The sequence below is a fragment of the Heterodontus francisci genome, chromosome 15 (assembly GCF_036365525.1).
Source record: "Heterodontus francisci isolate sHetFra1 chromosome 15, sHetFra1.hap1, whole genome shotgun sequence".
NCBI lineage: Eukaryota > Metazoa > Chordata > Chondrichthyes > Heterodontiformes > Heterodontidae > Heterodontus > Heterodontus francisci.
This window is the reverse complement of record NC_090385.1, coordinates 26566070-26638158: the sequence shown is the minus strand read 5'-3', so window position 1 is coordinate 26638158 and position 72089 is coordinate 26566070. Positions and strand designations below refer to the sequence as shown.

Here is a 72089-nt window from a genome sequence, read left to right as displayed (position 1 = left end):
CAAATTGAGATATTGTGAGACTGTTTTAAGGTACATTGTGAATGCGAGGTTGTCTTTTTACTTAAGTAGCAAAAAGAATACCAGAATGACAGCTTGAAAGATGTGGTAGCTTCAAAGACATGTGTTAGATATGTTCAAAATTCACCCGACACTGCCACATTCCTGGGTTCAACTGAATTGCTGACCCTTACCTGAATCTGAAGAAGGAGCCAAAGAAGATCAATTGGGACATTATGAATAAATGCACATTCAGAAAATGGGCATGGCATGGTCTCATTTTCTCTATTTTTGTTGATTTTCATGATTTATTTTTAAGATGTAGCTAATTAAAGTCATTCCTGACCAAATATAAATGTAAAGGGAGATTAAAAAGCTGTTAGAATTCTGTATGGCCATGTAGAGTCAGCTCACAATCTGGACCTCTAGCGGCAGAATTTAACAGAAGGCATTACAACCTTGTAAAACAAAACGTGCACACAAACACACAGACGATAGATTTGTTTGCTTTTGCAGTAAATATCAAGTAAAACAGAAGCAATGGAAATTTAAAAAAACTAACCGAGTTCTAAGGTGGCTCTCAGAATGCACAAAGTCTTTGGCAGTGAATTAATCGGAATGTGAGAAAATGTCCCCACAAAGATCACATTAGCCATGGCTCCAGTAACCAATGAAAAACATGTAAATATAACAGTGACCTCATTGTGATAGTTACATTTTATAAGCAAACCAGTACATAGCAAGGCCTGATTTATGGCAGCCACTGGCCCTCAGTCTGCAGAGTGTCAGGTCACCATGTCTGCATACATGGAAAGCATCATCCTGGGAATTGTAGCCTTCCCAAGGGGTCTTAGATCAAAGGTTTCTATTTTAGATAAAACAAATACTTTAAATAACGTGTGTGTCCTGTTAAGTTCCTTCTGGATCATGCCTCTTGATTGGTAGATCAGACAGATTTTCCCAAGATGGCATTGGCCACGATTAGACACGGTGGTCTGCAAAATCAGGGTGCTGATTACATGCACAAAAACTGGGCTATTGCTGGCCTATTTACAATTCAGAATAAAACACACTGAGCAGCCAAAAACCAGACAGATGCCAACCTACTGAGGCAGTTTTAAAACACAGCCATGGAGATGAAACTGCTTCTAAGTGATTGAACAAGTTAATTGCTTTGCAACGGAGTTCAGTAATTTTATCGCTAGTTTGCGATCATATTTTGCAAATTGTTTCATGATTCTGTGAACACTTAAACCCACATATGACATACAAAAAGAAATAATTACGATGGGAGTGCTGTGAGACGCAAACTCAACATGACTTATACTGCAGCTATATCCAATACTGCAGGGAATGAAATACAAGAAGTGCAATTTTAATAAAGATAATTTGGATATTTTTGAAGGGGCAAGTGAGCTCTGGTGATGCAAAATTTATTTGGTGGTGGGGAGGGGGGGTTAGTCTGGGGATGATGCCAATTAGGGTGGATAAATAACCTGTTAGCAAGTTGAGCTTAGACTGAATTGGCAACATGCAACAGGGGCAAGTAGCATAACTGGCTATGTTCAGATTTTGAGCATGTAATGATAAGCCCTAACTTGTTAATGGTCCTATCAGATGGTTTGGATTTGACATTAGCAGATTTAGAGTCAAAGAGAGATATAGCACTGAAACAGGCCCTTTGGCCCACTGAGTCTGTGTTGACCGTCAACCACCCATTTATACTAATGATACATTAATCCCATATTTCCTACCACATCCCCACCTTCCCTCAATTCTCCTACCGATACTAGGGGCAATTTACAATGGCCAATTTACCTATCAACCTGCAAGTCTTTGGCTGTGGGAGGAAACCGGAGCATCCAGCAGAAACCCACACAGTCACAGGGAGAATTTGCAAACTCCACACAGGCAGTACCCAGAACCAAGCCCAAGTCACTGGAGCTGTGATGCGGCAAAGAACAAAGAACAAAAGGATGTGGATGCCTGTCTAAACTAAATCCTTCTGCACTTCCGGGGACCGTATCCCTCTATTCCCATCCTATTCATGTATTTGTCAAGATGCCTCTTAAACGTCGCTATCGTACCTGCTTCCACCACCTCCCCCGGCAGCAAGTTCCAGGCACTCACCACCCTCTGTGTAAAGAACTTGCCTCGCACATCCCCTCTAAACTTTGCCCCTCTCACCTTAAACCTACGTCCCCTAGTAACTGACTCTTCCACCCTGGGAAAAAGCTTCTGACTATCCACTCTGTCCATGCCGCTCATAACTTTGTAAACCTCTATCATGTCGCCCCTCCACCTCCATCGTTCCAGTGAAAACAATCTGAGTTTATCCAACCTCTCCTCATAGCTAATACCCTCCAGACCAGGCAACATCCTGGTAAACCTCTTCTGTACCCTCTCCAAAGCCTCCATGTCCTTCTGGTAGTGTGGCAACCAGAATTGCACGCAATATTCTAAGTGTGGCCTAACTAAAGTTCTGTACAGCTGCAGCATGACTTGCCAATTTTTATACTCTATGCCCCGACCGATGAAGGCAAGCATGCTGTATGCCTTCTTGACTACCTTATCCACCTGCGTTGCCACTTTCAGTGACCTGTGGACCTGTACGCCCAGATCTCTCTGCCTGTCAATACTCCTAAGGCCTCTGCCATTTACTGTATATTTCCCACCTATATTAGATCTTCCAAAATGCATTACCTCACATTTGTCCGGATTAAACTCCATCTGCCATTTCTCCGCCCAAGTCTCCAACCGACCTATATCCTGCTGTATCCTCTGACAATCCTCATCACTGTCCGCAACTCCACCAACCTTTGTGTCGTCTGCAAACTTACTAATCACTCCAGCTGCATTTTCCTCCAAATCATTTATATATACTACAAACATCAAAGGTCCCCAGCACTGATCCCTGGGGAACATCCCTCCATTCAGAAAAGCACCCTTCCACTGCTACCCTCTGTCTTCTATGACAGAGCCAGTTCTGTATCCATCTTGCCATCTCACCTCTGATCCCGTGTGACTTCACCTTTTGTACCAGTCTGCCATGAGGGACCTTGTCAAAGACTTTACTGAAGTCCATTTCGATAACATCCACTGCCCTTCCTTCATCAATCATCTTTGTCACTTCCTCAAAAAACTCAATCAAATTAGTGAGACACGACCTCCGCTTCACAAAACCATGCTGCCTCTCACTAATAAGTTCGTTTGTTTCCAAATGGGAGTAAATCCTGTCCCGAAGAATCCTCTCTAATAATTTCCCTACCACTGACGTAAGGCTCACCGGCCTATAATTTCCTGGATTATCCTTGCTACCCTTCTTAAAAAAAGGAACAACATTGGCTATTCTCCAGTCCTCTGGGACCTCACCTGTAGCCAAAGAGGATACAAAGATTTCTGTCAAGGCCCCAGCAATTTCTTCCCTTGCCTCCCTCAGTATTCTGGGGTAGATCCCATCAGGCCCTGGGGACTTATCTACCTTAATGCTTTGCAAGACACCCAACACCTCCTCCTTTTTGATAATGAGATGACTGAGACTATCTACACTCCCTTCCCTAGGCTCATCATCCACCAAGTCCTTCTCTTTGGTGAATACTGATGCAAAGTACTCATTTAGTCCCTCACCCATTTCCTCTGGCTCCACACATAGATTCCCTTCTCTGTCCTTGAGTGGGTCAACCCTTTCCCTAGTTACCCTCTTGCTCTTTATATACGTATAAAAAGCCTTGGGATTTTCCTTAATCCTGTTTGCCAATTACTTTTCATGACCCCTTTTAGCCCTCCTGACTCCTTGCTTAAGTTCCTTCCTACTGTCTTCATATTTCTCAAGGGATTCGTCTGTTCCTAGTCTTCCAGCCCTTACGAACGCTTCCTTTTTCTTTTTGACTAGGCTCACAATATCCCGCGTTATCCAAGGTTCCCGAAACTTGCCAAACTTATCCTTTTTCCTCACAGGAACATGCCGGTCCTGGATTCTAATCAACTGACGTTTGAAAGACTCCCACATGTCAGATGTTGATTTACCCTCAAACAGCCGCCCCCAATCTAAATTCTTCAGTTACTGCCTAATATTGTTATAATTAGCCTTCCCCCAATTTAGCACCTTCACCCGAGGACTACTCTTATCCATATCCACAAGTACCTTATAACTTATGGAATTATGGTCACTGTTCCCGAAATACTCCCCTACTGAAACTTCGGCCACCTGGCCGGGCTCATTCCCCAATACCAGGTCCAGTACGGCCCCATCCCTAGTTGGACTATCTACATATTGGTTCAAGAAGCCCTCCTGGATGCTCCTTACAAATTCTGCCCATCCAAGCCCCTAGCACTAAGTGAGTCCCAGTCAATATAGGGGAAGTTAAAATCACCCACCACTACAACCCTGTTACCTTTACATCTTTCCAAAATCTGTCTACATATCTGCTCCTCTACCTCCTGCTGGCTGTTGGGAGGCCTGTAGAAAACCCCCAACATCGTGACTGCACCCTTCCTATTCCTGAGCTCCACCCATATTGCCTTGCTGCATGACCCCTCCGAGGTGTCCTCCCGCAGTACAGCTGTGATATTCTCCTTAACCAGTAATGCAACTCCCCCACCCCTTTTGCATCCCCCTCTATCCCACCTGTTAGCTTCTAATTCCTGGAACATTTAGCTGCCAATCCTGTCCTTCCCTCAACCAAGTCTCTGTAATAGCAACAACATCATAGTTCCAAGTACTAATCCAAGCTCTCAGTTCATCTGCCTTACCTGTTATACTTCTCGCATTGAAACAAATGCACTTCAGACCACCAGTCCCGCTGTGCTCCGCAACATCTCCCTGCCTGCTCTTCCTCTTAGTCTTACTGGCCTTATTTACTAGTTCCCCCTCATTTATTTCACTTGCTGTCCTACTGCTCTGGTTCCCACCCCCCTGCCACACTAGTTTAAACCCTCCCGAGTGATGCTGGCAAACCTTGCAGCCAGGATATTTGTGCCCCTCCAGTTTAGATGCAACCCGTCCTTCTTGTACAAGTCCCATCTGTCCCTGAAGAGATCCCAATGGTCCAGATATCTCAAACCCTCCCTTCTACACCAGCTGTTCAGCCACATGTTTAGCTGCACTACCTTCCTATTTCTCGCCTCACTGGCACGTGGCACAGGGAGTAATCCCGAGATTACAACCCTAGAGGTCCTGTCTTTTAACTTTCTACCTAACTCCCTAAACTCCCCCCGCAGAACCTCGTCACTCTTACTGCCTATGTCGTTGGTACCGATGTGTACCACAACCTCTAGCTGCTAACCACTGCACCACCCACATACCTGAGTGCACATACTTGGCAATATTTCCAATTGTTGTTTGTGCAGGTGACTCCAAAGATGAACAAGACTGATGAAACATTGTGCATCCACCGTGGTATATCAAGAATGTAAAGCTAAGATCAGTGAGTGTTTGAGGCCAGGGATGATCACACCATCCCCCGCCAATGCCTCTCCACCATTGTCCAGCTGGGTGGGACTGCACTCACCTTTTTCCATTTGTATCTATTGTCTTCGGTCTCCACCACGAACTCCATTCCCTAGCCACTGACTCATTCCTCTCCCTGGCAACTGTCTGAGGCTGAACCAGACTGTCCTTGGCAACCTTAGTGTCATACTTAACGCTGAGGTGAGCTTTCAACCACATATCAGAGCCCGCATGTCAGTGCCATCACTAAGATTGCCTATTACCACCTTCTTAGCATAACCTGACTCTGCCCCACCGCAGCGATTTTGCAAATCCTCATCCATGCTTTTATTACCTCTAGACTTGACGATTCCGACACAATTGTGGCTGGCCTCCTTAGATAAATAAAAGTTGTTTTTGTCACAGGGTGAGCAGTGTTGAACAGAGAACAGAAACTTGTATTGCCTGCCCAAATGTGGACAGTTGGAAACTATACATTTGTACATTGTAATTAAACTGAAAACACTGCTAAAAATGAAGTTAAAACTATAAAGCTGCAGTTTTAAGGTTGAACTATGGTTTGTGGTTAGGCCATGTCTGGTGAGTTAACACACTCACAGTTTAAATACAGAGACTCTTATTTCAGATGTTGCAAGACAATGCCTCTGCCATGTGTCAGACAAGATGTTGATGACTTCATACTCACTTTGCAAGGAGCCCCACCACATTCACATCAGTCTCTGGATCATCTAAAAAAAATCTAGTTTTATTGTGGTTGAACACTGGTATTTATAACACAGCTGGAACCCAGCCTGCGAACACACCTTCTGTTCTTATGGATTCTGGCAGACCTGATACTCAATGTTTCTGTTGGCCAAAATTCACAGTCCATCAGTTGTGAAAATATGTTAGAGTTGGGGTGAAAGAGTAGGGAGACAGTATTTATAAGAAAACAAACAGAAATGATCACATGAGGTGGTTTATGTTAGGACCCATGAGAAAGCGTCCTGGCCAATTCACTGTTCAGATTTGAATACAATTGTGGCTAAGTCAGGGAGAGCCCCAGTTACAGAATGTAACTGTGCACTAATTTACCTTACAATGCTATCACTGATGGCAGCCTTGGTTTAGGTGACAATTCTGTATGTAAACTACACTTAAAAAACATATTCTGCATCTCCTGGTTAAATATAAATGGCTATCACATTTTACTGGATTTAGACAGTGATAGACTGAAGGCTCAACCCTCCTCCCCACCCCCAAGGCCAATAATACTGCTTTCACATTGCTGGCTCATGTAGATGACCTGAAGCCAGCACAGAAGATCCGTGAGCAAAAACAAAGCAACGAGAACAACTTGTATTTATATAGCACCTTTAACATAGTAAAACGCCCCAAGGTGCTTCAGAGGAGCATTATCAAATGCAATTTGACATTGAGCCACATAAGGAGATATCAGGGCAGATGACCCTCGGAAGGTTGTAGGGCTGGAGGAAGTTACAGAGATAGGGAGGGGTGAGGCCATCAGTTGCAGTCATTATTTTCAAACAAAAGCAATTATTTCAGTATTACTAGTAGAGTGCTGGAACCCACTTGGAATGTAAATGGTGTAGGTTCCAGAGTTCAGACAAAAAGGAACACTTCCATTTGAAGTAATTTGGTAAAAAGATGGAAAAGGCAACTTACTGAGTAGCCATGCTGGTCCCTACATACCTCAAACATACATGCACAAAACATACAGTGGGTTATTTTAAGGATAAGCGGGATTGGTGCGAGCAGGGGACAAGAGGAGGCTGAGGAGGAGCAGGCTCAATGGGCTGAATGGCCTGCACCTGTTCCTATGTTCCTATGTCCATCCCTTCACGGAGTGTGACCAGGATATTTCAATACTTGGGAATTTACTAATGGTGTCCAAAATGACGAGGGGTTTTGATAGAATATATAAGGAGAAACTGTTTCCAGTGGTGGGAGGGTCAGTAACCAGAGGGCACGGACGTAAAATAACTGACAAAAGAACCATGGACATGATGAAGATTTTTTTGAACGCATCAAGTTGTTATGATCTGAAATGCACTACCTGAAAGGGTGGTGGAAGCAGATTCAATGGTAACCTTCAAAAGAGAATTGGATAAATACTTTTGAAAAGGAAAGATTTACAGGGCTTTGGGAAAAAATGGGAAGTGAAACTAATTGGATAGCTCTTTCAAAGAGCTAGCACAGGTACAATGGGCCGAATGGCTTCTTTCTGTGCTTTACGATTCTATGATGTTATATGATTGGAGTCAGTCTCCTGCCCGAATCCAGTAGGAAGAGCTATGTGACTAACACACCGTACCGGGATTTTGAGCAGAAGGATGCTACTGCTGGGGATATGATCAAATGGTCCCCGGCACTATGGCAAATATTTGTCAGGGAGAAGAGGGTCAAACAGTTGGGGGAGGGAGGGCCAGGCAGCAGAGGCCTGAGGTTTCCTTTTGGGGCCCACTAGAGCATAATTTGTTTTAAAATATACCTTTCTCGGCCTGTTCTGGCCCTGCATTCTCTTGTCCCAGGGTTAAGATTGCAATTATTTTTTCATTCACAGGATGTGACTTGCTAAGGTTAGCATTTATTGACCATCCTTAATTGCCCTTGAGAAGGTGCTGGTGAGTCGTCTTCTGAATACAACTGAGTGGCTTGCTAGACCATTTTGGAAGGAAGTTAAGAGTCAACCACTGAACTTCACATTTAAAGCATGTTGCTTTCTCGCAGGTGTCCTGCTCACCTACTTAAAAAAGCAAACTAATATCAGGGTGCACAGGAGGCAGAGGGATCAGATTGGCTATGTTGTACCGGGCACTTTAACTGCCCACCTGCTATTCTCAGCTTCCATTGGAAACCCTCCATTGGGTCTTGAGACAGAAACATTACAATTATTTAAAAAAACACACAAGTGCCGTATCTTTAATAGATCCACCCTATGAACTTTTTGCATTTTTCACCTGAAAGCAGATTACCAAACACAATAAAAGCAAATTGGTTACTTTAATTACAGACCTGGCACCATAGTAATAAGAGCCAATATTAGCAACAACAGCTTGCATTTATATAGCACTTTTAAAGAAAAACGTTCCAAGGTGCTTCACAGGAGTGTGGTCAGACAAAATATGACACTGTGCCAAACCAGGAGATATTGGTACTGATGAGGTTTTAAGGAACATCTTAAAGGAGGAGAGAGAAGTAGTGAGGTGGAACGGTTTAAGAGGCACCACTGTAACCAAGCTAGAATTACCCTGAAACTTCTTTCCTTGTTTTATAGATATTTGTGTTGTCTGCTGCATACAGTTCATATAGATTGGGCCACTACTTGCGTCATTATATGTAACAAGTCTGACAAACGGATAAAGCAATCAGTGACCTGTGGACAATGCTGGCATCTTATCTGCTTTTCAGTGCATTAGCCCAGGGGAGGTGACTGTTGAGGGTAAGAATCACAATGAGTTGGTTAACCTAGCTCTTGATTTCTTTCACTTTATTTGATCATGTGCACTTTTTTGGGCCTGGTGTTTGTAACTTCTAAGCCCGGGGGCCAGATTTTGTTTTATTGGAGTAGAGATTATTAGGTAGGTGGTTATTGCAGTAACATTTGCTGACTTGCCCCAGGTCTTTGCTGACTGTTAAATTGTTCTCCGAGATTACAGAGTAAAACAAATGTATTACTCCAGGAGGTCAAAAGTTTAATTGCCATGTGAATGAGGATTTCAGCAAACTTGACAGCTTCGATTACTGCTATTAGTCTTAGGGACAATACACATGTGTGCTCATCTGGCAGTTTTATGTCTGACCATCAACAAGTGTCTGAGATTTAAAGGTCCATCATCACATTGAGGAATTTCCATGCTGGCTGATTTTTTGGTACAGGAGGACATATTATGAAACTCTACTGATAGCTTCCCATGTTGGTTGCCAGGGTCATTTAGGCATGTGATGCAGTAAAGTGCATGTCTTCTGTGTTTTTTCTATTTGTATAATTCAATACTACAAATCAAGCTTAACAGGTTTGGTGATACAGTGTTGTAATTGCAATACCTATCTTTCACTGCACTGCAGCTTTCTTTTAAGTGGAATAACAATACCTCTTTAAAATAATATTTACTAAACCTCCTGATGACCTTTCAGAGGCATACAACACAGAAGTGTCCCAGATTCAATCTCTACTCTGTCCTGAGTTGGCTGCTCTGAACTACCATGATGATAGGGGCATCATAATTAGCCTAAGCTGCCCTGTGCTGTCAGCCAGCGTTCCTGCTTCAGATCAGTACCTAATTACTCCTGTTGGAAATGTTTATATGTGGACGGTGGGCCACATCAGAATTGTGTTTGGCTGGGATGCCTCCCACAAATGTATCATATGCTGAGACTCTTACATAAAAACAGCCCCTTGGAGAAATACTGCAGGGCACCAGAATCTGTGAAATCATATCCTAGAAAGGAGTCAATTCCTTCAGGAGAAAACAGGACAGAGAATGTATACCAAAAGAAGTATGTTATTCCTTCCTTTTCATTCCACGGCCATTATGACAGATGTAAAGCTAGAAAAGGAATCCAAATATTTCTAAAACTGTAAATATGAAAGCAGCTTTGGTTGAGATGTTGCAGAGCTTTATCACCACCAGAAATGAAGGTGCTATGACAGGAGTGCATGTGACTCTACAAGCATGTCTTCCTCCATAGGCTACATTGAACATAAACAGTAGGATTTGCAAGTAACGTAAAGCCTGGCTACCCGACCCGAACCCGACTACACGTGTCGGGGTCGGGTCGAAATTCTGAGTCCAGCATTTGGGCTCGGGGTCGGATTCGGCTGGACACTGCTTCCGGGAAGTCACGGGATCAGGCTTACCCATGATTCCCCACAACTCCAGCTGCAGGAATAGCCTGCTTCCAGAACAGATGAGTCGTGTCGGGTAGGGGTGGGTCGGGCGCGAAAAAAATTAAAGGGCTCAGGCCAGATTCGGGTTGGCTATGGCCGGGTCGGGCCTGGGTCGGGTTTTAATTTTATACCCGAGCCAGGCTCTAAAGTAACGGACAAAGGCAGACTGTTTGCAACCTGTTCGACCCTGAGCTTACTTTCAGACTCCATTCCTCTAAGCCACAAAAGACAATGTACTTCCAACTCTGCCCTATGACAGGTACAAAAAGTAATCAAAAAGCCTAATGGAAAGTGTGGAAGTGATGCTTCTGTCGTACAGAGGCTTAGTCAAACCCCACCTGGTGTATTGCATTTAATTTTGGGCACTGAACTTCAGGGAAGATATATTGGCCTTGGATATATTGGGACATGGTGCAGAGTTACCTATGATACCATGGTTTAAAGAGTTAAATTATGATAACAGTTCGCATAAACTAGGTTTATATTCACTTGAGTATAGAAAATTAAGGAGTGATCTAATCAAGGTATTTAAAGTGATAAAGGGGTTTGATAGGGTCGATACAGAGAAACTATTTCTTTTGGTGAGGGAATCCAGAAAAAGGCATAACATTAACATTAGGAGCTAAGCCATTAAGCAGTGAAATCAGGTAGTCTTTCTTCAGCTAAAGTATAGTGGAAATCTCAAACTCTCTGCTCCAGCTTTGGATGCTGGGTCAATTGAAATTTTCAAGACTATGAATAAATTTTTGTTAGGTTAAGGGCATCAAGCAATATGGAGCAAAAGTAGGTAAATAGAGTTGAGGTTCAGATCAACCATGATGTAAATGAATGTTTGAACAGACTCAAGGAGCTGAATAGTCTACTCCTGTTTCTATCTCAGCACCTCTGCCACTGAAACATTTACTTCACCCTTCCTAATATCTCCCTCTTTGGCTATCAACCACATTTTCCCAAAGCCTCTGCGAAGCACCTTGGGATATTCTTCTATGTTAAAGGCAATATATAAATTCAAGTTGTTATAAATAACAGATGTTGTTGGTTGTCTGAGTGGAGCACAAAATCCAGGATGGACTGGTTGGGCTAATTGGCCTGTTTGTCTGCTGTATATTCTATGAAATGTAAAATGCAATCGCCCTATCCAGACTTAACTACCATATATAATCATGTAAAAGTCGATATTCTGTAAAAGTTGACCCATGACTTTAGGCCAGAAAATCTTGAATTTTTCCTGTATTGCATGTAAAAGTCGACCTTAACTTTCCGAGCGCAGACAGAACATTCTAATTATGCACTAGTATAAATACCTGAATGTTCACCTACAATCCCCATCTTTTTTCAATATGACGCCAAGAAAAACAACAAATACACAGTGTAGTTTAAACTAAAAGTCAGTGCATGTGCAGAGAAGGCGAATAATTGTGCAGCAGCAAAAGAATTCATAGTATCAGGGAAGAACGTCAGAGATTGGAAAAAGCTTTCCACACAGCTCATGAAGATGCCAAAGAAGAAAAGTGCCATAGAGGAAAGCCTAGCAAGTGGCCACAATTCGATCGTAAAATTGCAGAATGGCTCAGTGAACGTGGCCAGGATGTATACATAGTTTCCCGTGCATCCATCCGACTCTACGCCCTGTCTCCATGCTGGCTATTATTTTGTTAATAAAAGTTCGAAAATATGACTCGCGTAAAAGTCGATGCCCCCCCTGCCCCCCCAAATTTTAGCCTCAAAAATTAGTCTCAAAAATTCGACTTTTACACAAGTATACACTTCAAATTTCTCCTTCCAAGTCTTCCCTCCTTCACTCTCCATAACCTCCAACATTTTCAAAACTCTGCCACATGCGATGTTAAAAAAAAGTTCCCAAAGTCCATCTCTTTGACCAAGTCTTTAGTCACCTTTCCTAAACTCTTCCTTCCTGCAGCCATTCTCCTTATTTCTTTTCATGAAATGCTTTGAGGTGTACTTTACATTCAAGGTTCTGAATCAATATAAACTATTGCTGATTATTTGAAGGAACGCTTAATTATTTGTGAATGCTGGGCATTGTCCAGAGAATTTTTGGTTAAGTGGTAAGATAGATGGAAGTTTTGTGAACTGGATGGCTCCATGTGATGAATCATGTATCAGCATCACTCCAGGTGTTACTGTAAACGCTACACATCTGATTGGGAGCATCCTAGACATGACGAAACACACCTTTGAAGTAGGTGATACACATGTCTATTCTCACCTTCAATGGCTAAGTTATTGATATATTCTGACACATTTGTAATATCATTGTTAGATGAATGGTAAAGGTCAGAGAAAAGGGAGTTTGAGAATGTAACACAATTTTTATACTGTGAAAAGCATTATGAAAGGATGTTGCAATGACATGCTAACAAAATGCAAAACTAAATGGAAAACTAAACAACTTGATCTGAACTTTCAATTACCTCTAAAAAAAATTCTTGGCTTAATTTTCTATTTGTTAAAATAGCATAGACAGGAATATATGCAAATACATAAACAGATGTCGTAAATATAGTGCACAGATGATAATAGATCCATCTAAATTTGCATTTATACAAAATCAAAATACTGCAGATATTGGAAATCTAAAATAAAAACAGAAAATGCTGGAAATACTGAGCAGGTCTCCGGGGGATAGGCTGTCAACTAGTATACCTTGACTACACATCTTCCCACCCAGCTTCCTGTAAGGATTCTATTCCATTCTCCTAGTTTCTCCATTGCAGTTCTATCTGTTCTGATGATGTCACCTTGCATACAAGTGCTTCCAATATGTCTTCGTTTTTCCTCAACCAAGGATTCCCCTTCACCATGTTTGACAGGGCCCTCGACTGTGTCTGTCCCATTTCCTGCACTTCTGCTCTCACCCCTTCCCCTCCCTCCCAGAACCACGATAGAATTCCTTTTGTCTTCACCTTCCACCTCACCAGCCTCCGTATTTAACAGATCATCCTCCACCACTTCTGCCACCTCCAGCATGATGCCATCACCAAACACATTGTCCACTCTCCCCCCACTTCAGCATTCCGAAGGGTTTGTTCCCTCTGTGACACCCTGGTCCGCTCCTCAGTCACCCCTAATATCCGTTCCCTTCCCACAGCACCTTCCCATGCAAGCACCAGGAGATGCAACATCTGCTTTTTTACCTCCTCCCTTCCCACTCTCCACTGCCCCAAACACTCCTTCCAGGTGAAACAGCGATTTATTTGTACTTCTTTCAATTTAGTATGCTGTATGTGCTGATCACAACATGGTCTTCTCTACATGAGAGAGAACAAGCGCAGATTAGGTGATCACCTTGTGGAACACCTCCGTTCAGTCTGTGTGAATGGCCCTGAGCCTCTGGTCGCCTGTCATTTAACTTTCCTCTCCACTTACACTTTGATCTCTCTGTCCTTGGCCTCCTACACTGTTTTATGGAGCTCAACTGAAGCTGAAGGAACAGCACCTTATCTTTGTATTATGCATTTTACAGCCTTCTTGGATCAACATCGAGTTCAACAGATCATAATCACTGCTCCCATTTTATCGGCCATTTTTTCAGACAGCACCTCCTCTAGACCAAAATTTGTGTTTCTTTCCTTGTCCCAATAAATTTTGTCTTGCACTATTATCCCTTTTGTCATTTAATCTCTCCTCCTTTCATCCTATCACAGACCTTCCATAGAAACATAGAAAATAGGAGCAGGAGTAGGCCATTCGGCCCTTCGAGCCTGCTCCGCCATTCATTATGATCATTGCTGATCATCCAACTCAGTAACCTGTTCCCGCTTTCTCCCCATACCCTTTGATCCCTTTAGACCCAAGAGCTATATCTAACTCCTTCTTGAAAACATACAATGTTTTGGCCTCAACTGCTTTCTGTTGTAGCGAATTCCACAGGCTCACCACTCTCTGGGTGAAGAAATTTCTTCTCATCTCAGTCCTGAAAGGTTTACCCTGTATCCTTAGACTATGACCCCTGGTTCTGGACTTCCCTTTTGTTCTTTCCTCTCCTCCACATTTTGCTGTTACATCACAAACTTTTTCCAGTTCTGATGAAAGATCAATCAACCTGAAATGTTAACTTTGTTTCTCTCTCCATAGATGCTGCCAGACCTGCTGAGTATTTCCAGCATTTCTTGTTTTTATTTCAGATTTCCAGCATCTGCAGTATTTTGCTTTTATTTGAAGTTGCTGAGCAGAGTTGGCCATCATGTCAAAAAATATATTAAGAGGCTATTGCCTTTCAACTGCCTGCCATGACTTCTTTGGTTGAAATGCTGACCAATATAAAACTGAGTCATATTGACTGGGAAGGCCCCAGTTCAATCCTCACTGAGTGCTGAGTGATTCCTCAATCTGCTGTGTGAGACATTTTTTGGGAAGTATGATGGTGGGGGTGGGAGAGGGGGTTGGGGGTGGGTGTTGATGTAATTTCAGAACCAATCCTACATATACTTTGTGCAGCCAGTGCAAATGTAATCTTCAAATAAAAACAGTGACCCTTCATCAGAACTGGCAAATATTAGAAATGTAAAAAGTTTAAGCAGGGGTGGGGCAAGAGATAACAAAAGAGAAGGTGTTGATAGGACAAGGTCACAGAGAATAACTGATCAGAAGGTAACAGTATGTTAATGGTGTGGTGAAAGACAAAGCATTAGTACAGAGAGGGTGTCAATTGACTTTAAAATGAACAGCCCTGGCTCCAAGCACAAACATTAAAAAAACAGTGGGTAGGCACAGTAGAAACAAACTAAATAAACTAAATAAAATAAACAAATAAAAAAAAATAACTAAACATAAAAAGGGGAGCCCGCCATGCTCTGAAATTATTGAACTCAATGTTCAGTCTGGCAGGCTGTAATGTGCCTAATCGGTAAATGAGATGCTGTTCCTCGAGCTTGCGTTGATGTTCACTGGAACACTGCAGCAATCCCAGGACAGAGATGTGAGCATGAGAGCAGCGGGGAAGTGTTGAAATGGCAAGCAACCAGAAGCTCGGGCTCATGTTTGCGGACTGAGCGGATGTGTTTCACAAAGCATTCACTCAATCTGCGTTTGGTCTCCCCAGTGTAGAGGAGACCACATTGTGAGCAGCAAATACAGTATACTACATTGAAAGAAGTACAAGTAAATCGCTGCTTCACCTGAAAGGAATGTTTGGGGCCTTGGATAGTGGGGAGAGAGGAGGTAAATGGGCAGGTATTACACCTCCTGCGATTGCATGGGAAGGTGCTGTGGGAAGGGGACGAGATGGTGGTGGTAATGGAGGAGTGGACCAGGGTGTCGCGGAGGGAACGATCCCTTCGGAATGCTGACAGGGGAGGGGACGATGCGTTTGGTACTTGCATCACGCTGGATGTGGCGGAAATGGCGGAGGACTTTGGAGTTGGAGGCTGATGGGGTGGAAAGTGAGGACAAGGGGAACACTGTCGCGGTTCTGGGAGGGAAGGGAAGGGGTGAGGGTAGAGGTGCGGGACATGGGCTGGACACGGTTGAGGGCCCTGTCAACAACAGTGGGGGGAGAGGGGGGGAATTCTCGGTTGAGGAAAAGGGAACTTGAGCAAATCCAAATGCCTGGCCTAATGTCTGATCTCAAGGTGATTCCACAGTCTGCTGTGTGAGTCCCTCACTCCTACAAGCAGTCAGAAAATAAATCAATATTCTTTAGTCCAAGCATATGTGCAATGAAGTTTAAGGTATCTTCACAAGCATGAGGAGGAATGTGAGACATTAGCCAGCTGAAAACACAATACATCAAAACCTGATTGGCTTCTGAGAGGACAGCATGACTTAGGCCACAGTTAGAGTATTGCATACAGTTCTGGTCACCACATTGCAGAAAGGACATAATTGCTCTGGAGAGAGTACAGAGGAGATTTACAAGAATGTTGCCAGGGCTCGATAGTTGCAGCTATTAGGAAAGATTGGATAGGCGAGGGTTGTTTTCCTTAGAACAGAGAAGGCTGAGGGGTGACTTAATAGAGGTATACAAAATTATGAGGGGCCTAGATAGAGTAGACAGGAAGGGCCTGTTTCCCCTAGCGGAGAGGTCAATTACCAGGAGGCACATAGAAACATAGAAAAAATAGGAGCAGGAGTAGGCCATTCAGCCCTTTGAGACTGCACCGCTTTCTCCCCGTAGCCCATGATCCCTTTAGCCCTAAGAATTATATCTAACTCTTTCTTGAATATATTTAATGATTTGACCTCAACTTCTTTCTGTGGTAGAGAATTCCACAGGTTCACCACTCTCTGGGTGAAGAAATCCCTCCTCATCTCAGTCCTAAATGGCTTACCCCTTATCCTTAGACTGTGACCCCTGGTCCTGGACTCCCCCGCCATCGGGAACATCCTTCCTGCATCTAGTCTGTCCAATCCTGTTAGAATTTTGTAGGTTTCTGTGAGATCCCCTCTCATTCTTCTAAACTCCAGCGAATACAAGCCTAATCGACCCAATCTCACTTCAGATGTCAGTCCTGCCATCCCAGGAATCAGTCTGGTGAACCTTCGCTGCATTCCCTCCATAGCAAGGACATCCTTCCTCAGATAAGGAGACCAAAACTGCACACAATACTCCAGATTGCACACAATACTCCAGGCACAGATTTAAGAACAAAAGAACAAAGAACAGTACAGCACAGGAACAGGCCATTCGGCCCTCCAAGCCCGCGCTGAACCTGATGCCTGTCTAAACTAAAACCTTCTGCACTTCCGGGGACCATATCCCTCTATTCCCATCCTATTCATGTATTTGTCAAGATGCCTCTTAAACTTCGCTATCGTACCTGCTTCCACCACCTCCCCTGGCAGCAAGTTCCAGACACTCACCACCCTCTGTGTAAAGAACTTGCCTTGCCCATCCCCTCTAAACTTTGCCCCTCTCACCTTAAACCTATGTCCCCTAGTAACTGACTCTTCCAGCCTGGGAAAAAGCTTCTGACTATCCACTCTGTCCATGCCGCTCATAACTTTGTAAACCTCTATCATGTCACCCCTCCACCTCCGTCATTCCAGTGAAAACAATCCGAGTTTATCCAACCTCTCCTCATAGCTAATGCCCTCCAGACCAGGCAACATCCCGGTAAATCTCTTCTGTACCCTCTCCAAAGCCTCCACATCCTCCTGGTAGTGTGGCGACCAGAATTGCACACAATATTCTAAGTGTGGCCTAACTAAAGTTCCGTACAGCTGCAGCACGACTTGCCAATTTTTATACTCTATTCCCTGACCGATGAAGGCAAGCATGCCATATGCCTTCTTGAATACCTTATCCACCTGCGTTGCCACTTTCAGTGACCTGTGGACCTGTACGCCCAGATCTCTCTGCCTGTCAATACTCCTAAGGGTTCTGCCATTTACTGTATACTTCCCACCTGCATTAGACCTTCCAAAATGCATTACCTCACATTTGTCCGGATTAAACTCCATCTGCCATTTCTCCGCCCAAGTCTCCAACCGATCTATATCCTGCTGTATCCTCTGACAATCCTCATCACTATCCGCAACTCCACCAACCTTTGTGTCGTCCGCAAACTTACTAATCAGACCAGCTACATTGTCCTCCAAATCATTTATGTATACTACAAACATCAAAGGTCCCAGCACTGATCCCTGCGGAACACCACTAGTCACATCCCTCCATTCAGAAAAGCACCCTTCCACTGCTACCCTCTGTCTTCTATGACCGAGCCAGTTCTGTATCCATCTTGCCAGCTCACCTCTGATCCCGTGTGACTTCAACTTTTGTACCAGTGTGCCATGAGGGACCTTGTCAAAGGCATTAAGGTGATTGGTAGAAGGATTAGAGAGGACACGAGGAAAAACGTTTTCACCCAGAAGTGGGGGGTGTCTGGAATTCACTGCTAGGAATGGTGGTGGAGGCAGAAACCCTAAATTCTTTTAAAAGGACATGCACCTGAAGTGCTGTAGCCGACAAGGCTATGGACTAGGTGCTGGAAAGTGGGATTAGATTGGGCAGCTAGTTTTTTTCGGCCGGTTGGACACGACGAGCTGAATGACCTCCTTCTGTGCTGTAATTTTTCTATGGTTCTATCTCCACAGCACTACATCACACTTACATTTCATCTTCCACGTGTCTATCCATTTCATCAGTCTATCTTTGTCCATCTGAACCCTGCTACTATCCACTGTTTACTATATTTCTGAGATTAATTTAATTTAACTGAAATTAGCCATCCTGCAGTTGAATATTTTTATGTTTAAATGGTCGTTGTCCTTTTCCATAACACTAATAAACCTAATGATTAGTGTTTCCCCATGCTCTCCCACTAAAAGGTGCTCCACTTGCCCCATTTAATTCCCCAGCATTTGATCTAGAATGGCTATTTTGTTGAAAATATTATGTAAGTAGGTCTCATTCAGAATTTGAAACAGTGATCTCTTCCACCCTAAGTAAGAATCATACCCCTAAACCAACAAACTGAAACATCGTACATTCCTGCTCTAATTTAATTTATTGTTATGCTATCCTATTGTTACTGTAATATGTATCAGCGATCATGCTCTGGAAGTGGTTCAAGAGTTCACCTACCTAGGCTCAACTATCACCAGTAACCTGTCTCTCGATGCAGAAATAAACAAGCGCATGGGAAAGACGCCCGCTGCTATGTCCAGACTGGCCAAGAGAGTGTGGGAAAATGGCGCACTGACACGGAACACAAAAGTCCGAGTGTATCAAGCCTGTGTCCTCAGTACCTTGCTCTACGGCAACAAAGGCCTAGACAACGTATGTCAGCCAAGAGCAATGTCTCAATTCATTCCATCTTCACTGCCTCCGGAGAATCTTTGGCATCAGGTTCGCAGGACCTCCAACACAGAAGTCCTTGAGGTGGCTAACACCCCCAGCATGTACACCCTACTGAGCCAGCGGCGCTTGAGATGGCTTGGCCATGTGAGCCGCATGGAAGCTGGCAGGATCCCCAAGGACACATTGTACAGCGAGCTCGTCACTGGTATCAGACCCTGACAACCAATTTTATCTGTAGCACCTGTGGAAGAGTCTGTCACTCTAGAATTGGCCTTTATAGCCACTCCAGGTGCTGCTTCACAAACCACTGACCACCTCCAGGCGCTTACCCATTGTCTCTCGAGACAAGGAGCCCAAAGAAGAAGATGTACTTTCCATTCCTTGATGTTCCTTAACTGATTGCTCATTGTTTGCTCGGAGACATTGCCTCCTGATGTTGGCAGGAGAGAATTATTTAACATCGCCTGGAAAGCAGAATGCTTTTCTTCCTCTGACTGACTGAACACCACTAAATGTATTCGAGCGAGGTTTGTTCACTAAAGTTGACTGACACGTTGAAGAATATCTACTGCTTCCTCAATGGGTGTAAATGAACACTAATCTGAAATGTTAACTTTGCTTCTCTCGCCCCAGATGCTGCCAGACCTGCTGAGTATTTCCAGCACTTTTTGTTTTTATTTCAGATTTCCAACATCTGCAGTATTTTGCTTTTATAAAAACACTGAATCTAGATTGTAATTTTTCCCCTTCCATCTCAGTCTGATGGGAATGTTAGGTTGGGACTAGTGGATGTTGTGAAGAGTGGTGAAGTGGTTGAGAACAAGCCCTGAACCCGAGCAGGGCTGCAATAGCTTCATCCTTGGAGCTTTTGACCCGTCCCAGTCCCCTTCTTTATACTGCAGGACGGGTTTTGCAGTAATGTTAGCCATGGACAAGCGGATGCTGCAGTAACTGCGGGAGCACCACTATTTTCCAGAGGGTTTCTCTGTGTTATGGATGCTCAGAAACTGCCCGCCCCCACAAACAACAGTGTGACTGTTCATGTAAAGGAAGCTAATCGTAAAAAAATTATTTGCTGCGCTGCCCTGGAGTTTATCCGCAATGCAACATTGAACCCGACCCCGGAAGTCGGTAAAGATATCCAGCGGTCATTTGCGGAGCGAGACAGTCCTTTTATAATCAGCGGTCGCAATTAGTCTAAAATCTCACATTTAGCCCGTTCCTTCCAAACGCTCGAACATCCGATCCGATATTGACATTACAGTAACATTAACTTCAGCGCTGCAGTATTTGTCGCAGGTCGGCTCGTTGGTCTAGGGGCATGATTCTCGGTTTGGGTCCGAGAGGTCCCGGGTTCAAATCCCGGACGAGCCCCTTTTTTTTTGGGACATAGAACACCGGACACCGAGAAATTATTTTTGTGGTTTAAAAAAACAATTAAAACTAATTTTATTACTTGCGCGTGAAAATAAAACGGGGCTCGTCCGGGATTTGAACCCGGGACCTCTCGCACCCTAAGCGAGAATCATACCCCTAGACCAACGAGCCACTACACGTAACGAATTCTGCAGCAAACTTTACATTGGTTCCAACCGGGATTCTACATTCCATTTATTGTTACATTGTCGTGACTGTTCCAGAATGTTGGCCTCAGTGCCGCTGCAGATTGCACAAACCACAGGCCGAATGGCCTCTTCCTGTGCTGCAACCATCCAATGATTTGATTCAGTGATGATCCTACGGTTCAATCTGAATTTAACACGTTGTGATAAAATTGCCCGATAATAGTAAACTATTGCTTATTACCAAAACGATAAGAAAAGCTGCGCCTTTTTGCTACAGCTCCTGTCATTCTTATTTTACCACTTCTTTGTTATTCGTTTGATGTTCATGAAGTCCCCTCAGTTGCTGCTTTATGGATTTTAATTTACCCCACATTAGCTCTTTTTTAAATGCATGTTTACTTTCTTCCTGTTTTAAGATGCACGGTCTATGCATGTTTTTGGTAATTAAAAAGATGAAATGACACTCAAGAGCACAGGCAGCATCGGTTGCGAGAGAGACGTTGCATTAACGTTTCAGGTCCAAGACCTTTGGTCAGACGCAGAGTCTGCAGACTTTTTACAGTAAGATTTTATTTCAGTGATGTGGTAATTGTGTTCTGCGCATAGCAGGTGTCTGACTCCAAAACTATCCTGTTCACATTGCAGTTAATTTATTCCTGAAACAATGTTTTAACTTGAGAGTAAGGAAACATGTAAAAATTGTAAGAGGAAACTAAGGCTCATTAGCTTTGCTCCATAACATCCACAGCCATGTATAAAATTGGTTAATTTTCCCAAAATGAACATCAAGTTGATTCACATCTAACGGTGCATTTACACCACAGTAACACTAGTAACAGGCGGATGTAGCAGTTACAGTGTCAATGCAGCCCAAATCCAATGTGAAGGCCTTAAAGGCACCAGAAGAAGGTGGAATTAAACTTTCTGGAAGAGAAGTAAGTTCAGGCCATCACACCTGATTTGGGTTGGGTTGGCATCCTTCCATTTACAAAAATGATGTACACGCAGCAAACAATCCACTTAGGTGGGTGTCTTCTCTTGGTGCAACGTTGCTGACAGCTGTGAAGGCCAATCCTCGAGAGGCAAATTTTGCCACAAGTGCCACAGGCAAAGCTGCCAAGTGACGCAGAGCTATTTTTGACGTAGGTGCCTATTGCCATGGTGCTGTAGCAATTGATCATCGTGGTAGTGCACACTAGTCGACAGGATGTGTCGCCATTTCCCTCTTTCACCAGCTAAGGTGCGATAGTCACCATTTAGTACCTTCATGTCACGCTTGTATGCATCCTTGAAGTGGAGCTTTGTGCACCCCACTGGGTTGTCTGGCCCCGGCTACCTCACCATACAGAAGGTCCTTGGGTATGTGACCGTCTTCCATCCTGCGGGTATGTCCAATCTGCTGAAGCTGCCTCTGATTAGTGCCAACACACTTGGGAGCTATGTAAAGTGCTATGTAAAGTTGTTGTTATGTGACTCATGGCATACTTATATTACTGAGGCCACTACTCTGCTGCTTCTGACACATGAAATTGGATTGTGAGAATTATTGTGAGAGTTAATGAGAGTGTACTGTAGTCATTACTTCATTACACCTGAAATGTTAACCTATTGTTCCTTTTTATGATGCACTCACACTCCAAAAGTTTCTCATTGATGCAAAGCCAAAATCATTTCACACTTAAGCTAACTTGAAGTGTAAGCGAAGACAAAAACACATCACGTTGTCATTAGAGAACTCCTCAACGTTGATGATGTTGCGCTAGTCGCTCACATGGACACTCAGCTACAAAGACTCATGGACTGTCTCGCCTGTGCCTGTAACTTGTTCTCCTTGACTATAAGTGCGAAGAAAACTGTGGTCATGGGACAAGGTTTTGCATCTCTGCCCCTGATCACACTAAATAACACCCCAATAAAAGTGGTTAGCAAATTCTGCTACCTTGGGTCCACAGTGACGGACAATCTGTGCCTTGATGCAGAGCTCGATACAAGCATAGGGAAAGCAGCTACCACCTCTGGCTGACTTGCGAAACGTGCATGGGATGACACCAAGCTCACCCTTAGGACCAAGCTGATGGTTTATAAGGCCTGTGTTCTCAGCACCTTGCTGTATGGCTGTGAAACATGGGTGACCTACAGGTACCAGGAAAAGCTCAATAATTTCCATCTTTGCTGTCTGCTGCACATTATGGATATAATATGGCAGGACAAAATCACAAATGTGGCAATCCTCTCAAAGGCAGAGCTCCCCAGTGTGTTGGCACTAATCAAACAGAGGCGGCTGCGGTGGATCAGACACGTCCGCAGGATGGAAGACGGTTGAATACCCAAGGACCCAAATCCCCTTTGGGGTGCCCAAAGCGTGATGCTTGCAAGCGTGACATGAAGGCCCTAAATGTCGACTATCGCACTTGGGAGTCACTAGCTGATGAAAGAGCCTTCACAGCCCAGCACAGGTACACCAAGAGAAGACACCTCACCTACATGGATTGCTTACTACATGTCCATCATCTTTTGTAGATGGGAGGATGCTAACCACAATGTAGGGAAATGTCCCAAGGTGCTTCACAGGAACGTAATCAGACATAAATTAACACCAAGCCAAAGGAGAGATATTGGGATGGGTGAGTAAAACTTGGTTCAAAGGCTAGGATTTAAGAAGGATTAAGGGGGACGGAGAGGTGGAGGAGGAGAGAGGTTTAGGGAGGGAATTCCAGAGTTTCGGCTCTGTACAGCTGAAAGCACAGCCAACAATGGTGAGGAAAAACGAGTAGGAGATGAACAGGAAGTCAGAGTTGGAGGAGTGCAGAGTGTTTGGAGGGGGGAAGGCCATGGAGAGATTTGAACATAAGGATGACATTTCTTTAAAATCAAGGTGTTAGTGGACTGGGAGCCAATGTAGTTCAGTGAACATAGCTGATGGGTGAGAGGGATTTGGTACGAGTTAGGATGTGGCCAACAGTTTTGAAGGGTGGAAGATGGGATGCCAACCAAAAGAGTATATGGAGGTAACAAAAGCATGGATGAGGGTTTCAGCAGTAGATACACTGAGGCAAAGGAGGTGATATTACAGAGGTGGAAGTAGGCAGTCTTTGTGATGGAGGCAGTATAGGGTCAGAAGCTCAGTTTGGGGTCAAAGACAATACCAATGTTAAACCTGTAAACCCTCATCTACTTTTTTGAAGTAGTTTGCTGAATTTACTCCTTTATTGCTTTCGCTCCATTTTCCTTCCCGCTTTCAAAACCCTCTTCTTCAATCGTGCATTCAGTCACCAATCTTTCCATTATTTTGTTTTACCATCTGCTCAGTGTCCACTGTTTTTCTGCTGGGCTGTAAAGTGCTCTGAGGAACCTCTATACACAAGGGGCACTGTAGAAATGAAAGTTGTTGAATAACTATGAGGTCTGCACTCAGTCACCTCATTTCAGGCTGAAAAGCTCAAGTTTTTGCAGTCTTTCATCAGAAATCAGTCCTCTGACACTGGCAATCAGGCCCACAATATCTAAAGCTTGAATATCTGGGCGGCACAGTGGCGCAGTGGTTAGCACCGCAGCCTCACAGCTCCAGGGACCTGGGTTCGATTCCGGGTACTGCCTGTGTGGAGTTTGCAAGTTCTCCCTGTGTCTGCGTGGGTTTTCTCCGGGTGCTCCGGTTTCCTCCCACAAGCCAAAAGACTTGCAGGTTGATAGGTAAATTGGCCATTATAAATTGTCACTAGTATAGGTAGGTGGGAGGGAAATATAGGGACAGGTGGGGATGTTTGGTAGGAATATGGGATTAGTGTAGGATTAGTATAAATGGGTGGTTGATGGTCGGCACAGACTCGGTGGGCCGAAGGGCCTGTTTCAGTGCTGTATCTCTAATCTAATCTAATCTAATCTGTCTTGGGTATCATTGACTAGAACTGCACACAATACTCAAGGTATGATCTAATCAGAGTACTATACAGTTTAAGCTTTGCTTCCTCCCACGTACCTAGCTCTCTCTTGTACCCTACTGCTTTGACTATAATGGCCGGGATTTTACAATGGTAATGACAGTAAAACTGTGAGCATTCGTTGTCATTACTCCACTGAAACTGACAGCATCTTGTGGAGTTTGCACATGTGCAGAATAACATGGAAATCCAGAAGTTGTTGTCAGTGATTCTGCAATCCTCCAGAGGGTGCGCTGATGAGGGAAGCAATCAGTGAATTGATGAAAACTTCCACTTTTACACTAATTAGTGCTGTAAAAACTCGAATAGGTTACATACGAAAATACGAATTGAGAGCAGGAGTAGGCCACTAGGCCCCCCGAGCCTGCTCCGCCATTAAGGTCATGGCTGATCTGATTGTAACCTCAACTCCACATTCCCGCTTACCCACGATAACCTTTCACCCCCTTGCTTATCAAGAATCTATCTACCTCTGCCTTAAAAATATTCAAAGACTCTGCTTCCACTACCTTTTGAGGAAGAGAATTCCAAAGACTCACGACCCTCTGAGAGAAAGAAAATCTCCTCATCTCTGTCTTAAATGGGTGACCCCTTAGTTTTAAATAGTGACCCCCTAGTTCTAGATTCTCCCACAAGGGGAAACATCCTTTCCACATCCACCCTGTAAAGACCCCTCAGGATCTTATATGTTTCAATCAAGTCACCTCTTACTCTTATAAACTCCAGTGGATACAAGCCTACATCTTATTGAATGAAGTGTAACTGTTTTTTAACAGTGTACTGTTATTACCAGGTGAGAAAGGTGTCTAGGGGTCTTTCGCTGTCTTTACTTGGTCTTATTGTAACAGGGTTTTATTTTTAAACACATTGTGTTTTGAGCTCCCCCTTTTGTGAATCCTTGTTCACAGCTTTCCAATTATAAGACAAAGAAACCAATTCACACAGGTTTTCTGAGGTTTAAAGAAGAAAGATGAAATTTTATTAAATCTTAAAGTTAAACACTAATACGGTTAATGCCTACAGATATACGACGTGCCCACGTTAGCTTGCACACGCGATACACACGTGCAAATAGGGACAGAAAAGAGAAGAAATTATAAGGTGAAAGGTTTAAGGCAGTCTCTAACGGGATTTTATTTACTGTGCTTTGAGCTCACTTGATTGTAGGTTGTCTTGCTGTTCATTGTGGCCCAGTGTTCTTCTTAAACCTTGTTCACGAAGGAGGCTTTTCTCTCTTTGAGCGTCACGTGTTTTCACAAGATTCAGTTCCATGGGAAAGAGATGAAGGCAGGCAGGGCTGGAGAGGAGGTTCTGTTCCAACCGGGAGCACACAGCTTTCTCCGTTCAAATCCTCTGTTGGAAGTTCAAATTCAAAACCTCCAACTGTCAGTCAGTCATGTTATCAAAACTGATCTGACCACTTCGTCTCTGTATTTGGGAAGCAATGACTGGGTCCCTATTGTTCCAACACTGTTGCTTACTATGCAAATGTCTTTCCAGTCAGGAGCTTGCAATTTTAAGTTTTAATGTTCATGTGGCAAAATCATGTGTGGCTCAGTCTTGGCAGTTGCGGGGTTTGCCTGACACCTCCACACCCAAGGGAAGGAAATGTGATTTGAAGAAAAATGGCACATTTCTTTACAGAGTTTGAGAGAAATATAAGATACAGAAAGAAAAACCATGCATTTCTCTCATTCATTTCGATTCATTAACCAATCTTAAAGCCTATTAAAAATGGTCCTTTCTGTGTGCCAGGGCTGTTTTAATTTCCCCCTTTTGTTTCTCAGGAGAGTTAGTAGTGGGTGCATCTACCCTGAACTCTCTGAGTCATGCAAAGACTTTTGACTTCAGGGGATGGGTGGTGCCCTTTTTCTCTGACTGTGGGGGAGGAGTCTTGTTACTCTCCCCTTTGTTCTCTAGGACACTACTACCTCCAGGTATTTGTGTAGACTTGGCTGCACTCTCCTGTGCCACTTTGACAAGGTGAGGCATCACTCTTATGGGTTCTGTGCCTCCTAGAGGCCTCTCGTTGTCCCTGCAGGTTCCTGTAAATGCTGCTAGCAACTCTGGTGGGGTGCTTATAGAGTCTGCATTTACATAGGAGTAAGTGGGATCTAACTTTTCACATTTTTCATGGTTGGTTGACCAGACAGTAGGGGTTTTCATCTGGGAGTCTTCCCAGACTTCCTTTAACCTGCCCTCTTGGTCACTTTTTCCCCTTCTCTTTGTAAACGTTTTCCAGCCGTGTGCCTGCCTGTCCCCTTTTGTTCTAGTCATAGAGTGATACAGCACTGAAACAGGCCCTTTGGCCCACCGAGTCTGTGCCGACCAACAATCACCCATTTATACTGATCCTACATTAATCCCATATTCCCTACCACATCCCTACCATTCTCCTACCACCTACCTACACTAGGGGCAATTTTTACAATGGCCAATTTACCTATCAACCTGAAAGTTCTTGGCGGGGTTCCCTGACAGTTCACCAGCCCTCTGCTGGAGAGTCCTGCCAACACCAGTACAGGACTTAGGGGTGCAGGATTCACTGTAGGTTGGGGTTTCCCTTCAACCTGGCAACTTGGCAACTCCTGCAGTATTCCATCACATCTTCATGGAGTTTTGGCCAGTCAAACTGTTGTCTTATGTGGGCTTTGGTCTTTCGTATACCGGCATGTACAGCTACTGTAGTCTTGTGGGCCCGTTCTTAATATTTCTCCCCGGTACCTCTGTGGCACCACTAACTGGTGAACTACCTTGCCCTCAGGTCTGTGAGGAGAACTCCATTTCCTCATCAGTACCTCATTTTTTAAGTAGTAGCAGCCAGGGACTCCCTCTGCTTCATTTTCAGACTGGGCAGCCTCTGCTAACTCTCGCAATACTGGGTCAGTTCGCTGAGCCTCAGCTAGGGAAAATCCATTTAATTCATTCCCTGGGTCTCCTAACTTTCCAAAGAAAGTCTCGGACAGGCAGACCTCATTTGCCTGCAGTGTCAATGCAGTCTCCTTGGGGGGAGCTGGTTTGATCATGGCCTGATCCACTACACATTCAGGGACTCTGCAGGGGACTGTCTCCCGCCACTAACCTGTCTCTCTGACCTCCTGCGGTCTTTCTTTCACTACTGGGGAGGTTACCACCTTCACCCCTGCCAGCTCATCACCTAGGAGTAGGTCAACCCTGTCCTCAGGCAAACTAGGGACAATTCCTACAGTCACCGGTTCCAAAATTAGGTCACACTCCAGGTGCACCTGGTGTACAGGTACAAGCATACACTGCCCTCCAATACCATTCAACACCATTTTGGTGTTCGCTGCACTCTCTGGGGGAAAGGTCAAGCCTTTTTCCAGTAAAAGGGATCTGGCTGCCCCTGTGTTCCTGAGAATCGCTATGGGCTTGCTTGCCCCACTCGAGGGATATGGGGTTACTTTCCCTTCAAATACAAAACCCTGATAACCTTCAGGAATCCTATTAACTTTTCTTGCACTGGTCATAGTAAGCTTCCTGGGTTGCACTCTTACTGAAGTTGGAGCCACAGCTTACTCTGTGTTTTGCATCAGGCCCTCGTCTTCACTGAGCGGGTGTGCCCTGATTAACCCTACCCATTTCCCCTTTAGCTTCCAGCAGTCAGCTTTTAAATGCCCTGCCTTATTACAATGGAAGGACACAGGTCTCCGGGTCTCACTCTTGCTCACAGCACATTCCTTTTTGGCTGGAGGTGAGCCCCCTGTATCTCCTGCTTTCCTTTCTCTCCCAGGACGACCTAGGCAGATATCACCTTCCCGCCCTTTGTCCTTTTCGGATTTGTAGGGGTGATTAGGAAAGGTTCTCCCCTGGGAAACCTCTAACAGGATTACTTCTCTGAAAGTCTCATAGCTGAGCTGTATTTTTAAAGCCCTCAGCCACTGGTCAAAAGCCAGCTGCTTACTTCTTTCAAATGCCAGATAAGTTTGATTAGCTTGCTTTTTGAGGGTTCTAAAATTTTGGCTATAGGCTTCAGGTACTAATTCATATGCCCCGAGGTTAGGAATTTTGTTCCGTTCATAATTTGATGAACTCTCATCTGGTAACAAGGAATAAACCTTGTGGGTTTTCCCGGTTAGTTCGCTTTGTAATAAGAGACAGCAGGTCTCAGTTGGCCATTTTAGTTGCCTTGCCAGTTTCTCAAAAGACGCAAAAAACATTTCCATATCTTCCTCATTGAATTTTGGAATTAATTGAGAGAGTTTTAGCAATCTCGTACCCAGCCCTGGAATAATGCTCCTTCCATATTGGCCATGCTTTCACTAGGATTACTCTGTCGCCCCCTAGTTAACTCAAGCCGCTTCAGCTCTCTCTCTCCGGATTCTTTCCAGAATCTTCCTCCTCTCTCTCTCTCCTCTCTCCCTCTTTCCTTCTCCTGTCTTTCATTTTCTTCACGTTCCCTTTGGAAGGCTTTCTCTTTCTCCCTCTTTCTTTCCTCAAATTCAAGTTTCCTCTGTTCCAGTTGTATCTTTGCTAAAATACCCTGTTTCTAACACTGTTTCTGCTTCTTCAGATTCAAGGGAAAAATGGTTGGCCACTAGCCTTAGGAGTTCAGACTTCCTAGCCTTGCCACATACAGTGATCCCACACTGCTCAGCCATTTTCCTCAACTCCTCCATAGACAGTGCTTTTAACTTTTCCCAAGTTACTTCATCCTGGCTTGGGGAGCTACTTGCCTCAGTCGCAAACATGTTCGTATTCAATCACACACAACCACAAGAAAACCTGTATTGAAATTTTGATCTTTTTTCTTTGATTGGGAACAATTTGGCTTCCCACTTCCAATTTCACTCATTCGTCTGTGGGTAAATTCCGGATGCGAGCATTCAACTTTCTGTTATCACCAGGTGAGAAAGGTGTCTAGGGGTCTTTTGCTGTCTTTACCTGGTCTTATTGTAACAGGGTTTTATTTTTAAACACACTGTGTTTTGAGCTCCCCCTTTTGTGAATCCTTGTTCATAGCTTTCCAATTATAAGACAAAGAAACCAATTCACACAAGTTTTCTGAGGTTTAAAGAAAAAAGATGAAATCTTATGAAACCTTAAACTTAAACCCTAATACGGTTAATGCCTACAGATATACGATGCGCCCACGCTAGCATGCACATGTGATACACACATGCAAATAGGGACAGAAAAGAGAAGAATAAATTATAAGGTGAAAGGTTTAAGGCCGTCTCTAAAAGGGTTTTTTTTACTGTGCTTTGAGCTCACTTGATAGTAGGTTGTCTTGCTGTTTATTGGGGCCCAGTGTTCTTCTTAAACCTTGTTCACATAGGAGGCATTTCTCTCTTTGAGGTTCATGTGTTTTCACAAGATTCAGTTCCATGGGAAAGGGATGGAGGTTGGCAGGACTGGAGAGGAGGTTCCGTTCCAACCGGGAGCACACGGCTTTCTCTGTTCAAATCCTCTGTTGGAAGTTAAAATTCAAAACCTCCAATAGTCAGTCATGTGACCAAAACTGGTCTGACCACTTCTTCTGTGTATTGGGGAAGCAATGACTGGGTCCCTATTGTTCCAACACTGTTGGTTACTATGCAAATGTCTTTCCACTCAGGGGCTTGCTATTTTAAGTTTTAATGTTCATGTGGTGAAATCATGTGTGTCTCAGTCTTGGCAGGTGCGGGGTTTGCCTGACAGTACTAACTTCATAATTACTGCTAAACACCCTCATTGGCCCTTGGAAACTAATTTTATATTTTTGGAATGTCAAATTTCTCCATTATGATAGAAACTCGACTCATTTTTAAAATAACAAAAAAATGAAGCTGCAGCAAAATTTGGAGGAGAGAGGGGAGAAAAAAACAAAAGGGAGGGACTGCAATAGGGTGGAAGGCAGGAGTGTTTAAATGACAAAAGGGATGATGGTGCAAGGCAAAAGGAGTTGAGGGAACACGTACAGAAACAGAAGGAGGGTCTAGTGGAGCTGTAAATTGCAACAGCCGAACCATTGCTATTACTTACTGACCAAAATAATGAGAACAGTAGTTATGATCTGAAGTTATTGAAATCAATGTCTAAAAGGTTGTAAGGTGCCTAATTGAAAGATGAGGTGCTCCTCCTCAAGTTTCCATTGAGCTTCATTGGAACGGTTATGAGGCCCAGGGCAGAGAGTGGCAGTGAGATGGAGAATTAAAATGACAGGCAACCAGTAGCTCAGGGCCATGCTTGTGGACTGACCGAAGCTATAAAGCAATTTCACACTGTTCAATACATTACAATAGTGTGTTAGACAGCGGCTGCCATTTTTAGGTAGCTAACAGCAGAGCAGTGCACCTCAAATCGTGATTTCTTTGGATTTCCGTTTAACTGTGCATCTACTCTCACCTGAGGTTTCTGTAGCATTTGCACAAATGAACATACGCACATATGAACTAGGAGCAGGAGTCGGCTATTCGGCCGCTCGAGCCCGCTCCGCAATTCTATAAGATCATGCCTGATCTGTTTGTGGACTCAACTCCACTTCCCTGCCTACCCCCGATACCCTTTGACTCCCTTTTTGTCAAGAATCTTTCTACCTCTGCCTTAAAAACGTTCAATGACCCTGCCTCCACTGCTCTCTGGGGAAGAGAGTTCCACAGACTCACGACCCTCTGAGAGAAAACATTTCTCCTCATCTCTGTCTTAAATGGGAGACCCCTTATTTTTAAACTGTACCCCGTAGTTTTAGTCTCTCCCACATGGGGAAACACCTTTCAACATCCACCCTGTCAAGTCCCCTCTGGATCTTATATGTTTCATAAATAATGGTGAGCACCATTAGCCTCGCCATTATTATGACAGCAAATTATGGCCCAACATCTGCCCGAATAACACTGTGATTTTACATCTGCAGCCAGCCCCCCAGTCCACCTTGCACTAAAACAGCAGCACTGCATATTCTCTGCATTTTGTCATGTTTTCCCTTTAGAAATGCCAAAATCGCTGTCACCTAATCTCTCCCTTTACATCCCCATAATATGTCCCCATGCATTGCTATGAATTTAATATTTATTTTGTATCTTTCCCATTAAGACATCCAAGGTTTTTTTTAAAATGATACAGCTTAAGAATGCTTTTGATGCTGTAACCGTGTACTAAGCCTAGAGGGCGCAACATTCCCAAATTAATCAAACGCAATGTGAACCCCTAAAAATAGGAAATAGGAGTTTGTAATTAGACCGGAACAAAGGTTCAGCACATAGGTTAAAAAAGGTGATGAAAGTAAAAGTAGAAGTACCCATCCTGAGGTGTGGAAAATTGCTTCCAGAAATTAATCCCACGCAATAGCGGTGGGATCTCCGGCTCTAACTAACCCACTTTCCCTCCTGCACCACAGAATTTTAGCTGTTACCAGAACTGAACAAGATGTCACTATATACAGTGACCTATATGAAGCAAGGCCAATTATCTGGATAAATGAATATTATTGAGCCTCATATATTCCCCTCTGAGACCTAGAAAAAACTATTAGCTGCCAAAAGACTGACAGCTCATAAGCAGCCTTGACTTTACCGATCTTCTGACAAGTGAAAGCAAGGACTTAGACTGAATGTGCAGTGACACGTGGCTTATCATACATTAAACTGCATTCAAAAGTCCATCAACTTTATTGTAGAGTGAAAATACCTAAAGTGCAGCAAAATGCAGCACTGGTGGACTTAGAAGTTACTGAATGGAGTGCTGAGTGCACGTGATTTTTTGCTGCAGTCCAAATAGAATTTGTGTTCTAAATTTGTACTGAAGTAATCACACTCGTGTTACATTGATCTTAATCCCTCTCCAGGAAAGTCGAATATGTGACATTTATTTGATACATTTTTTTGGATTATTGGCACCTATTGTTTCAAACCAAATAGAATTTCTCATGGAAGGGTTACACATATTTAAACATGAAAATAAAAGTAGCTTTCATTGGGAATCTAACCTCAGTAGGACGTGTTAATCTGTGAATGGTAACCTCTTAAAACATGTACCTTCACTAATCTCAACCAGCTGTGATTCTATATTCATAAGACCAAACTAACTCATTATTTCATATGTCCTTATGGAGAGGAAGGCGGGTGGGGTGCATGTTGGGTTATCTGAATTGAGGGACGATTGGTTTAACAATTTTAAATAAACAATTTTAATTTTTCAGTAGCCTCAGAGGGGATAAAGGTAAGCCAATATTATTGAGACAAAACCTTAAATGAATTTGGATTCAACAACAACAACTGCATTGAGATAGCACGTTTAATGTCGTAAAAAAACCCCAAAGCACTTCACAGCAGCATAGTCAGTTAAAATTGACAACAAACCAAAGAAGGAGACATTAGGACAGGTTTCCAAAAGTTTAGTAAGAAGTAGATTCTACGGAAAATCTTAAAGGAGAAGAGAGAGGTGGAGAAGTGGAAAAGTTTGGGAGCAGAATTCAGACCCTAGGGCCTAAATAGCTAAAGGCACAGCCGCCAATGGTGGGCGAAGGAAGTGTGGGATGCATAAGAGGCTAGAGTTGGAGGAACACGATTGTGGATGAGCTCATATTTATGGAGGGTGAAAGAGTGAAGACTAGCCAGGTGAACATTTGAATTTCAAAGTCTGGAGTAACAAAATCGTGAATAAGTATTTCAGAAGCTGATGGGCTGAGGCAAGGTGAGAGATGAGAGATATTGCAGAGATGGTGATGGAGAGGATATGGGGCCAGAAGCTGAGCTCAGGGTTAAATAGGATACCAAGGTGGTGAACATTCTGGTTCAACCTAAGACACTGGGCAGTGGGAGATGGAATCAGTGCCTACAGAACGGAGTTTGTGCCTGGAGCTGAAGACTATGGCTTCAGTCTTCCTAATGTTTGATTGGAGGAAATATTGGCTCATCCCGGACTGGATGTCGTACAAGCAGTTTGACAACACAAAGGCACTGGAGAAGTCAAGAGAGGAGGTGATGAGGCAGAGATGGGTATCGTTAGTGTACATGTGGAGTCTGATGATAATGATGTCAGCAAAACATTATCTATCTCTTCCTCTTTTAGATGTTGATCAACCTGTTCATTTCAAACATTTTCTATTTTTAAAACTTTAAAGCACATGAGGCTTGTTATTTATGTTGGCCAAAATGGTGCATGAATACTTTACATATTTTTATGATATTCCTCTGTGCAATATTGTAACAATGATGTTAACCTACTAAAATAGCTGAGAATAGTCATCTGAGCACACTAATCATTCATCTGCTATTATCGGCAACTGTAATAGCAAGCCTATCTTGCTCTTTTGTCCTGTTAGTGGAAGTACATAGGAACATAAGAAATAGGAGCAGGAGTAGGCCATTTGGTCCATCAAGCCTGCTTTGCCATTCAAGCATATCACGGCTGATCATCTTCCTCTCCACCATTTTTCCCCACTATCCCCATATCTCTTGATGTCATTAATATCCAGAAATCTATCGATCTCTGTCTTGAACATGCTCAATGATGGAGTTTCCACAGCCCTCTGGGGTAGAGAATTCCACAGATTCACACTCTGTGAGTAAAAAATTCCTCCTCATCTCAGACTTAAATGGCTTCCCCCTTATTCTGAGACTGTGTCCCCTGGTCTAGACTCCCCAGCCAGAGGAAACTTCCTATCTGCATTTACCCTGTCACACCCTGTAAGAATTTTGTAAGTTTCAATGAGATCACCTCTCATTTTTCAAAACTCTAGAGAATACAGGCCCAGTTTCCTCAATCTCTCTTCATAAGACAGTCCCGCCAACCCAAGGATTAGTCTGATGAACCTCCGTCGCACTCCTTCTATGGCAAGTATATCCTTCCTTAGATAAGGGGACCAAATTTTTTAACACACTGCATCATTAAAAAAAAAACCTGATGACAAAATGTGTTTTACAGAAACAGTCACGAGCTCTCAGGTGGATCTGTGACTGTGTCCAGTCTGAGGTTTACAAAACTCTGAAGGATGCTTAATATGACTTGTTACATTTCCTTAAAATCTGCTCTGTCACAGATTTTTTTATTTATTTCCAAAATATACTTTATTCATAAAAATCTGTAAAAATTACATTAACAGTTTCAAACAGCACCAAGTCAAAAAATACAAACAGTGCAAAGGAGGTCCGTTTGCTTCATTACAATCATGAGTTGCCTATTACATTTTTACATTTTACAGCAAATGAAGATTTTCCCGATACATTTCGAGGGGTTTCCCATGGATCCAGCCCCTCAGTTCAGTTTGGTGGGGGGACCTTACACTGTGGTCTTTCCCCATTGAGCCTTTGCTGCAGCTGCCCAAAGCTTTAGTGCGTCCCTCAGCACGTAGTCCTGGACCTTGGAATGTGCCAGTCTGCAACATTCGGTCGTGGACAACTCTTTGCGCTGGAAGACCAGCAAGTTTCGGGCAGACTAAAGGGCGTCTTTCACCGAATTGATAGTCCTCCAGCAGCAGTTGATGTTTGTCTCGGTGTGCGTCCCTGGGAACAGCCTGTAGAGCACAGACTCCTGTGTTACAGAACTGCTTGGGATGAACCTCGACAAAAACCACTGCATCTCTTTCCACACCTGCTTTGCAAAGACACATTCCAGGAGGAGGTGGGCAACCGTCTCTTGCCCGCCACAGCCACCGCGAGGGCATTGTGCGGAGGGGGTGAGACTTCGGGTGTGCAGGAAGGATCTGACGGGGAGGGTTCTTCTCACCAGCAGCCAAGCTACATCTTGGTGCTTGTTTGAAAGTTCTGGTGATGAGGCATTCCGCCAAATGACTTTGATGGTCTCTCGGGTATAAGCCTCCTGACGTCAGGAGTCCTGGTGGGGGGGCCCAGAAAATACTTCTGGGAGAGGCCCGCCATGGGCCTCAATGCAGGAAGGCTCCGCCACATTTTACCAGCGGTGGCAAGGTCTTGGGGCGGGGGCCCCTAGCCCCCCCACCGCTCGGCGTTGGAGCCTCAATTTTAATATTTAAATCAATGCTAATGCATGCAAAAACACCTACCTTGTCCCAACGGTTGTCCCAGCCGATATTCCAGCCAGTGGCCAGAACTCCTGCGATTCGGATCTCCATTCAGAGATCCAAGGCGTGACACTGGTGGGTAGGGGGGAGGAATGAAGTTTCCAGGGCGGGAGGGGGAGATCTGGAAAAACTATTCCTATTGGTTGTGGGAATGGTGGGAAGGATTTGAGGGTCAAAGGTGTTGAAGTTTGGGGGCTAAGTTCGGAATAGCAAAAAATGTTTTTTGGGGGTATATGGCAAATTATTTATTGAGTACTTAGTTGGTGGGGGGCAGTTGGGAAAGGGGATTCAACATTAAATTAAAAATTTATTGCAATTTTTGAAACATTTTATGAAAATTAGAAAATTTGAAGCCTTTTAAAAATGGTGCCGGTGCCTGCGTGGTGGCACCGGACACCATTGCCGGGGACGGAACACCTGCCCCTTCTACATCATCGGGGGCGGGCGCTCTGCCCCTCCATGCTAATGAGTCGCCACGCGAAATAGCGCAGCAGCTCTGCACTGCACATCTTGGGCATGCGCCACTCACTTTTTGAAGTTCTCAGCGGCCAGCTAATAAAATCCAGCCCCATGTTCATGGAAGCAGGCCATTGAACCCATCAAGTCAGTACCGATCTTTTTCTCTACATCAGGGATGTCCAACCTTTTCATGTGAAGGGCCGCATTATAATTTTTGTCATACAAAGGGGGCCAGTGAACAAATTTCAGAAATATAAAGGTATTAGAAATGTATTTTACTATTAATCAAAACCACAAAAAATGTGCATTTTTGTGAACAAGCTTTAAATGAGAAGACTGATTTATTAACTTACTTTCTCGTCACTATGTTAACACTGATTTAGTGAGATAACTAGCATTGTTTTTGCTTGCAGAGGTAGACAATGTCTGCCCGCACGCTTGATGTAGTGATGCAGAGTATTCCAGATGTCCATCTGTCAGGAATGATCCTGATCACTCTCTGTGTCTCTGTCTCCCTCTCTTCCTGTCTCCCTCTCTCTCTGTCTCCCTCTCTCTCTGTCCCTCTCTGTCTCGCTCTCTGTGTCTCTGTGTCTGTCTGCCTCTGTGTGTATGTCTCTCTCTCTCCCCCCTCCCTCTGTGACCCTCCTCCTCTCCGTGTCACCCCATCCCCTCCAGGGCCCGGTTGACCCAACACCCTGCCCCCAGGTCCCAGGCCTGGGCCCTGCCACCTCCTCAGGCAGCTTCTCCTCGGTGATGGCAGCAGAGATGAAGAGCCCGAGGCTCAGGCCGGGTCCATAGCCCCAGGCAGAGCAAGTGCTAGGCCTGGGGCACAATCTCAAGGCCCAGGAGGCCCCACTGAAAATGCAGTCCAGGCGGGAAGTACCGGCAGACATGCAGCTCAGCCTGGCCGCCACCATCTTAGTAAAGGAGCCAGAACTTCAGGTACTGAAGAGCGTCTGCCATCTTTGCAAAGGAGGACATGCACAGTGAGCTGACTCCGCCATATCAGTAAAGGAGCTGCAGCCGTTGTCAGTCACAGAAGGCTTTGGCAGGCTAGAAGAGGCCAATGGCGGATTTCCAGTGGACAATGGACAATCCTGCTCTACATGAATGTACCTAGTCTAATATTGCTCATCTGCTCAATCCCCATAACCTTTAATTTTCCTCTTTTTTTCTATAATCTATAATTCTATCTTGAAGTAATCTAATGCCTTAGCTTCACTAACAGTTTGTGACAGAGAATTACATATTCTAGCCATCCTCTGTGTAAAGAATATTTCTCCAACTTTCCCTTACTTCTTTTTTATTATCATAAATTAGTGCACTCTTGTTACCATTTCCAAAATCAGTGGAAACAATCTTTCACTATTAACACGTCATAACCCTTCCCAATCTTAAAGACCCCTACAAGTTACTACTTACCTTTCTCAGTTCTAGTGAAAATAGCCTTAATTTCTCAAGTCACTTTTCATAATAGAAACACCTTGCTCCTACGTACATCCTGGTGAATCTACACAGCACTTTTTCAATGCTTTTATGTCTTCCCTATAATTGAGTTCCCAAAAGAGAACACAATATTCCAAATGCAGATTAGCTAAGGTATTGCTTCGCATACTGGTTTCATTTGTTACAAATTTAATGATTCAATCATGTAAATAAGAGCAATGTGAATCACAGTGAAATATTTGTGTAATAACTGCCATCACTGTAAAAAAAGTGACACACCTTTCTTCTGGATTTGTTTTTTTATAACCACTGTTCCTTTTAAACAAAGCATTGAAAGAAATTTCTAATACATGGACAAAAATGCCAGCATAATGGCCCAGATTTTGCAGTAAGAATCGTGGTAAGGCCATCTGTGCTCTACCATTATTATGGAGTAATCTGGACAGCAACTTCTGGCATCTGCATACATGCAGTTAAGTGCGGGAATCAGGAAGTTGCTGTCCAATTTGCCCTGCCCTTCGACAAGCTGAGCAACAACAGTACATTGCCAAGGAATATGGATTTGAAATACATGGAAGGGCATGAATTTGCAGTACTTTCCACTAGATATGTAAAATGTATGTGAATTTTTAACAGTGTGATAAATCTTAATTACTGCCAAACAACATCTCTGCCACTGAAAATTTTCTTTCACAAGTGTAAAGTTTGATTCCTATAGATTTTAATTATTGTTGGATAATTAAGAATAAAATTAAATATCTATTTTTACTTTGTCCTTCTCTTTCTTCTGTCTCCTTCTTAATCCCATCTTCCTTTCTCTCTCCTTAGAGAATGATACCTGGACTACAGGGGTTAAGTTACGAGCAGAGATTACACAAATTAGGCCTGTTTTCGCTAGAATTTAGAAGGTTAAGGGGTGATCTGATCGAAGTCTTCAATATATTAACAGGAAAAGACAGGCTAGATAAAGATAAACTATTTCCACTGGTTGGAGATTCTAAAACTAAGGGGGCATAGTCTAAAAATTAGGTCCTGACCATTCAGGAGAGATATTAGGAAGCACTTCTGCATGCAAAGGGTGGTAGAGGTTTGGAACTCTCCCCCACAAACAGCAGTTGAAGCAAGAACAGTTGTTAATTTTAAATCTAAGATAGATAGATTTTTGTTAAGCAAAGATATTAAGGGATATGGGCCAAAGGCAGGTATATGGAGTTCGGCCGCGGATCAGCCATGATCTCATTGAATGGCGGGACAGGCTCGAGGGGCTGAATGGCCTACTCCTGTTCCTATTTTACTATGTTCCTTATGTCACTTTATGTACAAATATTTATAACAAATTAAGTATCCTAATTTACACTTCCTGGTTTAGACTCTGCATGTCTCAGTGAGGATCCTTCAATCTATATTAGTTGAAGAGCCTCACTGTTGTTTGCCCTGTTCATGTCAGTTTCAGATCCCTTGTGGAGGGCAGCACACTATATTGGACACCAGAAGACCTTAAATTGCTGCTGAAAAGCCCAGGAAACAGTTGTGGGCAACTGGCAGTGCAATGAATGGTAAGCATCGTTCATTCACCACTAACCACAAAATGCAGGCCAATGTAATTCACAATGGCAGGTTCATAGCATTGATTGTGGACAACCCAACCCAACTCAACAACAACAGCAACTTATAACACCTTTAATATCGAAAAATATCCCAAGGTGCATTATAGAAGCATAGACAAAAATCAATAGCAATCCAAATAATGAGATTAAAAAAGAAAGACTTGTATTTACATAGCTCCATGCATGACCACTGGACTTCTCAAAGCACTTTACAGCCAATGAAGTACTTGTTAAAGTGTAGAGGTGTGACTGAGAGTTGTGTCAAAGTCATGAGTTCGAAGGAGAGTCTTAAAGGAAGAGAGGGGGGTGATGAGGTGAAGGATTATGGCAGAACTGAAAAGCTTACAGTTTAGACAACTGAAGGCATGGCCACCACTGACGGAGTGAAGGGAGTGGGGTGCACAGGAAGCCAGAGTTGGAGGAACACAGTTATTGGAGGGTTGGAGGATTGTGTACAAAGATAGGTAGAGCAAGGCCATGAAGGGATTTGAATACAAGAGCCCAGATTTTGTGATAATAATAACAGTGAGGCTATTGGCAATTGCCATGATCATGAAATATATTGTGCAGCAACCTCTGGTGTCTGCACCTGTATTGTTAAATGCAGAAATCTGAAAGTTGTTGTCTGACTTACCCTGCTCCTCTACAAGCTGCGCTATATTGGTACCTTGCTGATAGACCAGTCATTGAAACACATTTAAGGGCATGAATTTGCAGTACTTACCCACTAACTACCCACTAAACACATCAGTTTGCTTGCTTAAAACCTATTACATTAGTTTTCCCAGCTCTGATGAAAGGTCACAGACCTAAAACATTAACTCTGTTTCTCTCTCCACAGATGCTGCCAGACCTGCTGAGTATCTCCAACATTTTCTGTTGTTATTTCAGAAAATGTTAGATCTTGTCCAATCATGTGCAAGGGAATTCTTAACAATGTAATAAGTCTTAATTACTGCCAAGCAGCCTCTTTGACACTAAAAATTTACTTTCAGAAGTATGGAGTCGCTTTCCTTCAGATTTAATTTATTGTTGTTGACAATTCTTTAAAAAATAATTTTAAAAAATTTTCTTTCTCTCTTATCACTTTCTTTTAACCCATCTTTCTTTCCCTTGCTTTACTTTTCTTTCTGTACATGATTTTATATTGAATTAAATAATGTAACTGATACTTCCTGGTTTAGACTGCACTACTCAGTGAATCTACCTCAATATAAATGGTTGGAGAGACACACTGTTACTTGCTCTGTTCACACAGGTCCCAGATCCCCTGTAGAAGATGCTATGCTGTTTCAAATGCTCGGTGATCATAAATTACCACTCAAAAGGCCATAAACAGTCTATGGGATCTGTAGGCACAATGATTGGTGAACACTGCTGCATTGCCACTGACTGCAATATCCAGGCCAAGGATGAGACATTTAAATTTGAGATGTTGAAGTAAAGCCTGGCTCGAGTATAAAATTAAAACCCGATCTGGGCCTAACCCGACAACAGCCAACCCGAACCCGACACGGGCCCAAGTACTTAAATGTTTTTAAATGCCCAACCCGACCTAAAAATAACAAACATATTTTTGAAACAGAAAAATATCATAGATTAAAACAAAAACAATACGAAACAAAACAGTATAGTCCAGCCTAACCCGAGCCCGAATGCTGGATGCCGAATACAGACCGCCGAATATAGGTTCGGGTCAGGTAGCCAGGCTTTATGTTGAAGAACGGGAAGCCAATGTAAATTAGCAAGCACAGGAGTGATGGCTGAGTAGGATTTGATGTGGCTTCGGGTGCTGGTAACAAAATGTTGGATGAGCTGACATTTATGTTGAGTGAAGCTAGGAGGGAGGGCCAGCATTGTTGAGTCTGGATGAGCATGTCTGAGTTTTCAGCAGCAGATAGATCCTTGGGGCATTCTACAGTTAAGTGGGGATGTGGGAAGAGAAGCCATTGCAGGAGATAGTCTGGCTATGACTGGATAGTTAAGAGTGGAACCCAAGTGAGGGAATTCTCACTTAGCTGGACAACGGAGGAGTGGTGTTGAAGGAGGATGATATGGTTGACTGTACCAAAGGCTTCAGAGAGTTCGAGAAAGGTTGAGAGGGGATAATGTACCATGGTCAGGGTCATTTCAGTGCTGTGACACTGGCTTAAAACTGATTGGAGAGATTCAACAATGCAATTGTGGGAAAGATGGGCACATATTTGGGAGGTAACAATATGTTCAAAAACTTTGGAGAAGAAAGGGAGGTTCCAGATGGAGCAGTAGCTTGTAAGGACAGAGGAATCAAGAGTGGGTTTGTTGAAGAAGGGGCGATGATGGAGATTTTGAAAGGGACGGACCAGAGGAGAGGGGACCATTGTTATGAAAGTACTTCCTTTTTTTGTTAAGTTTTGAGGACTTGTGTTTTAAAACTGAAAAAGGATTCCATAGATGTTGGACTTGTGTTTTTTTTTTAAAGACTTCATCGTAAGGTCTTTTGGACTTGGTTTGTAAACAGCCCTTACTGGAAGGCACCTGTCTTCAGATAATTATTCAGCAGGGGATTTTTGACTTGGGGGAGATGTTTACAGAGAAGTAACAGGTCAAGATTTATAGGGGTCAGGAGGCTTGACTCTTGAGAATTTTTTTTTTGGTTTTGCTTTGGACAGTCAGTTGGAGTTTTAAAAATCAACCTGAAGGACAAAATCCAGCTCAGCCTGTTCCATCTCTTTGAAAAGGCTGCCAGTTTTTCCATCTTTTTGAGAAACTTTTGGAAGCGAGAGTAAGAAATAGAGAAATTAATGCGACATTCATCCTGAAAGGCCTACTTGAATCCCTTGTTGCCACATTTCTCCTGAGATGCTGGAAAAATGTGCCGGATAAATCCTCGATGCCGTCTGAATGAATTGTTCCAGAGAAAGATCCCAGTGACAGCCGTCTACGTGTATTTGGGACACCAAATCAAAAAAGGGACAACTGACATCTTTCCATATCTTCTCTTTTTTCTTTAAGAATTAGCAAGTATTTGGCCAAAGTATTCTTTTTCTGTTTTTTTATAATAGAGCTCGAAAGATAAAATCTCATTTTCCAGTTAACCAGTGTGTATTTGTGTGTGGCTGAGGTAAAAAGGGAACTTTCATATTTCAATCCTATGTGTTAATGCTTTGCTTCATTACTGGTTATGTCTTGTTTTATAATAAACTGATAATTTTGTTGTTTATTAAAGAAACCTGGTTGGTGTATTTTATTCTGGGATAAAGGGTAGAGTCTATGACTGACCATATCGGTAACTGGGTAAACATTTCAATATATGTTGTGACCTGTGGAGAAGTGGAACTAGAAACTTCAGTGCACTCATCCCACCTCTGTCGTAACACCATTTACAACAATCTACATTAGTATTTAAAATGTGCGATATATTATTCAACCAGTTAGAGAACAATTCTAGCCTGAAATAACTACATTTATTTTCATAATGTGTCTATTACTGTTACTAAGCATTTTTATTTAACAAACTAAAGGTATTGGCATTTCATATGCATGATACGTTTTCATTGATCTTGCACATACTTCTTTGGCCTCCTTATCTCGAGAGACAATGGGTAAGACCACCTGGAGGTGGTCAGTGGTTTGTGAAGCAGCGCCTGGAGTGACTATAAAGGCCAATTCTAGAGTGACAGACTCTTCCACAGGTGCTGCAGAAAAATTTGTTTGTCGGGGCTGTTACACAGTTGGCTCTCCCCTTGCGCTTCTGTCTTTTTTCCTGCCAACTGCTAAGTCTCTTCGACTCGCCACACTTTAGCCCCGCCTTTATGGTTGCCCGCCAGATCTTGCACATATATTAATATTTACTCCTGTACTTGCCAAGTTGAGCCTAGGCTCAACTATCACCAGTAACCTGTCTCTAGATGCAGAAATCAACAAGCGCATGGGTAAGGCTTCCACTGCTGTGTCCAGACTGGCCAAGAGAGTGTGGGAAAATGGCGCACTGACACGGAACACAAAAGTCCGAGTGTATCAGGCCTGTGTCCTCAATACCTTGCTCTACGGCAGCGAGGCCTGGACAACGTATGCCAGCCAAGAGCGACGTCTCAATTCATTCCATCTTCGCTTCCTTCGGAGAATACTTGGCATCAGGTGGCAGGACTATATCTCCAACACAGAAGTCCTTGAAGCGGACAACACCCCCAGCTTATACACACTACTGAGTCGGCGGCGCTTGAGATGGCTTGGCCATGTGAGCCGCATGGAAGATGGCAGGATCCCCAAAGACACATTGTACAGCGAGCTCGCCACTGGTATCAGACCCACCGGCCGTCCATGTCTCCGCTATAAAGACGTCTGCAAACGCGACATGAAATCGTGTGACATTGATCACAAGTCGTGGGAGTCAGTTGCCAGCATTCGCCAGAGCTGGCGGGCAGCCATAAAGACAGGGCTAAATTGTGGCGAGTCGAAGAGACTTAGTAGTTGGCAGGAAAAAAGACAGAGGCGCAAGGGGAGAGCCAACTGTGCAACAGCCCCGACAAACAAATTTCTCTGCAGCACCTGTGGAAGAGCCTGTCACTCCAGAATCTTTATAGCCACTCCAGGCGCTGCTTCACAAACCACTGACCACCTCCAGGCGCGTATCCATTGTCTCTCGAGATAAGGAGGCCCAAAAAGAAAAGAAAAGACTTGCCAAACACAAGAATGATGATGGAAAACTATAACAAAATGATTTTCCCTTTGCATCTAAATTAAAGCCATTTTAAAACTGTTGTTTTCCACATGGGGACCGCTATACAAATTTACCTTACTTTTCAAAATTTTATTTTCGCACCCTGTCTACAGTTAATCTAACAGGAACAAATACCGGTATTGTTAATATGTATTAGATGCTGCGAATGCCGTGTCTGCTCCTTTTTTACTGTGATAGCGCCGCTGCTGTTTGCTTCATCTCTGTCCCATTCTCATGCTAATTCTGAGTTTGACAACTTTCATTTCAAAGACACTTCAAAGGTACGGCAGATCTGAGCAGAGCACTGCATTCATCCTTTAAAGTGAAACCTTCCAAACCTTTTGCCCTACACGGATATGCCTTGGGTATAAATTTTAATCCATATTCCCATTAATTAGTTTGTACAGAATCTCAAGTCACTGATGCAGACAGATCCCGGCATTTTGTAGCATGATTTATCGATCAGTGAGACAACAGCTCCAAAAACAACCCTTTCCTAAACTCCGAACTCACAAAATTGAAATAGGGCAGTCCAATAAAGACTTTCAGCAAATAATAATCAATTGAGTTACCTGTGTTCGAGGACCAGATCGTCAGGGCTTATGGACTGTCTGGGTCCAGGTACTGGTTTGGACATGCATGTATATTGGATCAGACTTAATGCCTTCTTTGTCTGCCACTATTTAATCTACCAGAAGGACTTTTGTTTAAAATATACATTGGATACGATCAGTTTGGTACTGGGAGCAATGGAATAATGAACGATTTAAGTCATTTTTTTCTGATTGTAAGTTACAGTTGCTTGTTAAAGCGTGGGAGAGAGCTGTATGTTCTATAAATGCCTGGTCTACTGCAAGAATAGACCTACATTTGGTTCTGCTCATATCGGAGTGGTATCCGTCTAATTTAACTGTGGGTTTTTAAACTAGATCTGGGGAAACCCCGAGTACATTTGAGTTTACTGTGCTTTTTGCAAACCGTTCGGGATCATCGGCCGGTCAAATTGTGTCGTTAGACTTACTTCAACTCGGAAGCTTTTGGTCGTCACAATTTTGGGCAATTGTTCAATAAACAGCAACAGAACTAAATATTTTGATGCCTTTTGCCACCTGATTAAATAATCAATTGCCTAATAGCCGGAGTTTTTGAGAGGGGAGAAAACCCCCAGCCCCGATATGGACTGAGTGAATTTCAAAGACAGATCCCGCTCCTCCAGTACAATAATCGATGTTTTGTCGAACTGTCCTGCAGTAAACCCATGGGGGATGGTGTTGTCAGGAGTTGCACTATGTGTATTTGCCCAGTGCAAGATTAAAATGAATAGGAATCCGCCTCCCCAGTCCCCCCCCCGCCACCTTTGATGTCCTGCAGCTGCCGTCAGTCCCATTCATTCCACCTGAAATCCACATCGTTGGCTGGAATGACTGACGGCTAACGTCATTCTGAGCTATAAAAGCAGGGGGTTGCAGGCTAGTTGCAACCTGATGAGGAGAGATGCTATCACGGCAAATGGTTCCCGATCACTTTATTGTAAATCCGAATCAATCAAACCGGAATTCGCATAGGCAACTGCATTGGGGGAAAAGTCAAAGCAAAAAAGAAAGACGAGAGAAAGGAGAAACTTCAAATCTGAGATTAGAGCGAAGTATCTCTTTTACAAGGCGGACTTTTTGCAGCTATATCAATCAGCTGTAGATCTGAGCACGGACTGAGTCCTTTGGAAGGATTTCTGGCGGCTGGTTCATCTTTGATTTGGACACTTTGTGACATTGATCACATCATCCCAGCCATTTCAACAAGAGAGATAAAAGGTTTCCCACGGCGTTGTCTGTGCAGCCTATTGAAGATAGGCTTCCCACTGCAAGCGCTAGGCAGCTTCTCCAGTTTATTGACAAACTTTATCTTATTTCAGGTCTTGCCCCTCAGCCAGACGAGCTTTGTACTGGAGTGCTGTCAGTGGTCACCTTGGCTGCTTATTGGGGAAGATTGAAAATGGAGATTGGGGTTTGTGGTATTTTTCTGCTGCTGATCTGTCAGTTGCGGCCGTCTGACGCTATCCAGTGGCTGTGAGTACAACTTTCTGTCCCCGCAGCTCCAGCTATTTCATTTCAAATGGAATAGATTTTAAAATATAAACATCTGATTTTTATTACTTTCCCGTTAGATTACGAAGTCAGGGCATTTAAAAAAAAAGAATCGCGTTTTCTGCTGTTTATAATAACTGCCAGTCCTGAAACGATCTAAAGAGTCATTGAGTTTGACTGCTGATTTGCATCCCCTCATTGGGATTTTAACAACTTGTGTTAATCACTTTTGCTGAATGTGTCCTTTCTCAAATGTTCTAATGAAGCAGAAATTAAGCATATACGCACACAAACATGTAATACGTCCGTTCTGTTTAACAGTGCTATCGCAGTCAGTGGCTCCGCTTTAGGCTGGAACCAGACTCAGCATTGTAAACTGGCTGGCTTGGTCCCGGAGCAGCTGCAGCTCTGCCGGAGGAACCTGGAGCTCATGCACAGCATCGTCTTCGCGGCCAAGCAGACACGTCTGGTCTGCCAGAAAACCATGGCAGACATGAGATGGAACTGCTCCTCCATCCACTTAGCACCCCACTTCAATCCAGACTTGAGCAGAGGTAATGCACATTTCTTCCTGATACTTCATCAATAAGAGATTTAACATACAGGCCTCCCATTAAAAAAAAAGGTTAAAGGTTTGAATCGCCATATCGGGACTATGTTGACATCTAGCTTCAGTATGAAGAGGGTTGCCTCATTGTTAAGAGATACGGTCCTCCCTCCAGCCATAAAATGGAACTAAGGTTTAGGAAACGGAAAAAATATGCATTTATATAGCGTCTTTCACACCTCCGGACGTCCCCAAACGCTTTGTAGCCAATGAAGTACTTTTTGAAATGTAGTCAATGTTGAAATGTAGGAAACACCAGCCAATTTTCACACAGCAGGCTCTCTCAAACAGCAATGAGATACTCTGTTTCAGTGATGTTGGTTGAGGGGTAAATTTTGGCCGAGTCACTGGGAGCCACCCCTGCTCTTTGAATAATGGCATGGGATCCGCCTGAAGGGGCAGACAAGGCCTCAGTTTGACATCTCAACCAAAAGATAGCATCTCTGCTGCACAGGAATGCCAGCCTAGATAGAATATGTACTCATGTCTTTGCAGTGAGGCTTTGAACCCACAACCTTCTGACAAAGATGTGAGCCTATTACCACTGAGCCAAGGCTGACACCTGGCAGGTTAAACATCCTTTGGCATGTTTTACAAAAGAGCAGGGTGTTCCCCCACAGTCCTGGCCATCATTCCTCTCTCTCTATCAATGGGACTAATACTTGCATTCATCTCGTGCCTTATATCCTCAGGAACTCAAAGAACCTCCTAATCAAATAATTCATTTTGAAATGCAGGAATACAGCAGCCAATTGTGCATGACCAGCTCCAACATACAGCAAATTTGATGAAAATCTAATACTTTTTTGATGGTGTGTTGGTTGAGGGAAGAGTATTGGCCATGGCAGTGGGACAGCTTTCCAGATAGTGCCCCCTGAGGCACTTAAACATCTGCATGAACAGATAGGACCTTGAGTTTAACACCACATCCAAAGTACAGCAGCTCCTGTGTCAGCTGTGGCTCAGTTGTTAGTGCTCTATTGCCTCTGAGTCACACAGTTGTGGGGGTTAAGTCCCACTTGGGCTGAATTTTACCAGCCCCCCCACGTCGGAGGTCGTCGCGGAGGGGACCCGCAAATTACCTCCGGGAGAGGCCCGCAAAGGGCCTCGATGCTGGGAAGGCCCCACAAATATTACCGCCGGTGGCGAGGCCTCATGGCAGCCTCCCTGCTGCATGGTGACTGAGATGTAATTTAAATATGTTAATTAAATTTAAATGAATGCCTAATGACTTACCTTGTAGCAACGGCTGTCCAAAGCCGATATTCTGACTGATTGCTAGAACTCCCGCATCTTCAGAAGGACAGGCAAAAAGGAAAAGGAGGTGGTGTTGCGCTGATAATAAAGGATGGGATCAGTACATTAGTAAGGGAGGATCTACGATCGGAAGAACAAAATGTGGAATCTGTTTGGGTGGAGCTAAGAAACAGCAAGGGATAGCAAACATTGGTAGGAGTTGTTTATAGGCCACCCAACAGTAGTGGTAGTGTGGGGCATGGTATTAATCAGGAGATTAGAGAAGCATGTAGCATGGGTAGTACAGTAATTATGAGTGACTTCAATCTGCATATAGACTGGGTAAACCTAATGCTGTGGAGGACGGGTTTCTGGAGTGTGTTAGGGATGGTTTTCTTGAGCAGTATGTTAAGGCACTGACTATAAAACAGGCTATTTTAGATCTAATAATATGTGATAAGAAAGAGCTAATTAATAATCTTGTTGTAAAAGAACCTTTAGGAATGAGTGACCATAATATGACAGAATTTTACATTATGTTTGAAACTGAGGTAGTTCAATTTGAAGCCAGGGTGTTAAATTTGAACAATGGAAATAATGAGGGTATGAGGGGCGAAATGGCTGAGGTGGATTGGGAAAATACGTTAAAGTGTATGACAGTACATAGGCAATCGATAGTCTTTTAAAGAAATATTACATAGTTTAGTTCCCAGCAACTATACATTCCTTCAAGGCACAAAAACCCCAAAAGTAACGGCAGTCAACCGTGGATAACAAAGGAAGTTAAGGATTGTATAAGATTAAAAGAAAAGGCCTTTAAAGTTGCCAGAAATAGCAGTAAACCTGAGGATTGGGAGGATTTTAGAATACAGCAAAGGAGGATGAAGGAACTGATAAGGAAAGGGAGAATAGAATATGAATGTAAGCTGGCAAAAAATATAAAAACGGACTGTAAAAGCTTCTATAGGTACTTAAAAAGGAAACGTTTGGTTAAGACAAATGTGGGTCCATTACAGGCAGAGTCAGAAGAATTTATGATGGGGAATAGAGAAATGGCACAGAAGCTAAATGATTACTTTGTGTCTGTCTTCACTGAGGAAGATACACAAAATCTCCCAGAATTAGAGATCCAAGGAAGTAGGGAGAATGGGGAATTGAAGGAAATTAGTATTAGTAAGAAGGTTGTATTGGAGAAATTAATGGGGCTGAAGGTTGATCAGTCCCCAGGACCTGATATTCTAAATCCCAGAGTGTTGAAAAAGGTAGCAATGGAGATAATGGATGCATTGGTGATCATCTTCCAAAATTCTATAGATTCTGGAACGATTCCTGCAGATTGGAAGGTCACAAATGTCACCCCACTATTTAAGAAGGGAGGGAGAGAAAACAGGTAATTACAGACCTGTTAGCCTTACATCCGTCATTGGGAAAATGCTAGAATCTATTCTAAAAGATGAGATAAATGGACACTTGCATAATAATGATCTGATTGGGCATAGTCAACATGGATTTATGAATGGGAAATCATGTTTGATGAACCTGTTGAGTTTTTTGAGGATGTTACTAACAGAATTGATAAAGGGGAGTTGGTGGATGTGGTATACTTGGATTTTCAGAAGGCTTTTGATAAAGTCCCCCACAGGAGATCGGTTAGCAAAATTAAAGCACATGGGATAGGAGGTAATATACTGGCATTGATTAAGGATTGGTTAACAGACAGAAAACAGAGTAGGAATAAACGGGTCAGGCTCGTGTTGGCAGGCTGTGACTAGTGAGGTACCGCAGGATTCAATGCTTGGGCCCCAGCTGTTCACAATATATATCAATGATTTGGATGTGGGGACCAAATGTAGTATTTCCAAGTTCGCTAATGACACAAAACTAGGTGCGAATGTGTGTTGTAAGGAAGATGCAAAGTGGCTTCAAGGGGATTTGGACCGACTTAGTAAGTGGGCAAGAACGTGGCAAATGGAATATAATGTGGAAAAATGTGAGGTTATCCACTTTGTTCGGAGGAATAGATGTGCAGAGTATTTCTTAAATGGTAAGAGATTAGAAAGTGTAGATATATAAAATGATCTGGGTGTCTTTGTCAATAAGTTATTGAAAGCTAACATGCAGGTGCAGCAAGCAATTAAGAAGGCTAATGGTATGTTAGCAAGAGGATTTGAGTACTGGAGTAGTGAAGTCTTGCTTCAATTGTATCGAACCTTGGTTAGACCGCACCTGGAGTACTGTGTGCAGTTTTGGTCCCTTTATCTTAGGAAGGATATTATTGTCATAGAGGGACTGCAACAAAGGTTCACCAGACTTGTTCCCGGGATGGTGGCACTGTCTTATGAAGAGAGATTGGGGAAACTGGGCCTGTATTCTCTAGCGTTTCGAAGAATGAGAGGTGATCGCATTAGAACCTACAAAATACTTAAAGGGATAGACAGGGTAGATGCAGGTAAGATGTTTCCCCTGGTTGGGGAGTCTAGAACCAGGGAACACAATTTCAAAGTAAGGGGGGAGCCTCTTAGGACAGAGATGAGGAGAAATTTCTTTACTCAGAGGGTTGTGAATCTTTGGAATTCTCTACCCAGAGGACTGTGGAAGCTCAGTCATTGAGTACGTTTAAAGCAGAGATTGACAGATTTCTAAATACAAATGACGCAAGGGGATATGAGGATAGTTTGGGGGAAAAGGCATTGAAGTGGATGATCAGCCATGATCGTATTGAATGGCGGAGCAGGCTCGATGGGCTGAGTGGCCTACTCCTGCTGCTGTGTTCCTATGTTTGGATCTCCTTTCGGAGATCCGAGGTGTAACACTAGTGGGGAAGGGGGAGGAGGAAGTTCTCAAGGCGGGTGGTGGGAAGGGGTTGAGGGTCAAAGTTAATAAAGTTCGGGGGGAAAGGTTGATAACTGAGAATTTTTTGGGGGGACAAGAGGGCAATTTGCATATTGATTCCTCATTGGTGGGGGCGTGGGAGAAGGAATTCAGGTTTATTTCTTTTTTTTGACAGAATTACCTTAAATTGTGATTCACACTGAAGGGCTTGAAGCCCTTTAAAAATGGCATCTGCGCGGTGGCGCCGGACGCTGCTGCCGGGGACGGAACGGCTGCCCCCTCTACGTCATCAGGGGTGGGGGTTCCGCCCCTTCCATGTTAATAAGCCACCACGTGAAATATCGCGATGGTTCCACAGCGCACATGTCGCTCGTGTGCACACCTCTTTTCAAGCTCACCGAGATCGGCGGCAAGCTTTAAAAATTCAGCCCCAGGGATTAAGTGCAAAAATCAAGGCTGACACCCCAGTGCAGCACTGAGGAAGTGCTGCACAGGTGGAGGTACTATCTTTTGGATGAGAAGTTAAACCGAGACCCTTTCTGCCCCTCAGGTGGACGTAAAAGATCCCATGGCACTATTTTGAAAAAGAGCAGGGGAGTTTTCCCCGGTGTCCTGGCCAATATTTATCCCTCAATCAACATCAGAAAAACAGATTATCTGGTCATTTTTCATATCGCTGTTTTTGGGAGTTTGCTGTGCACAAATTGGCTGCTGCATTTCCTTCATTACAACAGTGGCTACAATTCAGAAAAAGTTCATTGGCTGTGAAGTGCTTTGCGATGCCTGGTTGTCATTAAGGCGCTATATAAATGCAAATCTTTCTTAAAAATGCAGCACTCGCAACTTGCATTTATATATCAGCTTTAACATGGAATCATGTCTGAAGGCACTTCACAGAGGCCTAATCAAAAAACTGAATGTTGAGCCAAAGATGGAGATATTAGGAGGGATGACCACAAGTTTGGTCAGAAAGGTAGGTTTTATGGAGAGTGAGATAGAGAGGAAGAGGAACTGACACAGGGAATTTTGGAGCATGGGGTCTAGGAAGCTAAAGGCATGGCTACCAATGGTGGGACAAAGGGTTGGGGTGATGCCCAGGGTTGGGGTGATGCCCAAGAGGAATGGAGATTTAAAAGGGTATTGTAGGACTTGATGATGTTATAGAGATAGGAAGGGGTGAGGCCATGAAGGAATTTAAATACAAAGGTGAAAATTTTAAATCTGAGGTATTGGGGAACTGGGAACCAATCTAGATCAGTGAGCATGGGGTGATGGCGAGAGACAGGAGGAGCAGCAGAATTCTAGATTGAAGTTTACAAAGGGTGGAGGATAGGTGACCAGCCAGTAGGGTACTTCATTGAAGAGTGAGTCTTCATTTAGTGCTAGTCCTAGAATGTGATAAGATGCATTTAGGTTTGTTAGCAAAATTGAAGCTCATGGGATAAAAGAGGCAGCATAAATACAAAATTGGCTAAGGAATAGAAAACAGATAGCTGTGGTGAACGACTGTATTTCGGATTAGAGGGAGTTATACAGTGTTGCTCCCTAGGGTTCAGTACTGCTGTTTTTGATCTATATTAATGACCTGGGGGCACATTTTTCAAAATTTGCAGATGACAGGGAATTTGGAAGTGTAGTAAACAATGAAGATGGTAATCGACTTAAAGAAGACATAGACAGACTGGTGAAATGGATGGACTCATGGCAGATGCAAGTTAGCACAGAAAAGTGTGAGGTGATACATTTTGGTAAGAAGAATGAGGAGAGACAATACAAGCTAAATGGTACAATTTTAAAGCAGAGTACAAGAAGGAAGAAACCTGGGGGTGTTTGTGCTCAAAATTTTTAAGGTGTCAGGACAGGCTAACAAAGCATATGGGATCCTGGGCTTTATAAATAATGACTTACAGTATGCTAAATATATATAAAACCTAGTTCAACCCCAGCTGGAGTATTGTGCCCAATTCTGGGCACCACAATTTAGGAAGGAAGTGAAGGCTTAGAGTGGGTACAGAAGAGATTTACTAGAATGGTTCCAGGGATGAGGGTTTGCAGTTATGTGGATAGACTGAAGAATCTTGGGTTATTCTCAGAGCAGAGAGGCTAGGGGGAGGTTTGATAGAGATGTTTAATATCATGAAGGGTTTTGATGAAGGAAATAAAGATAAAACTGTTTCCAGTGGTTGAAGGGTCAATACCAGAGGGCACAGATTAAAGGTGATTGGCAAAAGAACCAGAGGTGACATGAGGAAAAACATTTTTATGCAATGAGTGGTTAGGATTTGGAATGCACCACCTGTTAGGGTGGTGGATTTAGATTCAATAGTAGCCTTCAAAAGGGAATTGGATAAATATATGAAAGAAAAAATATTGCAATATTGCAGGGATTTTGGGAAAGAGACTAGATTGCTGTTCAAAAGGGCTGGCATAGACTCCATGGGCTTTATGACCTCCTTTGTGCTGTACTATTCCATGATTCTATATTATATAAATGCAAGCCAAATATTTATTTTTAAGGTCAAAGCTAAAATTACAATGACCTGTTTCTACCTAAACACAGATTAGTAACACTGCATCTGTGCACCTACTATTGCCTTAGAATCACATTTGAGTCACCTCATATTTCTCTGAGTAATGTCTTTTATTGTATTGTCTGTCAGTGAATGGATGTTGTTTTAAATAAAACAAAAGGGTGGCAACCTTTTACACTCTGCAAAGCTGGAATAAGACAGGGCATTTAAAACAAAGGGTGCATGAGTGAAGTGGTCTTAGTCATGCATGAGCATAATGGGAAACGTGCTCAACTGTGCCTGTGCACAGGATTTTTAAAAGGGCAACAATCAAAGAGCAGACTTTTGTTCTTGCTGTCTGGTTTTATCAAAATCACTGTGCAGTTGACCCAGAATTGGGTTGCGAGATTCAATTGATCACCCCTAAAATACTCTTGTGAACGTCCTGTCAAAGAGTTTTAAAAGGGAGAGTTTCTTCATTTAATCATAAATAGATTGTTGTGGATGGTGAATATTCTGTGAAATATTACATGCAGATTTCAAGAAGCTGCATCACTCTGTCCCTGCAATTCGTTCACTTTCAAATCATTGTCCTCATCTTAAAATGCCTCTATGGCATTGCTCCACTTCTGTCAACTTCTCCAGCCCTACAACCTAGAGTGCAGTTCCTAGTTTCATCACATTTAGCATTCCAGTTCTCTTTGTATCACCATGTGCAGTAGAGCTTTCAGTCATCATACCTCTGTAGTTTGGAATTTCCTTCCCAAAATCCCTTGGTTTCACTGCCTCTCTACAGAGCCTCCTTGAACCTTACACTTTATACCATGCTTTATTTTAGACACATTTTATAAGTTTTTCCAACTTTGTTTGCTGACTGCACTTGCCCTATAAAACACCTTGTGCTATTTTGATACATGAAAGTCACAGCATAAATGCAAATTTTTAAAATATATTTTCAGCTCACTCTGGTACTTTCTACACTTGTTAAAATTCCTACATAGATTAAAATCAAACCTCTTGAGTTAAGAGTCAGAACTGTACCAATATCATAGCATTGCACTGCAAGTCCATTTCAACTGCGTTGAAGCAACTTTCTAAAGTATGCCTGCTTTAGTTTGGGATTTGCCGACAGCAATAAGTTTTATCAATTATATATACCAGGACTGAGAGGCCATTGTTACGAACAACTGAATTACAAAGTCATACTATAAAGAGGATAATGAATTTCTCCCTAATTCACCAGCCAAATTGAACTGTTGTCCTGTGACGTCCTAAGCCAGAGACTCAATTTTTCCATGAGGTCCTATATTGAGGGATCAATCCACAATCACGATAAAGCAGCAGGAAAGAAAAGAAAGTATTTCAATGTAAGAGAAAGCTGGATGTCCAGGAGTTGATTATTGACAGCCATACAATCTTTGGGTTCAGCTGATCCCCTCAGCCTTTGCTCTGATCGATAGCTTGCACCCTTTGATTGCTTTGGTGTATTGTAAACACACTACCATTTTATGATTTATGCCAGGGATCTGCAACCTACGGTTCTGGAGCTCCATGCGGCTCATTAAGGATTTGTGCAACTTCCAACCTTGATTGATTGAACCCATTTTTTTTTCTGGTTATCAATTTAAATGTGTTTCTAATTTTAAGAAATATCAGATATCTAAAAATCTCCTTGGCGATGGATATTTTTAACAGTAAACATGGGTTCAAATCCCACCACAGCAGAAGGTGGAATTTGAATTCAAATAATAAATCTGGAATTAAAAGCTAGTCTAATGATGGCCATGAAACCATTGTCCATTGTTGTAAAAACCCATCTGGTTCACTAATGTCCTTTAGGGAAGGAAATCTGCTGTCCTTACCTGGTCTGGCCTACATGTGACTCCAGACCCACAGCAAAGTGGTTGACTCTTACATGCCCTCTGAAATGGCCTAGCAAGCCACTCAGTTGCATCTAACTGCTACAAAGTCAATAAAAAATAATGAAACTGGACGGACCACCCAGCATCGACCTCGGCACTGGAAATGACAATGGCAAACCCAGCCCTGTCGACCCTGCAAAGTCCTCCTTACTAACATCTGGGGGCTTGTGCCAAAGTTGGGGGAGTTGTCCCACAGACTAGTCAAGCAACAGCCTGACATAGTCATACTCACAGAATCATACCTGACAGACAATGTCCTGGACACTGCCATCACCATCTCCTGGTATGTCCTGTACCACCAGCAGGACAGACCCAGCAGAGGTGGCGGCACAGTGGTATACAGTCAGGAGGGAGTTGTCCCGGGAGACCTCAACATCGATTCCAGATCCCATGAAGGCTCATGGCATCAGGCCAAACATGGGCAAGGAAACCTCCTCCTGATTATTACTTACTGCCCTCCTTCATCTGATGAGTATGTACTCCTCCATGTTGGAGGAAGCACTGAGGGTGGCAAGGGCACAGAATGTACTCTGGGTGGGGGACTTCAATGTCCGTCACCAAGAGTGGTTCGGTAGCACCACTACTGACCGAGCTAGCCGAGTCCTAAAGGACATAGCTGCTAGACTGGGTATACAGCAGTGGTGAGGGAACCAACAAGAGGGAAAAACATACTTGACCTCACCCCCACCAATCTGCCTGCCGCCGATGCATCTGTCCAGGACAGTATTGGTAGGAGTGACCACCACACAGTCCTTGTGGAGACGAAGTCCCGCCTTCACATTGAGGAAACCCTCCATCGTGTTGTGTGGCACTACCACCATGTTAAATGGAATAGATTTTGAACAGATCTAGCAATGCAAAACTGGGCATCCACGAAGCGCTGTGGGCCATCAGCAGCAGCAGAATTGTACTCAACCACAATCTGTAACCTCATGGCCCAGCATATCCCCCACTCTACCATTACCATCAAGCCAGGAGACCAACACTGGTTCAATGAAGAGTGCAGGAGAGCATGCCAGGAGCAGCACCAGGCGTACCTCAATGAGGTGTCAACCTGGTGAAGCTACAACACAGGACTATTTGCGTGCCAGACTGCGTAAGCAGCATGCGATAGACAGAGCTAAGCTATCCCATAACCAACGGATCAGATCTAAGCTCTGCAGTTCTGCCACATCCAGCCATGAATGGCGGTGGACAATTAAACAACTAACTGGAGGAGGTGGCTCCACAAATATCCCCATCCTGAATGATGGGTGAGCCCAGCACATCAGTGTGAAAGGTAAGGCTGAAGCATTTGCAACAATCTTCAGCCAAAAGTGCCGAGTTGATGATCCATCTCGGCCTCCTTCTGAAGTCCCCAGCATCACAGATGCCAGACCTCAGCAAATTCGATTAACTCCGCGTGATATCAAGAAACGACTGAAGGCACTGGATACTGCAAAGGCTATGGGCCCAGACAATATTCCAGCAATAGTACTGAAGACCTGTGCTCCAGAACTTGCTGCACCCTTAGCCAAGCTGTTCCAGTGCAGCTAAAACACTGGCATCTACCCTGCAATGTGGAAAATTACCCAGGTAAAACCTGTACACAAAAAGCAGGACAAGTCCAAACCGGCCAATTACCGCCCAATCAGCTACTCTCAATCATCAGGAAAGTGATGGAAGGTGTCATCAACAGTGCCATCAAGCAGCACTTGCTTAGCACTAACCTGCTCAGTGACGTTCAGTTTGGGTTCCGCCAGGGCCACTCAGCTCCTGACCTCATTACAGCCTTGGTTCAAACATGGACAAAAGAGCGCAACTCAAGAGGTGAGGTGAGAGTGACTGCCCTTGACATAAAGGCAGCATTTGATCGAGTATGGCATCAAGGAGCCCTAGCAAAACTGAAGTCAATGGGAATCAGGGGGCATACTCTCCACTGTTTGGAGTCATACCTAGTGCAAAGGAAGATGGTTGTGGTTGTTGGAGGTCAATCATCTGAGCTCCAGGACATCACTGCAGGAGCTCCTCAGGGTAGTGTCCTAGGCCCAACCACCTTCAGCTGCCTCATCAATGACCTTCCTTCAATCATAAGGTCAGAAGTGGGGATGTTCGCTGATGATTGCACAATGTTCAGCACCATTCGCAACTCCTCAGATACCGAAGCAGTCCAAGTAGAAATGCAGCAAGACTTGGACAATATCCAGGCTTGGACTGATAAGCAGCAAGTAACGTTTGCGCCACACAAGTGCCCGGCAATGACCATCTCCAACAAGAGAGAATCTAACCATCTCCCCTTGATATTCAATGGCATTACCATTGCTGAATCCCCCACTATCACCATCCTAGGGGCTACCATTGACCAGAAACTGAACTGGAGTAGCCATATAAATATCGTGGCTACAAGAGCAGGTCAGAGGCTAGGAATCCTGCAGCGAGTAATTCACCTCCTGACTCCCCAAAGCCTGTCCACCATCTACAAGGCACAAGTCAGGAGTGTGATGGAATACTCTCCACTTGCCTGGATGGGTGCAGCTCCAGCAACACTCAAGAAGCTCAACACCATCCAGGACAAAGCAGCCCAATTGATTGGCACCCCATCCACAAACATTCACTCCCTCCACCACCGACTCACAGTGGCAGCAGTGAGTACCATATACAAGATGCACTGTAGCAACTCGCCAAGCCTCCTTAGACAGCACCTTCCAAACCCGCGACCTCTACCAACTAGAAGGACAAGGGCAGCAAGTGCATGGGAACACCACCACCTGCAAATTCCCCTCCAAACCACACACCATCCTGACTTGGAAACTATATCGCCATTCCTTCATTGTTGCTGGGTCAAAATCCTGGAACTCCCTTCCTAACAGCACTGTGGGTGTACCTACCCCACATGGACTGCAGCGGTTCAAGAAGGCAGCTCACCACCACCTTCTCAAGAGCAATTAGGGATGGGCAATAAAGGCTGGCCTGGCCAGTGACACCCACATCCCATGAATGAATTTTAAAAAAGCTTGAACTTGTGAAACGTTTAATCACAAAAATATTATCATTAATATTGGCATTTGATCCATGGCTGTGCAACTCCTGTAACTGATTCATAGCAAGGCAAGGTCAATGTGCTCTTGTTCAATTCTTTCTTGTGTATAATCTTTATGAATACTGCTGGATCTTTCATGGTATTGCTCATTGTATTTGATAACACTGTTTTATAAGGACAGGGGCATAATGCCATATAACAAGCAATGTATTTTAATAGAAGAAATAAATCCTCTACTCCTTGCACTTGGGATATGTTTGGCAGAACTTTTGAAAAACAATGAAAATAAATGTTTTCACAAATAAAACTAATCTCTCCAGTAAGCAAACATCATTTACCCACTTTTCCTTTTGAAATAATTTCCCCAGCTGCATTAAGATAAGATCCAAAACTCACTTCCCAAATGAATAAATGCATCAAGTGTAAGAAGGAAATACCATACTTGAGGGTGTGGCCTCAGAGGCATCATGTAGGGCAAGAACATTGGGATAGGCTTAATCTGTTTAGATACTAATCACATCTTTGATTAACTAAATGTGAACACATCAGAAATATCAATGAGGAATGAGCAGCGCAGGCAAGAGAACTGTGCAATCAATCCCGCGACTTACATGAAAGCTAAAATATTGAGATTACACTATGATAATCATTCAGGAAATTAGCAAATAACTTTGAACTGCAAATGATAAAACAACACTTTTTAATTCTTTTCAGGAATTTGTACAGTTAACACTATTGACTTGAGTAATTATGATCTAATGGAGTTTGGAATGAGTTTCTTTGCATTTTTTGAGGGTAATTGCTGTTTTTGCCAGTGTTAGAGGGGAGTATTGGTGAGGCGCAGGCCCAGTCTATCTGGAGGACTACCTGTTTATAGCTATTGATCATTTGGAGGATTGACAGTGGGGAAAAAGCTGAAGATCTATAACCCACAAGGCTCAGGTAAAATGTGGTTTATCATTTTCCTTTTTCAATCAAATCAGTGTATATAGCTAGTAGCATCTTCACACACAAATGTTCACACAATGTAGGTGATGACCATCACTGGTGTGACCTGCACGTATTTGGGGGTTCCATTGTGAGGAGAGGGCATTCTAAGTTGAGAAATGGGCAGTAATTATTTTTCACTTATGTAACAAACCTGAAAAATTCAGGAGTTGGTGGATGTCAATAAAAACAAGTTTAAAGGAGTTTTAAGAAAAAAGACCTTGCATTTATATAGCACCTTTCACAGGCTCAGGATGTTCCAAAATGTTTCACAGCCAAACAGTATTTTTGAAGTGTAGTCACGAGTTGTAATGTAGGAAACAGAACAGTCAATTTTCACACAGCAAACTCCCTCAAACAGCAATGTGATAATGACCAGATAATCAGTTTTGGTGCTGTTAGCGATTGAGGAATAAATATTGACCAGGACACTGGGGAGAACTTCCCTGCTCTTCTTCAAAATAGTGCCATGCAATCTTTTACGTCCACCTAAGAGGGCAGACAGGTTTAATGTCTCATCTGAAGGTTACACATATAATAGCATTTAATAACTAGTAGTCTTCACTATGTGAGGCTTGACTATGGTCTTCATGTCTCTATTATTTGTTTTCTTTTGAATGCATTGCAGGAACGAGAGAATCATCCTTCGTGTACGCTCTCTCGTCTGCTGCACTCAGTCACTCCATTGCTCAGTTCTGTGCCTCTGGCGAGTTGCCAAGCTGCTCCTGTGGTCTTATTCCAGCAGAGGTTCCCGGGCCTGACTTCAGGTGGGGGGGTTGTGGGGACAACCTCCGCTATGGGCTGCAGCTTGGCGCTGTTTTTGCAGATGCACCAATGAAAGGCAGCAGAGCTGGAACACAGGCAAACAGGCTGATGAATAAGCACAACAATGATGTTGGCAGACAGGTAAATGTCTGACAGACTGAAGTGTTTTCTTCCTGCATCATATTCCATGATAACGCTGCACCTCAAAGACTGTGTCTAATATTCATGCTGAGTTATGTGTTCTATATCAGTGGAAGCAAGTCTCACTTCAACACCTAGTTTCACATTGGTGTCAACTTGCACCTCAAGGCCAAATTTACTAGCACACTGGAACAGTAAATGCTGTCATTCTACCTACTTCATTCTCATCCCATGGCATAGACAATCTTTCCAACTACACAGTGCAACCATGGCACCGCCACTCAATTCACTGCTGAGGGCATACACCACAACTAGGAAGCTCTGCTCCAGCCATGAGTTTGAGCTATAAATAAGGAAGCTTCCCTCAGTCCAGAGCCAAGTGTGCAGTGTGTGTAACGTGTCAGCTCTCCCCAATGATAGTTTACCGTACACTTAGAGCAGCTCCATATACTGAGTGCATGCAGAATAACCAGAGCAGCTACACCAATGAGTAAGTATAAGCAGAACAAGGTATAGGCCTGGATTTTGTGCTTTCCGCTGACCTCAAAGAAAGCTGTCCACAAAGATTTAGCAATCTCAATAGCGCAGATTTCCCCTTTCTTGAAGACGGGCTGAATCTGGCGCCATGTCAAAGGGATCTCCAGGCATCCAGCAACAGTGATGTCATCAAGCAGGGTAAGCTCTCAATTACATTGAAGTATTCTCACAGACAACAAATCAAGAAGTAAAAACCACTGAATCCCTTCACTTGTAATTTTAAAATTTTACAGATAGTGAAATAAATGATTAGGACATGCACATGAGATTAAGCTAGAAGCTAAACTATCACAAACTTAAAATTAAAAACATGTGGAATTTCTTAATATAATGGAGAAATTTGGCATTCAACAAATATAAAATTACTCTTTCAGGGCCAGTGAGGCTGTTTAGCAGTATCTATGAACTTGGTAGACTGATTAAAAACTCAGTTTCACTTTTTTCAACAAGGTGTAACTTTTTTTTCAAGGGCTTTTACAACAAGAGTAAGAGTGTAAGTTCTCATCAGTTCAGTGATTTCTAATTGATTTCAGGCTGGGGGGACCTGAACTACACACCCTGTGAAGAAGCATAGAATCACTGAAACAAAAACAAGAAATGCTGGATTCACTCAGCAGGTCTGGCAGCATCTGTGGAAAGAGAAGCAGAGTTAACGTTTCGGGTCAGTGACCCTTCTTCGGAACTGACAAATATTAGAAAAGTCACAGATTATAAACAAGTGAGGTGGGGGTTGGGCCAGACCTGCTGAGTGAATCCAGCATTTCTTGTTTTTGTTTCAGATTTCCAGCATCCGCAGTATTTTGCTTTTATTTTAGCATAGAATCACTGATGTCAACGTCTGGATTCCCAAATTGAGCTGTGCATATGAAAACTCCAGACGTTGCTGATGTTTCAGAGGAGTAATGGTGGTGAATGGCGAGTTTCACCGTCATTATTACTGCAAAATCCAGGCCATAGAGTACAACTGGCACAGCTCCATATACAGAGTAAAAGCTATTCAGGAGTGCTGCATATACTGAGAGTACAATGTCACCAGGACGACTCCACTAATACAGCAACATGTATTTATATGGTGCATTTGATATATTAGTGATATGTCCCAAACTGCTTAATTGATTAAAATTGAAGAGTTGGGGAGGTAACTGATCATTTGGAGATGCGGATTTTGAAAAGGTTTTGAAGGAGGGTAGAGATGTGTCAAGATTGCGGGGAGGGGAGGTTTCAAGAGTATTTGGGCAGTTGGCAGAATCCTCTGTCCCTGAAGGTGGAATGGAAAAAGTGGGTAGATGCATGGAGACACAAGTTGGAAGAGCAAGGGCATGTAGATTAGAGGTGGTCAAAGTGGTAGGCAGGGCATTTAAGAATTTACAAAGGGATTTATAGAATAGGACAACACATTAGATGTGATGCGAGCCAATGGAGCTTGAAGACAGGGCTAGTAGGGGAGCAGGACATGATGTCACACATGATATGAGCAGTAGAGGTTTGGATGAGTTGAAATATATGTAGGGTGGAGGAGTTCAGAAGGCAGTAAGAAATATCCTTAGGACAGATTCACGCCCCAGGCCAATAAAGACCCCTATGTTGCCACTTAATGGCCTTTGCCCACCTCCACGTGGATTTTATGTGTGGCATGTGGGCATCCTGGAGCTGGGAAAAGCCGCCTGGGAAAAGCAGGCAGCTTCTCAGTGCCCCGGGTGTGGGTCCTGATAATCGGGTACAGGGTGCCCAATGGAGGGCCACCCCAGCTTCCCAAACCAACCCCAGGACCCAACACGCCCCTCTTCCCCCACCCCGCCCCCCAAACGATCACCCTTGCCTCTCCGGGGCCCGACCAATTATACCCGGCGAGGCAACCAAAACTCACCTTAAATCCCAGCTCCATGTCTTCCTCTGCGGTCAGCTGGGCTGCACTCCCAGCAGTGGCCACCGTTCCTGGTGGTGCTGCTGGGACTAAGCTGCCAGCCCACTGATTGGCCAGCAGCTCAATGAGGCGGGACTTCCATCTCAAGCGGCTGGAAGTCCCTCCTCAGAGCAATTAAAGCCTGGGGACCTGTAAAATGCGGGACAGATCCCCAGGCAAGGCGGAAGCAGGTTTGCCACCGACTTTTATGTCGGTGGCCAGCTCCCGTCTGCTCAACGTAAAATCCAGCCCAAAGATAGGTAGGAAAGTAAGTTTTGAAGAGGACATAAGGAGGCTATAAGTGGGAAAAGATCTGGCAAATGGAGTATTATTGGGAAAATGTGAAATTGTCCATTTTGGCAGGAAGAATAAAAAAGAAGCATATTATTCAAATGGCGAGAGATTGCAGAGCTCTGAAATGCAGAGGAATCTGAGTGTCCTAGTGCATGAATCACAAAAGGTTAGTATGCAGGTAGATCAAGTAATTAGGAAAGTGAATAGAATGTTATCGTTTATTGCGAGGGGAACTGAATACAAAAGTAGGGAGATTATGCTTCAGTTATACAGGGCATTGGTCAGACCACATCTGGGGTACTGTGTACAGTACTGTTCTCCTTATTTATGGAAGGATGTAAATGCATTGGAGGCAATACAGAGAAGGTTTAACAGACTATTAACTGGAATAAAAACAAAAGCAAAATACTGCAAATGCAGGAAATCGGAAATAAAAACAAGAAATACTGGAACCACTCAGCAGGTCTGGCAGCATCTGTGAAAAGAGAAGCAGAGTTAACGTTTCGGGTCAGTGATCCTTCTTCGGAACTGACAAATATTAACAATGTCACAGGTTATAAGCAAGTGAGGTGGGGGTGGGGCAAGAGATAACAAAGGTGAAGGTGTAGATTGGACAAGGCCACATAGCTGACCAAAAGGTCATAGAGCAAAGGCAAACAATATGTTAATGGTGTGTTGAAAGACAAAGCATTAGTACAGAAAAGATGTTAACGGACTGAATATTGAACAGCAGCAAGTGCAAACATGAAAAAAACCAGTGGGTAAGCAAACTGAACAAACTAAGATGAAATGAAATAAATGCAAAAAAAAGGTTGTAAAAATGTAAAAAAAGAAAAAAAGAAGAAAAAACAAAAAACAACTAAAAATGAAAGTGAAATGGGGGGCTGTCATGCTCTGAAATTATTGAACTCAATGTTCAGTCCGGCAGGCTGTAGTGTGCCTAATCGGTAGATGAGATGCTGTTCCTCGAGCTTGCGTTGATGTTCACTGGAACACTGCAGCAATCAGGATGGATTGTCTTATGAGGAAAGGTTGGACAGGCTCAGCTTGTATCTGCTGGAGTTTAGAAGAGTAAGTGGTGACTTGATTCTGAGGATGTGGAAAGGATGTTTCCCCTTGTGAGAGAATCTAGAACTAGGGGTCACTTTAAAAATAAGGGGTCGCCCATTTAAGACCGAGATGAGGAGAAATTTTTTCTCAGTCAGGAGTCTTTGGAACTCTGTTCCTCAAAAGGCAGTGGAAGCAGATTCTTTAAATATTTTTAAAGCAGAGGTAGATAGATTCTTGATAAGCAATGGTGTCAAAAGGTTGTCGGAGGTATATAAGCAATGGGGTCAACGGTTATCGGGGGTTAGGCGAGAATGTGGAGTCGAGGTTCCAATCAGATCAGCCATGACCTTACTGAATGACGAAGCAAGCTCAAGGGGCCGAGTGGCCTACTCCTGCTCCTAATTCGTATGTTCGTATGTAGAATACATAGGGCAACTCGACCTATTGAGAGTATACAGAATGGTTCCACTTACAATATACCCAAAGCATCTCTACATACTGAGCATATATAGTGTACCTGGGATAGCCCCACTCCTGAAAGTGTAACTCAATCCACCCATTACAAATTATTGAGTACCAGACCTTAGCTATACTTTCATGGGGAGGAAACTTCAGAAGCTTAGAACATATCAAGAGAAGATAAATCAGAAATCACAGCATGTGGGCCATTATGGGATATTTCTAGTCCAAAAGAAGCGTTGACAAGAGACCTCTGACCAGATCTCCAATTATACTGTCACTGAGAAATAATGAATCATCTGAGATTGATTAAAATATCAGAATTTAATTTAGTGAAACAGTAGAGAATGTGGATGACAATGGAATTGTCACATCAATTGCCATGCTACCTTAAAAATGTTTTACATTTAAAAACATGACATTAAACCTTAGCATTGAAAGCATTGCACTATGTCTCTAAAAGTCCACACTGCAGCAAATATACTCTTCCCTGCAGAAAACATTGGGTTTGTATTCTAGAGAGATTAAGCTGAAGGGCTTTCATTATCTGAACCTTCATCCAAACCTGACTTGTGATTTTGTGTTATCGTGGATATTTGAGTAGGTTAATAGCTTTGTCTGAAAATGAGCTTTCCTGTATCTGAGATGATCAAATATCCACATGGCATAAAGATTCCTCTGCTGCTGGGGCCAGGGAAGGAGTAGGGAGAGAGAGAATGTTGTCTGGAGCCCAGTTGAAGGTTATATAGTGGAGTTGTAAGGATTGATGGATATGCTTAGTAGCGTTTAGCGAACAGGAAGGTTTATGTAGAACTTTACCTGGGGAGATTAAATAGGTGAAGTAGAGGCTGGATGACATGTGCACAGTCTGGGATCAATGAGCCTTTTATTATTCCATACTTGAGTAAATCTCCTCACCCAATGCAGTAGTAGCCCTTGTATTATGTGCAGGCAAAGAATTACATCTTTACTTACCCTTGCTCACAAGTATTCTCTCTTACCAGACCTTGATTGATTCATTGGAAACCAAGTGCAAGTGCCACGGTGTTTCTGGCTCATGTTCTGTAAAAACCTGCTGGAAGGGATTACAGGAACTAAACAAGATTGCTGTGAACCTGAAGTCAAAATACCTGGCAGCCACCAGAGTGATTCACCGTTATGTTGGCACAAGGAAACAGCTGGTGCCTAAAGAGCTTGACATAAGACCAGTTAGGGAGAGTGAGCTGATTTACCTGGTGGGCTCACCTGACTACTGCACAAGTAGTGAAAAGCAAGGCTCCTATGGCACTCATGAGAGGTAGGGACCAGGCCAACTGTGGTTCTTGCATTGTCTTAATTTCATTTTCTGTATTTTTTCATTATCTATTATACTATATGTGTTGGATTTATTCCTCTCCTGACTACATGGGGATTCAGTCCTGATGCAATTCCACAGAGGCCATCTGCCCTCCAGGTCTTTGTCCAGCGACCATTCCTCATGTGTGAGTTTAGATGGTGAGAATCAACAGTTTATCAACTGATCCATTTTTGGGCAGAAGTTTCAGTATATCTTACCCTCCTTTCTGAAGGTCACAATCTTCTACCAGTACTGCGCCAGTATTTCTCTTCTTTCCTCTCATTAGAATAGAACAGGAGATCTCTACTGATTGGGATTTTGACAGCCATCACAAGAATTGTAAAACCTTTATATGGGCCTATACTTTTAAGAGCAAGGTTACGCTCCAATGCTAATGATAGGAGAGCAAACACCATGTAGTTGTCTGCTGTTGCTTTCCTTCACTAAAAACTTAGTTATTTGTGATAACAATCACAAATTTTACAAACATAGGGATTACAAAGAGAAACCGAAGAATAGGAAACACTGGGGGAGAAAGATGGCAAAATATACTTTATCACCCCCTGATGCCCATGTGACAGATGCAGCTTGTGTCTTTCAACAACATTTGTTTTTGGCACTACTGGCATATCAGGTATAAAGCTCATGTCTGGTATTTAAGATTTGTCAAATGTAGAACCAATTTGAATATAGAGGGGATCACAGCTGAGCTTAACTCTCTTTACTTTTTTATTTTTATTTTTTATTTAACAGGGACCAGGAGTGTGAAACCTGGCTGATCTCCTTAATAGTTAAGGGTCACTGCGACTAATTGCAGTGTTCCACCTAAATTCTGATAACAACACAGACCTGGGATCTGTCTGGTGCTGTGCCCTTCATATGGGGTTTTTGCCAGTTATTAATTTGGGATCACACATTGCCGGAGACTATTGTATACCAGGCAGCACTGTCATTCTATTCAGTGGATGTACTCTGGTAAATCTAGTACTTTCTGTTGCTTGAAGTGATCTTTAACTGATCTTCCTTTATTTGCTTTACCTACAGACAGTGCAACAAGACTTCTGTGAGCAGCAACAGCTGTAACCTGATGTGCTGTGGTCGGGGATACAATGCATACACAGAGACGATTATAGAAAGGTGCAGCTGCAAGTATCATTGGTGCTGCTATGTAACCTGCAAAAGGTGTGAAAGGACTGCAGAAAGGTATCTGTGTAAGTAACTGCCAAGGACCTTACTGTACAAAATGGCATCATAGCACTAGACTAAATTGCAGTATCTGAGGACATAAACCATAGGGATGATTTAAAAAGCCTGGGGACTGGTTGCCGAAAAAGACCAATATTCCATGGATACTACTGGGAAAATGAGCAGAATTGAAATAAACCTCCATATTGAAAGAAAAGAAGAGCAGAGAAAAGACAAAATCAAAGAGCCGAGAGAACAGACTCTGCAAATTATCTTCAAAAGAATGACAAATGGACACATCTTCATTTATCATAAAGATACTTTTGTTCCTTTGCTATGTTCAGTGGCCTTAAGGACAGCTTAAATGTTTGGCAGGTTGAATGCCAGTGATTTTGAGGAAAGAGAATGGCATTGAAAAAGAGGAGAGCTGCGATCAACAATGATTGATTGTTGAAGAGAAAGAGAATGGTGAATAAAAGCACAAAGCCAAGAGAAGTGCTGCTTACCCTGGGAAACATTCACAGGGCACACTTTACAACATTGAGGGAGCAAATGTGGCGTTGAGATGGACCATCCATTCTGAATCCTTAACACTGAAATGCTGAAAGTATAATGCAGCCCAACAGATCTCAAGCAATACAATAGACATTCCACCTTGTTGGGAGTGTTATTTTAAAGCCATTATAAGATGACAAATTCCTATGTGCTGGAGCTTAATACAATGTGCAATAAATGTGCCATCCTACCACTGACAGATATAATTCAATTGGAAAAGGACTTTTTTTGTAAATCTTTCAGTGTTGCCAAGTACTTGGCAGTTACTATTTATAGAGTTGTTTTTTTTGGGGGGGGTGGTATTGGGAGAGGGCAGGCAAATATATTACTTAGGCTGGAATATCGAAGTTTTGGTGAGCACAGTTCTAATGTACACATTGTACCATTCTGTCACTTTCATAATTTTGGAACAATCAGCTAGTACCTCCACTTTGTGTTTTTGTTTTATGTTTGCTTATTATTTATTTTGCTAAATAAAACATTTTTACTGGTCTAAAGTTCTTTGATAGTCATTTTCAAGGAGATGTGAGTGGGATAATACTTTGTTAAGTTATGGAGGTAATTTTTCCTGTTTACCTCACTACTTCAACCCTATCATGAGCCATAGAACTGTGTTCTCAATCGCAGGATTCCACTATTCTGGGATAGTTAATTCCATAATCATTCATCTGCCCTGAGGCTTTTGCAACCAAGAATGCAGGTGTCAGTCCCTCCTATAAGTTGCCAGGGATCATTTAAGCATAATCCTTACCTATTTGCAATTTATCCCTTTTAGCTCCTTGAGGAACCCAGATGGCAGGTATCAACAGATCATCAGCCATTACTAAGTGGCAGCACTCTTGTCTCTCATTCAGCTGGTTGTAGTTTCTACAAGGTAGATGTGAAGGATTCCACTCTTTTTTGAAGAAGAGCAGCAGACTTCTCCCTGGTGACCTGGCCAATATTCATCCCTCAACTGATACCTGAAAATAAGTTTGCCTGGTCATTATCACATCGATGTTTGTGAAACTATGGGCAGAATTGAATTCTGCCCTTGGATGCAGGCTGGGAGGTAGGTGGGGCCATAGAATCGTGGAGTGCCCGTCACCTTCCTGACTCCCTGCAATTCAGGGGTGGGTAAGGTCGAGAACAGCCGTCCTGCTCAGAGGCCAATTGAAGCCTTTTTAGTATTCTATCAGCTGCGGGGGCCATCGGCCACATGGGAAGACCGCCCAGTAAAAGCTGGCGGCCTCCTTGCATCTCAGGATGGTGGGTGAGGGACCTCCTGTTTGGCCACTCTGTGGCCCACGGAGGCTCCCCTCACAAACCCCCCCCCCCCCCTTCCCTGAACAACAACCGCCTCCCCACCTCGCCACGACCTACCCGGCCGGCGAGCCCCACACATTTACCTTCATTCTAGGGCCTCTTCCACTGTTACTGGTCCAAGCTGGCTGCAGTAGCAGTCGTGGCCACCATTCCCACTGGCGCTGCTGGGACTGATGAGCTGCCTGCCCTCCAATTGACTGGCAGCTCTTGGAAGTGATATCTTTGCCCTCAAAGGGTTGGAAGCTGTGATGCCAGGCAGTTAATTGCCTGAGGTGCATAGAATCACATCTGGGCTTTCAGAAACGACTGTAGGGGGGTTGCCCCTGGCTTTCCGGCCTGCATTCAGGTCTGCCGCTGTGGTCATTAAATTCAACCGCATGTGTGCAAATTAGCTGGAAGTTTCCTACATTACAACATTGACTGTACCTCATTGGTTATAAAGTGCTTTGTGTCATGCTTATGCCACAGCATATTTAATATTTGCCATGCATATAGTCTTCTTCTTACATATGTTGTCTAAAAGGATGGAGCATTCTGAAGGATCCAATGGGCTGAGTGAGGTAAAAGAGTCATGTGCCTAGAGGAGTAAGAGTTTCAAACAGACAGTGCACAGCAGGTACCATCAGCATTCAGAAGGAAATGAGGCTCCTCTAATGAATGGTCTCTCCTCAACCTTAACCTGGCTTTTTCTCTTATTTCAAGAGAACAGGTGTAGTGATTTGCTGGGAGGGAAGTACTGACCTATATTTGTATTACTATCTATTAAGTAACCAGCACTACAGAGGTACCAATGTAAAGGTGCAATTCAACAGAGATGTTCTGACGATATTCTAAACCCTGTGAGCAGCTTGAGCATTTTATGCAGGTGCACTGAACTCAGCGATTGGCCTTAAAGATACTTTTAAGCATCTATGAGCTAAAGAATAGAATTATACAACAGCCTGTAACTTGTTATGCAGTATAGTTTAAGGGAAGAAAAAATTCTAAGGCTTCCTCGTGCTTTCAGGAATTAAACTTAGCATGTAGTGAGGTATTGAAAATCATACAGACCAGGAAGGTACTATGTATGTTCAGTCCATGCTGATCGAGTTATTTTTGATCCGGGTGATGTAGCCTCAGCGACTTTGAAGTAAGGAAGGGAAATATCAGGCTGGGTTCCTGCTGCTGAGAGCTTTGCAGTGACACCTGCTGGGTCTTATGTAGGTGCAGATGCTGGCCGAGGCTGTAATTAGTCCATGCAACCAAACTGCATGCCAACATTAACAACAATAACTTACACTTATAAAGGAAGACTTGTATTTATATAGCGCCTTTCATGGCTGCTTGATGTCTCAAAGTGCTTTATAACCAATAAGTACTTTTTAAAAAGTGTAATTTAGGAAATGCGACAGCCAATTTGTGCACAGCAAGCCCACACAAACAGCAATGTGATAACAGATTATCTGGCCATTGTGATGTTGATTGAGGGATAAATATTGGCCAGAACACCAGGCATAACTCCCCTGCTCTTCTTAATAGTGCCATGGATCCTTTACGTCCACCTGAGAGGGCAGACAGGGCCTCGGTTTAACCTCTCATTGGAAAGATGGCATCTCTGGCAGTGCAGCACTGCCTCAGTAGTACACTGGAGTGTCAGCCTTAATTTTTGTGTTCAAGTCCTGGAGTCTTTAAAATGTCTAAAAAGAAAAATCCTTAAACGCAGTAAAACATCCCAAGATGCTTGACAGGAGCATAAATCAAGACAAAATTTGACACCAAGCCACATATGGAGATATTAGACAAAATCTAACTTCAGACACCAAAAATAGTACCTTCAATGATTCAATGAGTTGGGGGGGGGGGGGGGGGGGTGGTGGTGGTGGGGTGCAGGGACTCTGAAACTGTGCAGCATTAGAGGGAAGAGAAAATTGAAAAAATGACTAGTTCATGAATGACGTGAACAGTCCGTGATTATTTGTAGTTTTAATTCTTATTGTACACCACCAAGTGGTTAATTGAAGAGTTACAGTACTTAATGGCCAAGCTTTGCTTTTCATGTATTGTTTGTTGCTTGGTGTTCAGTGCCTTTATTTAAATCACTCCCTTTTTCTTCAAATCTTCTGCCCTTCCCTCCTGAAGGCACTGATTCTTGCTGGCTGTGATTCTATGGATGCTAGAAGTCTCTGATGCTTTGTGCAAGAGACCATTTAGCATGTAAGCCTGGACAGTAGGGCCAATTGCCATTCCTTTCACTGAATCAGCAAGGTGTGGGCAGGGTAATCAAAATAGCAGTGCAGTGCTTGGCAGCCCATTCCTGTCAATGTCTGAATCTTCAACATTCTGGCAAGGCCTTGAAACAGGTGGCCAGGCAATTGGTGAATACATAGGAGTCTCATCAGCCCAAGCAAGTTGAGATTCTAAGACATCAACAGGATGCCAGTGCAATTTTGAAGCATGGAGCATACATGGTGCCTTCTCTGCCCATTGCTACTTGGCGTGGAGTGGCCTAGCCAGCTGGTCCTTAAAGGGACGACCACAGACGTCCCAGAAAATGTTTAAAGATAGATTTGTAAATGATTTTTGTGGGGTCAAAAAGAGCATTACAGAAACAGCAACCACGATAATTCTGGGTATCAGGAATGCCACGTTATGAAGGAAAAGGCTTTGGTCATTTGATGGGAAAAGACGCTTCAAGTGACCTTATTAAGGTTTCTGGGCTTATTAAGCTGAGCCAGATATACTTTTCACGATAATGAAAGTTTCAAATGCCAAAGGGCACAAATTAAAAGCGAGAAATTTAGAACTACGAGAGATCTAGCAAAAGTTTTTCATGAAAGGATAATGGGTTGTGGAATATGCAGAAGGAATAAATGAGTTAATTTCAACTAAACTTGTGTTGGCCGAGAAAGCTTTTTATTATTTGTTCATGGGATGTGGGCTTCGTTGCCCATTCCTAATTGCCCTAGAGAAGGTGGAGGTGAGCCACTTTGTTGAACTGCTACAGTCAGTGCAGGAACGCCCAGAGTGCTGTTAGGAAGGGAGTTCCAGGATTTTGACCCAGCAACAGTGAAGGAACGGCAATATAGTTCCAAGTCAGGATGGTGTGTGGCTTGGAGGGGAACTCGCAGTTGGCGGTTTTCCCATGTGTCTGCTGCCCTTGTTCTTCGAGGTGGTAGAGATTGTGGGTTTGGAAAGTGCTGTCTAAGAAGCCTTGGCGAGTTGCTGCAATGCATCTTGTAGATGGTACACACTGCAGCCATGGCACCAATGGTGGAGGGAGTGAATGATTAACATGGTGGATAGGACACCATTCAAGCAGGAAACTTTATCCTGGATGTTGTCAAGCTTCTTGAGTGTTGGTCGAGCTTCATTCATCCAGGCAAGTGGAGAGTATTCCATTACACTCCTGACTAGTGCCTTGTAGATGGTGAAAAGGCTTTGGAGAGTCAGGAGGTGAGTTAATTCATCACAGAATTCCTAGCCTCTGACCTGCTGTTGTAATCACAGTATTTATGTGGCTGGTCCAGTTAAGTTTCTGGTTGATGATGATCCCCAAGATATTGATGGTGGGAGATTCAGCAATGGTA

General features: G+C 43.4%; 1 protein-coding gene and 2 non-coding genes across 3 annotated transcripts; 2 read left to right on the top strand and 1 right to left on the bottom strand.

Moving 5' to 3' along the window:
* The first annotated feature begins 20403 nt into the window (after positions 1-20403).
* Positions 20404-20475, top strand: trnap-ugg (transfer RNA proline (anticodon UGG)). The gene has a single exon. It is a non-coding gene; the product is annotated as a tRNA-Pro (tRNA).
* Positions 20476-20577: 102 nt separating this feature from the next.
* trnap-agg (transfer RNA proline (anticodon AGG)) lies at positions 20578-20649 on the bottom strand. The gene has a single exon. It is a non-coding gene; the product is annotated as a tRNA-Pro (tRNA).
* Positions 20650-45788: 25139 nt separating this feature from the next.
* On the top strand, positions 45789-66697 carry wnt11f2 (wnt 11, family member 2). The gene is made up of 5 exons (XM_068047926.1): positions 45789-45862; positions 46202-46434; positions 59622-59899; positions 65147-65439; positions 66523-66697. Exons 1-5 carry the CDS (start codon positions 45789-45791, stop codon positions 66695-66697), a joined length of 1053 nt encoding a protein of 350 aa, XP_067904027.1.
* Positions 66698-72089: the final 5392 nt, after the last annotated feature.

Coding starts and splice junctions, on each gene's coding strand:
- wnt11f2 (XM_068047926.1), top strand. CDS start 45,789: ATGGAGATTGGGGTTTGTGGTATTTTTCTGCTGCTGATCTGTCAGTTG. Junction 46,435..59,621: donor CAATCCAGACTTGAGCAGAG/GTAATGCACATT, acceptor AATGCATTGCAG/GAACGAGAGAATCATCCTTC. Junction 65,440..66,522: donor TCCTATGGCACTCATGAGAG/GTAGGGACCAGG, acceptor CTTTACCTACAG/ACAGTGCAACAAGACTTCTG.